The following is a 66,755-nucleotide window of genomic DNA, read 5'->3' as shown; positions in this document are numbered from 1 at the left end:
CATTTGCTAGTATGCGACCCAGTCCCCGAGTGTTATTTGTGGTACTCCTGCAGGTCAAAACAATATCTTTGGGTCCACTTTCATTTTTCCCTCTTGCTGTATATTCGAATGTCAGATGTAAGAATCACCAAAACTGTGGTATTGGTACAAAAATATTGTATGTGTTTCTACTGCTGTGATAATAAAAGTACATATTGTTTTTATCGTAGACTAATGACTTCTCTTGGCTAGCGTGCCAACTGATAGCTGCCACCATCCAATTTAGCGCGTCGATCAGATATGCGTACGCGTAAACGTACGACATACTAGTACTGCACTGTAGGACTATGTAACCGCGGCAGCACGCGCCGCGGCTATATGTAGCCCTGTGCTGCCTGCCTGCGCCTATGCAAACCTACCACCACATATACATAGCGGCAGAGTGCCAATGCAATACCATACATGCAGCGGCAGACTTAGACGGCTGTAGTGTATACACATCACACCCATAACGAACGGCACCCGGTAACGTTAGACATTACTTTTGACAAAGTGGACTGGAAACGTGTCACTGTCAATTCCATTTTCGCCACAGCAGTCATCACAATTTAGGAGAGGAGGTAAGATTTTTAGTTTTAATGTGGTTTTATCTCATTTTTAGATGACATTCGTTCGACGTTGGTACAAAATCAAGTTAGAATGTTACGTGTTAGATTCATCACTCAGTTTGAGGACGAGTCCCGAGCATACTCGGGCAGGTGACTATGGAAAATGCGTGTTGTAGCAAAATCAAACCGTCCTCAACGGGTTAACGGTTAGCTAGATCTTAATGTTAGATCTAATTTGATCGAAGCTGCTATCTTGTGTAATGTTTACCAGCTGGTACAGTAGATCCAGATCTAACCCCGGGACGCTCCGTATACACAGTTACACGCTGTCATGTTTGGGCTGGTCGCAGTTAATCCAGATCTATCAATAACATGTTAGGCTGAGCTGACAGACACTTTACAATTAGAAATTTGGCATAGCAATGGCTCATGGGCTAGCCCGAACAGACGCCGTGCGGGGCCGGAGCATGGCTGTCACGTTTTTACAGCGACTGGGCCGGCTAAGTTACTTAGCTAGGTATGCATGTAATTAACGTTTAGACATTTCTATGCCTATTAAAAATAGAGTCTACTAACTCCGAAACATAGCCCAAACGCCGAACGCAAAGATAACTGTGTACAAGGAGCGCCCCGGGGTAAGGTCTATACCGTCTACATGCAATAAGGAAATTTGTTCTAATGTTAGAAGCTTATAAGTTATGTATAACTGTCAGTGTTAATGTTAGAGCCAATAGAGGTCTGTCTACAGCCCAGTAGGCCTAACTGTTAGGTCAAAATCTCTTCAGTATGTTTTCAGGCTTGTTCTCATCAGTGAGGAGTCACGCCGTGTAATGCCGTGTACTGTTTATCGAATTATAGCAATGACATTGTTTTATTAACGCGGTGTAGGTCTATTGTATCTTTCAATTCATATATCAGGGAAGTGGACACACCAACATGCACAGAAACCAGGGAACAAGTAACTCTGGCCGGGACGATGAAGCAGTACGTACGTGTTTGGGTCGCTGGTGCGGTTAGGGAAAAAGGTAGACTCTACATTGATCAGAGAGACAGCCCGTGACAGACCGTTGACAACATCGGCCAGAACCGGTAGGCTTAACACTAGCCAAGAATGAGCTGGGCGGCCACAAGAATTCATCGATCAGAATAAGAGCCCGGGATAGCCCATTTGCAGCATCAGCCAGAACCCTGGGCTAGTCGAGAATGAGCTGTGTGGCTAAGACGATACATCGACCAGAATGACAACCTGTGATAGCCCGTTGACAGCATCAAACAGAACCGATGGGCTGGTCAAGAATGAGCTGGGTGACCAAAAGAATACATCAATCAGAATGACAGTTTTAGCCCGATAGCCCGTTGACAGCATCGACCAGAAACCTACGCTAGCCAAGAATGAGCTGAGTCAAAGAAAACACACTGATGCTGCCAGAGAAAACCTTTGAGAAATATGTAGATAGGGTAGGTAAGTTCGTTTGCATTGACTTATACAGTAGTGTATTTTATAGCTGCTCTTTCAGAATCTGCCGTCAACCAAATATTCATGTCAGGCGACTTTTTGTTGGTTTGTGTGATGGAGGGTCACATGTTTTGTTATGCTCCCAATACAGTACATTGTATTTGCAACTTACAATGTACCAGTGATAATGTTTCACTATAATTTGCATTTAACAGCTTTGAATCAACTGTAATTGGGGGGGGGGGGGGGTAGACGTAATGAGATCAGACCAGATGCCAATCTGAGAAGTGGAGTCATTCATAGTTCTAAACTTTAAAAGCACAAAAGGAAAATGCTCTTTATAATTCTCCAGTCATTGTGTGGTCGATTTCTGCACACTTTTAAAGTTTGCACCTAGACTGGTAAAACTTATTGCATTTATACCCACGCAGGAATTACGTATTGTGTAGAGAATTGAAGATTATGTAATTTATTTCAAAGCACTGATGCACCTCTTGTCACCAGTTTATATTGCTTTTGCAGAAATACAAAATGTACATGTGTGGTGTTTAAAAGACTGTTGGCAAATTTGGTGAACAAAATGACAAATGCTAACAACATATTATTGTCATAGGCAGGTTATAGGACAGCAAATTCAAACCTCAGCTTTAGGCCTGCATATAGTTTACTCTAATGAATTTATTGCTCTGCTTTTAAAAAAAAAGTGTAAATGAAGAGTTTGTTCGCAAAAACCGATAAGTCCATATTTGCCAAATGGAGATATTTGCGATTAAAGGTCAAGAAAAATAAAGAGAACAATAAGAAAATGTTTGCTTCTTTTGACCATAACTTCAAAAATGTACCTTTATATGTAAGTGTAGTAACCAATATATAATCTAAAAGGTATTATTTTGTACTTTATGACAGAGACCGTACTTCAAAATCTTCAAAAATGGACTTATCGGTTTTTGCTATCAAACTCTTCAAATTTGTATCGATTCCCAATGTTATATATTTTAGATCATGGTTGAGGAATTTTGTTCATTCATGCTTGTGAAACTGTGTGGGTGTGGTATCCTAGCTCTTTTCCCCTTGGGATTCTTATTATCCTTCTCATTATAAAACAATGTGTTCTTTTCTTTTCTTTTCTTTTCTTTTTTGTGTGTGTTTTCGTAGGACATGCTGTAAATTGTCAGAAGTCATGATTAACCTGAATTGATACTCTTCTTGTATTTGCAGTTGTACAGATGTGTCTATGGTGATTTCAAATTGCAGAACAACAACAACAAAAAAAAGGTCACTCGTATACAAAGATAAGTTAATTCAAGTACTCGACGTTATGAATGTGAAGTGAAGTGAAGTGAAGAAGTGTAAAGCTTATTCTATCCGAAGTATCATACAGTACCAGCAATATAATGTATGTTTTCTGTGACAATACCAAAGGTCCTGTTTAATGGAATTGTTTCCCTGCCCTTTGTAGTTGCTTTTAGGACAAATATGCGTTAAAAGGAAAAAAAAAACAAACAACACCGAACAAACTAGCAAATATGTGGAAAAAGTTCCTCATACTACTTAAGCAGGTAATGTACTTGCCTTCTGCCTATCTTATGACTTACACAATTACTGTATCTCATCCATGCAGGAATTATTTCACAGAGAATTAGAAATTTTGTTATGTATTTCAAAAGCCTGATGCACCTCTTGCTATTTCATATCATCTGTACAGAGATGTGTGATGGTGTTTCAAGAACTGCTCGGTACACAAATGACAAATATTGTGGAAAAAAAATTAGTGAACAAATGAAAATATTTTGTTAAGAATATTTGACAGATTATAACATGACAAATACAAACCTCACCTTTAGATTGTAAAAGTGAAGGTGAATAAATACATTTCTGCGAATTTGTGAAAGAGCAAATTTCTATGGTTTTCACTTATTGAGTAATGTTTCATGAAAAAATATTGGTGAATGTCATGTACATGTATTCATGCTTGTGAAACTGTGTGTGCATGGGTGTGTTATCCTTGCTCTTTTTTTTTTCCAGTGTCAATGATAATGTATGATATGCTGATGTATTGCTAATACATATGTATACATGTTTTGAACGTATGTTTGACTGATGAGATGAAATTCAGATGAATTCATTTCATTTCAAATGAGTTTGTGATGCACATTTTCAATGCAGATAGGTAATGTACCTTTAAGAATGGTGCCAGTGAAGCACCTTACCAGCACTGCATGTGAAACACACCAAAAATACACAGACATCAATTCACATACTACATTCTAAGAAAAAAAAAAGGTTCTTTTGAGCACCATTAAATGGTTCTCAGCACTGTCACAATAGCGACACCTTTTTTGGAGCCTGTGAGAACCTTTTTTAAATGGTGCCTGTCAGCACCTTTTAACAATGGTGCCCATTAGAACCTTTTCCAATGAAATGGTTCTCATGAGCACCTTTTGAAAAGAGTCAAAAAGGTGCCCATCTTTAGTCAAAAAAGTGCCCAAGGGCACCTTTTAAATGGTACTCACGAGCACCATTTCATCGGGAAAAAGGTTCTAATGGGCACCTTTTGCAAAAGGTGCCGACAAGCACCATTTAGAAAAGGTTCTCACGAGCACCTAAAAGGGTGTCGCTATTGTGACAGTGCTGAGAACCATTTAATGGTGCTCAAAAGAACCTTTTTTTCTTAGAGTGTAGGGTCCCCGATAGATTTTTAGTTTCCCCAATCTGTGCCGTCTAAAAAAAACACGCGTCCCGGAAATGGGAAATCCTAATAGCTAGCCAGTGATGTGAAACAGAGCTCATCTCGATGCACCGTAATTTCGAACAAAATATGTAGCAAAAGTGTTTATTATTTTGGAATATGAATAGTTGTACTTAGACACAATTTCATAATGATATGCTGAATATACGTTATACCATGGGCGTATTGTAATAAGTTACGTTTGGTGTGTACACATAGGGCCTACTTATGTGTTTATTTGCTGAGGTGAGAAGTCTATTGACTTGTGAATAGCGTGTATAAAATGTTAGCTAGATTTTAAATCGTCTTTTGTGATATAAACTTCACTCGACCTATCATGACTGCGAAAGACTTTTTAGAGTAGTTCTATAAGCAGGCACTGTTATTATCTGTCTGTAAACACAATTATAATTATAATTGCGCGTACACCTATGTTGAATCTTTTTTTTTTTGCAAGCATTTATCTTATAGTCAGAATACATGTATTAAGGATATACAATATCTTACGGGCACTAACACTGATGATTACGCAATAAATTACATATATACATAACTTTTATAAAGTTTGTACATTGTGCCATATATTTCATGTCACGTTCTGCTCTGAAACGTTTCCGATTTTTTTTCATTTCATCGACATGGCAGATAAAAGCGATTCCATTTTATTTTCCATTTTGTGCAGATGTTAACAAGAAAGTTGAGAGTCGGTGATGTCACTTCATTAATACATCAAATTTGCGAGCGATATAACTGTACAATGTAAACATGCGAAACTCCAGAATCCTTTAAACTTTTCTTGTGTCTTGTCCTTGATTCCGTCACAAATCTTGAGCAAGCCACTTAGTCCTGTTAACTTCTTGATGATGTGGAAGGACGGTGTGAATTAATGGAGCTAATGCAGGATCGCGCAGCTGTCTGCACACCCTGCACTTATGTATAGTATAACAGTGCTTATGGTGTAACAGTGCTTATGGTGTAGGCCTACTGATAAAGCCAAAGGGCGGTAATCGGTATAATCATGGTAATTATATACTTTTCGGTCTCCTTAATAATAAAAGATGATGGAAAGACACTGGGATGTGTAAATAGATATTGCGCAAGTGTTGCTGAAAAAAAAAAATCATCCCACTTGGTATGCCTGGGCACGAATCTGAAGCATCAATATTTTTATTAAAAAAAAAAACAAACAAAAAAAAAACAACAACAACAACATCAACTGCACGCTGAGATTATACTGTATCAGTTCGAATAACAGTCGGAATAAGGAATCGGAAAAGTTATAATCAAAGCAACTTTCCAGGAGGGCGTAATTTCAAACACTTTCACAACATAGGCCTATACAGCTGCTCAGATGTATAATTGAATTAATTTTTAGATTAAATTCTATTGTGTGTATGTTTTATCCTTAGCTAGAGGAAATTTCATTTCAACAAGTAAAATTTTACATGTATACATGTACCCGATATTTCAGGCTAGTTTTCAACGTAAATCTTCAGATTGCCCAGAAAATGGCATCGAATTCCGATCATCAAAGACACGAATGCAGCTGTGGATTTCTTTTGAGTATTCTTTTGAGCCGTCATAATCATAGCGAATGGGAGCTAGTCTCTTAAACCTCCTTTATCATTATTGGTAACAACATGCTGAAATGATCAAGGAACACTTCCAACACTACTCCATCCACGTCAAAGAAGAACTAACAACCCAGCAGAACTCTCTATCACTCAAACTCCTTCCTACCAAGAGTCGATCAAAGCCAACATTATACTTTTCATTATTCTTCCCAGTTAATTTGATTTATAATATTCGAATGATGATTTTTTCCCCCTACAACACTTACTACACAATCAGCGAGTTGACTGTTGTCACTATCATAGAAGAAGAGGAGGAGGAGGAGGAGGAGGCGGAGGAGGAGGAGGAGGAGGTGGAGAACGAATAAGCTCAGTGTGATGATTATTATACTAAGTAGCCTGCGCGAGCGAACCCTACTCTCATCGCTCATTCATGACCGTAGATGGCGTACCATAGCAGAAAGTCAGTTGCCGTGGAGAGCTCAAACACCAGCCTGCAGCTGCAGCAGCAGAGCTGGCTGCATGTGCAGGGAGCTAGCTGGCATATCAGCACGCCGCCGGGCCAGGCTGGGCCGCTCTGGAGCGCACGGTACAGACTAAAACACACTGTACTGCACTGCACTGCACTGCACTGCACTGCACTAAGCACTGAACAGCGACAAGCAGTTCGTTCGTGAGACGATCAGTCGCCAGCGTCGGAGTCGTCATGATTATATGCCTTCGTCTCTACCACAGAGCTGATCGTTCGAACTAGCGTTGAGTGCTCACTGAAGATAGTGGAAAGGAATCCCCCTCTTCTGACTGTCCTAACTTTTGGAGTCAACAACAGCGTCAAAATGCCGGTTTACGTCCGCAAAAATTTGATGTCCATTACGCCGGACTCCCTCAGCAATCTTATCAACGATGAAGATGAATACGGTGCCGACCCCGATCAGATGTTCGACAAGCTCCCCCAGCCGTACAGGCTTGTCGATAAAATTGTTAACATGATTTTCGATGTATCATGGGAGCAAGTAAGTGCAAGAGAAGCAGCTGCGGAAGAGCTCCGATCTCGTGAACCAGTTCCAGAATACGAATTTTCTTCGATAGCTCGTGTAAGAGATCCTTCTGCTTGTTTAATGGTTCTGTATGATTTAAATTTTAATATAATTTTCAAAGGGATGTCCCGATGACCCTGTAAACATAATATAGGTTACTAAGTAACGTTACAAATATGTAACTATTAGAGGTCAACACTCATCTTAGTACTCTCTGCAGTATATTAAAAGTCAAGTAGAATCTAGCCTGACCAGATGCTGTTACTTTATATGTTTATTACTTTATGTTTTGGCACTGTAGACTCTACTGCCTGGCAATCACATTTTTGTATGACCTCGGTGGCGGATCCAGAGGGGGACACACCTTGCACCCCCTCCTTATTTTTTGTTAAAACAAACGAAACAAAAAGAAACTAGATAGAGAAGCACTCTGAGATTGCAGACCTCCGCCAAGCAGCTAATTTCCACCAATGATCGTCTTATAATAAGTATTCTTAGACTAGAGATCAGTGATTTTCGCTCATACATTGGACGTATGCTTAGAAATCTGAAAATCGTCTGATTTTCCTGTACCCGGGTAATTCGCCTTTTGCTATGTCATCAACCCTCAGCTGCGCGATATGCCTCGCCCTAGCAGAAACTTGAGCACGCACTTTAGTGCGCGTATGAAAACCTAAAAAATGCGCAGCTTGAAAGTTCTCCTAAAGTTCATCGACCCTACCTACCAAAATATTGAAAATCTTCATAAAATCTATGAAAATTCTCGGACAATTACCAAAATTCGATAATCTGTTCCTTGTGTCATTCCCAACCTTTCCTGGAAGTTTCATTCAAATCCAAATCCAACTTTTTTAGCTATTTTGCACACAGACAAACAAACAAATGGTAATAAAAACATAATCTCCTCCCTTGGCGGTGGTAAAAATGGATGCGCCCCCCTTTAATTTTGTTAAGGTGCCCCCTCTTTATGGAATTCCTGGATCCACCCCCCCCCCCCCCCATGCCCTGTGACCAGGTGTACATTTGAATCAGTGGAAAATGGCAGGTCTTTAAAGTTGAATTCTACTTCATCTAGTGTAGTAGCCTAGGGGGTAAGTACTACCACCCGGTATGCTCCCTGAACTTGTTCCAGTGATGGGTGAAACTGAGTGAAACCTTGAAGTAGAATCAGAGTCTGAAAGTAGATTGATTCTAGTTCTGGGGTGGTCTAGTTTCTACTTAGATATTTCTAATATTATACTAATATTGATTATGCTAATCAGAATTATCCTTTATCAGTCTGTACCCATTATTAAGAAATCCTGAATTTTTACTGTAATGAAGATAATAGCTCTTTATTAGCAACACCCTGTTACTAGTTCAGAAAGAACTGCTCATACTTGCAGGCATTATCTCGTTAACCCGTTGAGGTCGGTTTGATTTTGCTACAGCATGCATTTCCCATAGACGCTTGCCCGAGTATACTTGGGACTCGTCCTCAACGGGTTAAGGGTCAAGTCTAGAGAAGTGCAAAGAGCACATCTCTAGTTTCCACAAAGAAAGTGAAAATTCGAACAAAAAGCTTTCCCTCACTTCATATTGATATGTTGGTAAGAAGAAGAAAGGTAATTAGTAAACAAGAGCTTGAATACATATATTTCATCTTCCATCATGTGAAAGTCTGACTTGGGCAGAAATACCAGGTAGACCCTATCAAATCTTAGTTGCTCACATAAAAACTAACGTATTATCCTTCTATTCACTGCAGGAAAAAGAGGATATACTGTGCTTGGCAGGGAGCCCAGATGGGTCTGCTGTGTTTCTTGGGCAGACCAATGGCATATCAGTGCTACATGCCACACTTCACAATCCTGTTGCATCGTGGGAAGAAGATGGTGCTGCTATTTCTTCCCTGGACAGTACTCAGATTGGCGTCCAAATGTGTCTACTAGCATCACTTGACACAAAAGGTAAGAATGGATGCATACATGGCGTACCACTACTACTTGTATTTTATGCCTCACTTGCTGCAGAGATGTGATTAAAATAAACCAAAACAAGCATTTTTTTCCTCACAGAGATTTGTTTTACTGCTGATGGCGTATGTCATAATTTTGTTGAAACATTGACAGATTTTTATCTTTGTCACAGGTGTGTGCAGACTGTTTTGTTTCTCATCGTCTGCACTGCTGATCCTGAAGACATTTGACACAGAGATGCCATCTGGAGCCGAGGTTGTCAGTATGCATCTAGCCAAAGATGGTGACTACATTGCCCTGACCATGGAAAGTGAGTTGTTAATCAGAACACTGGTAGAGGAGAAAGGCATTCAAAGGAGAGTTTAAATGACAACCAATTCAGATTGAAGCTGTTGGGAAGTGAACTCTCCTCTTCCTGACAATAAATGCAAGGTACCTTTATGGCTGACTGAAATAAACAAATCAAAGGCAAATAGATATGGTATGCCAGGTACTGATGATGGTACTCATATAACCTTTACAGTTTTCTAATTCTTAATTCTGTTAAATGATATTTTCTGTGTAATTAAGTAGGGCAAATTCTATGTCAAATTTAAGTTTTTCATCAAGCGAATTCAGATCTGCCAAAAACAAAACAAAACAAACAAAAATTCCTGACATAACATGGCTTTTGTGATGATGCATCACATACAAAGAAACAAGATACTAGTACAAAACTGGGCTGTAATTAGTGGCGAGAATAGTGACAAGGTGGTCTTTAGCCATAAGTGTGTGGCCTACCATTTTCTTAATCTCTTTCATAAACATGTTCATTACTAGCAAGAGTAGGTTGTGCAGAGCACATTATCATATCAAAGTCGTCCATGATTGTTCTCTTTGAAACAGAGTCTGACAAGGACGGAGACCATGAGACATGGATCGATGTTTTCAAGCTCCCCAGAGACAACTGGATCAGGGATGTGGAGGCTGCCCTCGCTAAGCAGCAGCAGCAGCAGCAACAGCAACAACAGCAGCAGGATGGGACTCAACAGAAGAGCAGTGAGGATCTCTCAAACCTTCAGGTAATGGAGGGATAGCAGCCTGGGAGGTGTGGGGAAGTGAAGAGTGAAACAGGCCTGTTCAGTAGTATTTCCTAGAGGGTCTTGATTAATGACCTGACTTGTTATGCCTGTCCATGGCGTCATTTTCCAGTGAAACGGCCAGATGCTGTCTTAATTACACCGTAGTGATGCACTGTAGTCTGGTTTTATTGTGTGGTGCTTTTATTTCTGCAAGTAGACTGATATTTGCAAAATTAACAACTTCTGAATGTATTACCTCTGACAATGCAAATATGCTGTACATCGTCATCGTGGTGAAGGAACTCATTAGCTTCTTTCCTTAAATGCAATAAGTATGCTTCTCAGTTGGTGACTGGTTCTCAGCAATTTTGTATGCATCTACTTGCATGATTGTCTTACTTTTCCATGTAAGTGAAATATTATGCTCATGAATATACTAGTATGACATACAGAAGCTTTGACAGGTAGAAACATCAGAAAGATATGTAACACTTGCTCTGCTCTTGCTGTAGCCCTTGCTCAACTGCATAAATGAAGATAGATGGGAGATATGAAATCAATGATGTCAGTAGTGCACATACCACTACATCACTGCACTGTGCATGATCTGGTGATTACCGTATGTGAATTCTTTGCTTTACATCTGAGCACTTTTTATATTCATCTCCCTTCGTAGTACAATGCACTGTGAGTTGTAGTGCATATAGCTTTAGAACACTCCATGCTCAACATTGCGAGTGTAGGGTAAATTTATAGCACCATTCTAGCACAATTTGGGATTCGGCTGCATCTGGGAATCTTAAATTGCAGAGTCGGCCTTCTAGTCTTTTATCTTTTATCTGAGATTTGGGTAAAATGTATACCTAGAGACTCCAACTCTCCTGCATTCGACAGGAGATCTCCCGCCGAAAGCCCATTTTTGCAAAATCTCCTATTCTCCCGCTTGAGATTTAATCTCTTCCACCCTGGCTCTGTGTCTCCCGTTGGAAAGGATTTCTTACTTATTGCCATTGTATGTTGAAAAATAAGCCTTAGATAGCACGAGAGAGCATCTAGAATCCTAGAACTTCTAGGGTCCTTAAGCGGGCTCTGGACCCCCAGCCACAAGGAACTTTGCGTTTCGCGCTCGTGATGTGCGCTTTGCGCACATCAACTTGGAGTCTCCTGTTTGCTAGGGGTTTCAGGCGGGAGAATCTCCAGATCAGAAGATGCTTGGGGTTGGAGTCTTTGTATTCCTATTACACTGTTTTCTGCTGCATGCTCTGTGCACCTGCTATGCTATTTTGCACCTCTTTGTGTTGCTATGGATACCAGGAGGGAGGTGGAGAAAAGCCCATGGAGGAGCCCATTGAATATAGCCACCCCATGGAAGGCCTGTCCATGATAGGTGGTCCCAAAACCAAGGTAAGGCATGCCCCTCTTCTCACTTCATTCCGCATGGGTGATGCTTTCACATGTTTCTGCATGTTGCAAATGATGCTGAATGTAACCATGCTTGCTTTAATATCTGGTTGCATTTATTGGTGTGAATTGGGTATTTTTCAAGTGATAATTGTGCAACGACTCTTCATTCATGCATACACATGACATTTCTCTATGACATGCAATCTGTGAGTCTGATCAGAGAAAACTTTTGTTGGTTAGAGGAAAGAGCACACACGCACACACACATACATATAGAGCTTCAACCAGCCTTTAATACATATGACTGCTTGGTTTTCACCCATTGTGAATTCTCTGAAGCTGAGTGATTCTTGCCTCATTAGCTAGCCAGTCAGAAATAAAGGTTGCTTGATACCATGATTTTTTTGGTTTTTTGTTTTTGTAATAAAATTCTTGTTGTGATCTTTGAACCTGTTTGAATAGAAAGAGTAACAATTTTACCCGTGATTCTGATAGACCAGTGTAAATTCAGAATTGTTAATTTAACTCATTGTACTTGAATCTTCTGTGACGGTGAAATTCTGAGAAAGTTGAATTCTGTCGCATTCTATTCAGTAGAAACCAGGTGCTTGTATAAGCGTTCAACAGACGTCATTCATTGCATGTTTAGCACTAGTTTATGTAATTAGCAGATTGAATCTCCACACAAGCTAATATGAATAGTAGCCTAGGATTGAGTATGATTCTTATGACCGTTTCAATAGTCCCGATCATTAGGAGTGTTTTCTATGTGTGACTGCTTCATGTAGTCGGTGAGTTCCCAGGACACCCCTCGGACAATGACTCCTAATGCCGCAGTGAACGTTGGCCCCCACGGTGGGTCAGCTGCGGTTCCTGAATGGAATCCCGCCAGTCTCTCCAAGCCCACTCCTGTCCTCAGGACCAGACCACTACCAGACCAGCTTGTTGGTGAGAAATGATTATGATGTTGGACATGCTTTGTGAGAGGACTTGCACCTTTTAAAGATAAAAGAAAGAATGAAGAAGAAGAAAAAAACCCAGCAGCAATTAGAAAACTTCTAAGATAGTTGTGTGAAGGAGAAACAAGAAGAAGAAGAAGGAGAAGAAGAAGAAAAGCAGGCATCTCATGAAATTGCTGTTAATGTTACTCTTGAAATTCTAACTTATTGGTAGATTATTCTGAGGAGTAAAGTTTTGGCCATGAAAATTGATCTAGAAGATTTAATTCTTTTATCACAAGTCAAGTTTGGATTGCTCTATGCATTTAGACAAGGTGAATTAATGCCAGTAGGGAACATATTCCAATATACATGTACATGGCATGAAATAACATTCAAAATATAATGTACTGATACAAATAGCCATTTTGGATGATGTTTGTCAAATGTGGGAAATCTTGAAGAAAGGAGTTTTTGTACCGGAATTGTGTATGGAACATGTGTTTATATGTGAAGAGTGTTCTTGTAATGAATTCTTTTGCCAAATTTTACACATATATCTTTCAAAAGTAAATTAAAACAACTGTACAAATCCCCATAAAGCTTAAATTTCAAAATCAAAAACATGTTAACCTATTAGAAATGACTGATAAATTACAATGAATAGCTGCATAGACAACTTGATGATAATTCCTTTTTTTATTAACATATAATACAACTTTGATCCTGAAGCAGCTTCCAGTAAAGTGCCCCACCCTGGACCCTCTACTCCGGACACAGAAGACTGGTGTTCTACCATTGGACAGGGCAACAGACACCTCATTCAGAATGAACACCTTAACACAAGGAGACTGGTAGCAGATCAAATTCTTGGTCCGTATTCTGATCCTAAATACAACAAAACAGAAAAGAAGTGAGTTTGCTCGGTTTTTTTATGCCCTGTATCTGTCGAATAGTAGTGACTTTCGTAGCATGCTTTTTTTCTCCCATCTGCACAACATTTTTTTTATCTTGTAAAATTACAGCTGTGTGTAATTAGATATTTCAAGATCTATGAGACCCACTTTTTGACATGGTGCAATGAGAAGCACACACACACACTCTCACTGTAGAATTGGACATGAACTGGAAATGCCATGGGTGACAGAATTGTAATTTGTACACATGAAAAATCCTGCTGTACTTGATGCGGAAAGGAGGATGTCGGCCTGATAAAACTGTCTTTCCTACCCACTAATTATGAAAAACTGAACAAAAGATATTGACCCATTGTGGTTCACCCTGGGTAGTTCCAGTCAATGGTCAGCAAGGGATATCACCCATTCACATCGTGCCCCATCACAGAAGAAGAAGATGATGAAGAAGACGAAGAAGGTCATTTGTGACGTACTTAGGCTGCACGAGAAATTGATATCTATTACCTTAATACTAATTTCATTTTGCCCATGACATTAGTCAGTGTAAGATGTGACACTGGTTGAGTTCATGATGTTGTTTTACGTGCAACTCTCTCTTGACAGACCCTGCCGTGCCGTGTGCCTCTTTGTGAAACCAGGGATGATGCTTGCCTCATCCAGCACGGCTCCCATCCAGGAGGACCAGGCCCACATCTTTGTCTCCAGCTGGTCAAACTCCACCAACATCTCCCTCTTCAACCTCCTCAAGAATGCCAAAGGTGCATACATGTGCATGTGTGTGAGTGTGTGTGTTTGCATGCATGTGTGTGTGTATGTGTGTGTGTGTTATATTTGAGTGTGTGTTTCTTCATCGATGGATGAATTTAAAGTGAAAGTCCTCTCCGTGAACAAATTGACTTCGATAGAAAGTGTTACCAAATAGAAAAAGTGTAAGCTTTGTTGAAATTAGACATCAGAATAGAAGTTTGGGGATTTGAAACTTTTACATTTTTATCAAGAGCAGTCTCATATGTAAATTTAGATGAAATGACTATGTCATGGGCTTACACAAATCTCATTTGCATGCACTTTCATCTTTACCAAATTTCCTCTTTTAGCATACATTCAAAGAGAAGAAAAGAAGTTAACGCCAAAGTAACGATTGCATGAATCTTTCCCTTGCTTTGATAGCGAAAATATCTGTATGGAGCTTTTACATCTCTACAGCTCTAAAATAGCAAAAGATGAAGTTTATGGATTGCAAGAATCATGCATTTGTAATGAATGACAGTGACAGGCAGTCACAAATTTCAATACTTCCTTAATTCCCGTACTTGCAGAATAAGGGACATCTTCAAACACTTCAAGTATGTTGCAATGCTGAAGAGACTGCTTGCACTGTGAACAACATTTTTTGCCGGTGGATGATTTTAGATAACATCATCTTACAATGCCAGTATGAGGAAGTATAGGTAAGACTGGTAGGCCTGTATGTGTGCTTGATAAAAATGATAAAAATGATCATTCAAATGACTAAATCTGTTCCATGTTTCATCCAGATCTGGAGCACAAACCAGACCAGGTGTGGCCCAATGCAGACAGAGTGGGCGCCATGGCAACAAGCCCCTGCACATCCCTTGTTGCTGTAGGGCTGGAAGATGGATGCGTTCACTTGTGGGACAAACACCTTAGTGAGTTGCAAAAGAGTGTTTTTATCAAAGAACAAATTTGTATGATCCGTGTGTCATAGTTCCATATTCTGAAAGGTAAACAACTTCCTATTAATCATCGATTTGTTCTTAATTCTCAAAACTATGGCTGCAAATGAGTATCATGAAATTAAAATAGTCCATAAAAGCACAACATTCTTTTCTGAAGAAGCTGTAGATGCACTACTCAATCAGCATTCACTCATAATTCAGTGGGTCTTTTCTCTTATTCAACATGACCTCAGAATCTGAGCCTCCATATGGTTTAATGAATTACTGGAATTATGTTATTTTACTACACATAAAAAAAGGCAATCACACAACAAAACAAAACAAGGAAATGGAATTTGCATGTGAACATATTCTCCACAGTTACCACACTTTCATAGAGTTTGAGTATGAAATTGTTTAAGTAGACAAGTAAATATATGAATGAATAAATACATAGAAGTGGAAAGAAATGACTGAATAAATAGATTGATTCATGAAATGAAATAGATGAAATCACTGTACATTGTATTTGCCTAAATTCAGCTGTCATGAAATACAATAATACTTCCTTCGGGTTCTACATTGTATTTATGTACCATATCAGCTGGCATATGATGAAGCAAACTGCATGCAACATAAAAATGATAAACTGACAACAGATAAGATAGAAGAAGAGAAGAGAAACATAAAGTAGAATATTGAAGTAAAAAACACAAACACCCAGTAAAGTTATTTACGTAACACTGATGAACTTAGATGAGTGGATACCGTTTTCGTGTGAATGCAGGTATCCCTGTCATGGCCCAGAAAGTCTCCTCTCGTCCCATCACTCACCTGCACGTTCTCCCTCCACCTCCTGCTAAACCCCTCTCTACTCCGGCGGACAAGTTGTCTGCTCTTGGGGCCAAACCCGAGATTGCCATCCTCACTGGCGATGCCAGTGGTGACCTTGCAACGGTGTGCTGTTGCTATGGCGACAAGCCAGTCGTGAAGCAGGTGTACCGGGGAATGTGGCGGGACAGGAGAGATGGCGTTTGTCACATGGATGTAGTCAACACCATCAAAGACACAGTGAGTATTGCTAGAAAAAATCCTGGGACAATTAATGTATACCTCACCTCACCCATTTTTTGTCGAGCCCACCGGAGATGAGGGGAGACTAAGGGATCGCCTGCGGCGTCTGTCTGTCCATCCGTCTGTCGGTCGTCTGTCCGTCCGTCGTCTGTCCGTCGTCCGTCCGTCCGTCATCTGTCCGTAACGCTATAAAAACTTGAATAACTCTGTACTCTGGGCTTCAATTTGAATTAAACTTGGAGGGAAGAGTGGTCATACAAAGTTTTACCTTTTACCAAGTATGAAGGTCACCTCAAGGTTATAGGTCACAGGCAGGGGTCAATGAACTTGTAGGGCCCAATGTTAAGTTTTTAGGGCGCGTTTCGATTATGGGTCATAACTTTTGATCCATAAGTCCGTTTGTGACTAAACTTGGGTGGGAGATGTCCCTTGGGGAGTTGATGGTCACCACAAGGTCAAAGGTCACAGGCAGGGGTCAATGAACTTTTAGGGCCCAATGTTAAGTATTTAGGGCGCGTTTTGATTATGGACCATAACTTTTGATCTGTAAGTCTATGTATGACCAAACTTGGATGGTAGATGAACCTTGGAGAGTTAATGGTCACCACAAGATCAAAGGTCACAGACCAGGGTTAATGAACTTTTAGGGCCCAATGTTAATTTTTTAGGGCACGTTTCGATTATGGGTCATAATTTTGATCCATTAGTCCGTTTATGAGTAAACTTGGATGGTAGATGTCCCTTGGGGAGTTGATGGTCACCACAAGGTCAAAGGTCACAGGCAGGGGTCAATGAACTTTTAGGGCCCAATGTTAAGTATTTAGGGCGCGTTTCGATTATGGACCATAACTTTTGATCCGTAAGTCTATTTGTGACCAAACTTGGATGGTAGATGTACCTTGGGGAGTTGATGGTCACCACAAGGTCAAAGGTCACAGGCAGGGGTCAATGAACTTTTAGGGCCCAATGTACTGTGCATTTAATCATGACTCCTAACTTTTGATCCATAGGTCCATTTGTGAACAAAAAAAAAAAAAGGTGTTGTACGTTTGTGGGCGAGACACATTACAACACTTGCCTTGTCATCTATTTTCTCTTGTTTGGCTATTTAAAAAAAAACACACAAAAAAATAGAACCTGTTGCTGCAGGTAAAATTGATCAGGTGTGCACATTCATAGAACTTGTAATCAAAACATACGATTACAGTGGTAATGTTATGATGTCTCTTTAACTTTCTTTTTTTTTCATTTAGATTTTTGTTAATTTGCAAAGGAACTGGACTTGTATCATTCTTGAACTCTGAACACATACTGTGTATCTCCTGATACTGAATTGTGAAAGGAAAAAAAACATGTTTCCTGAAGACTTCATATCATAATTTCTTATGTTCAAGAAATAGACAATATTTGGAATGCAGTTTGCATGAACCAGTTCTTGCCATGTAGGAACCCTAGCTTACAGCCACCAGTCGGTGAGCACTCTTGTTGTAACGAAAATTTGGAATAACGAAATGCTGCTAGGACGAAATAAAAATTCATGTCCCCAGATTATTATCTAAATATCTTTGTATACTTTATTTGTCCTGCTAAAACAGAATGTCAATTTAACGAAAGAAAACTGCTGGTCTTGAGGACTTTGTTATAACACGAGTTGCCTGTATTGGATTTGCTTCTTTGCTCAAGGCCCTACTGGTTACCAAACTTGGTGAAGTGTCCCTCTGCAATGTCTTCACTGGTAAGACTGTGTGTCGCATCAAGCTCCCCGATCCCTTCTTCCTGAAGTGCGATGACCTCCGCCCAGCCATCACCGTAGCTGCAGCGGGACAGATGCTCTTCCTCAGAGGTAAGCTGTCAGATCGGCAGGGAACGCACGGGAAGAGGGGAGTCTGTGTGCATACCCACTGCTGAATATTGTGTCCAACACTGACTGTTTTTATAGAACCCTTGGTATCAAACGTAATGGCTCAGAATAGACCGTTTTAGCGTAGTAACAAAGCATCTCATTCACCCCCTCCCTCCTATCAGGTTCCATACGCAGGATTTTACTTAGTTGTTGCTAGGTAGGGCAAGCCTCCAGCAAGCTTTATGATTTTTTAGGGCAACTTTTGTGAGCAAGGCATGTATAAAGTCTGAATGTATTACAGAACAGGTCTAATGATCATGAGCAGACTGAACATGTTATACAATTACTTTCGTGTGTGCATACGTATCTTTGTATTCATGTGTTGGTGCAATAGTGAGGCTGATGTATGATACATGTATGCTTCATACTTCAGTGAGAAATGATGATCACAGTGAGAAAAGATAATCAAAGTGTTCTTTCATTTATTCCATATTCTCCCTCTGCAGCTGAGAAGCAACAAGACGAGTCCACAGTCGCCGCTGAAGAGGAGGCAGAGGCTGCTACGACCTTTGACCCTGAACCGACCGTGTACGCCTATGGCATGCACAGCTTCCCCGCTCTGACCAACCTGTGGAGAACTCTGGAGGACGCTGAACCACAAGCTCCCACACTCCTCCACACCACTCTGGCCAAGAGTAGGTTTGATGCTCTCTTCAGCAACAGGTAAGGCCATTATTTTAAACCCCCATCCCCTTCCTAGTTCCAGCCAACGTACGGCATCAGGACAATGACCTATGATGAATATGATGGCACAGCAGCTGGGGATAGAAAGCCATGTTTTCTCCTTGATAATGAGCTAAAAGATATGACACATGCTATTTCATAATGCTTAATAGGGTTGCATCTACAGCTTTTAGTAAATGTGCCTATTATGCAATAATTGAAAATCTAAAAATCGAAAATAAATGAAAATGCCAATCAGTTTGAGTCAGTATATCCAAGTATTTGCTGGTGTGTTCAGTCCTGTATATGTCATTGTAATGTCTGATACATCATGATAACCCTAATTACATACATGTATTAAACAGGACAATTACATGTATTGTAATCATGCGGATGTGGAATATTGTGAAGGAAAAGGAAACTCAAGGACATATCTAAGCTCTTCATGGGTCAATGCTGTCAGGGTTCACAAATCACTACTGTATCAACCAGACAAAAATGAATGGACAACCCAGAGCATGGGGGAAATGTAAAGATTTTGAAATAATGTTTTGGCAGATATTATGTACCTCATGTCTGTTCTTCAATGCCCAGGCTGACGGAGCAGCAGAGTAGACAGACGAGAATGCAGCAGCGTTGGGGTGCTCTGAAGCAGAAAGCAGCAAAAAGGACGAGATAGACGCAAATACCAGCCTTTTCACCTAATGAAGCCATGTATCCTCAGACACTTTAATGTGCATTGACGTTCTTCATGTTTCAGTGTTTTTGAAATTTCTCACATTCATTTCATGTCATGTTTACACTCAGTGGACATTTTCCTGGAACGAGAAATATAGTGCTAGGCACATAAAACTGGAATTTAGTTTTGGTAATGACACTTTTAACAAGGTGTGAATGCTGGACTGCAGGAATTCCCGAGTTTTCTGGTGATGATGATCAACAGAGCATAAGCCAAACTGATATTATGATGATGGTGAGAACTACTACAGCTATGATCACGTTTCTGAATATCATTTTTATCAATTTGTGGATGTAAAATGGACATTTTAAACGATGCTGTTCAAATGAATGAGGGGAGGGAAAGATATGTCGTACAGAGGTTGAATTCCTTGGACATTTCAACCAACCTATGAATTATGTCAGCAAGATGCTGTGTAATGCTGAATCAACTATGAAGTTGAAAATCCTTACTCACAAAAATCAGGATCTGTGCTGAAGTTTGTCAGAAGCCCACTCCCTGGAGTAATTACAGCAGAAGTACAATTTTTTTTTTTTTTTTATAATGCGAGATGGATTCAAACCCCCAAACAGGGGCCTCTGGAGGACTGTCCACATTTCCTAACCCATCTATGCCTTTAAATTACCAACTTTTGCTACCAGTGTTCGGTTGAAAAAAAAATCACAACCAATCATTGGCTCTGTTGAGAGGTTATGCATACTGTAAAAGTGGAAGTATTCTCGTAATTTTTTGTGCTCATTAGGGTAAAATTAATTTTGTGTGGTTTCAATTCCACAGAATCAAAGATATATAGTATCACAATGCAAAAATATCTGCATGCTTCTATTTCATGGTAGTTTCATTGTTGTGGGAAATGTGCAAAAATGTCCACTTTTAGACTCAATGATACTACATATTCATTCATAGCTCTCACAGGGTCCTCACACTGATGCACTCACAAATGATAATGCTGCAACAACATGACTAGTTGGAGGTCAGACATGCCTCCTGAAACTCCGGCATTTGCAAGATTAAACAGAAATGGCATTGTTCAGAGTATGTTGCATTTTTTCATGTACAGCGTTTCATTCTCTTGGTGCTCTTTGTTTTGCAATTCTTGTCCCAGATAAAATATACGTCAGCATTGATATCAAGACTTGTGCGACACATAGCAGATACAGTGGACTCCCATTATAACAAAGTCCTTGAGACTGGAAATTTTCTTTCGTTATATCAAGAATTCATTACAACTGAACCAAAAAACAATAAAAAACAAAAAGCGGATAATTTTGCGGCCTGAAGTTTTACTTCGCTGTGACTGGAATTTCGTTATGACCATGTTCGTAATAACAGGAGTGCACTGTACTTTCAATTAATTCTAAAATATTCCTATTGATGCAGAGAGAAATCACAACAGAATTGTAAGCCACCATATCTACACATTGCTACCCATTGCAGAGGTATATCTCTTAATCCTTTAAGGACTATGTGGCGAAAGATATGTGACTTGTAAATACACAGTACAAATGTGTAGTACATGTACAGTATTTTATTTTGATATGTACTGTACATTTGTAGTTTGTATAACATTTGTATGTAAAGTATGTAATATTTGTGTAATGTACAACATATGTATATATTATGTGAATAAAAGAATAACACAATTCTAAAAAGGCTGTGAACGAGTCTTCTGAAATTTCCTCCAGAAAAATGAGCATGATGTGTCTTGCCGAGTCAACGAAAGGGGAACATTTAATATCAAGTTGTGAACTTGATTCTATCAGAGTACTAGTACACTAGTGTGGGTGTACAGTTTGTATGTCTGTATAATTGTGTTATTGGAAATTGGAGGAAAAATGGAAAGAGTCACACAGTAGGGAAAGTAGGAATAAGACAGCCTATAAAATACATAGAATCTTGATCACAAGACAAGCTGATTTCAGGTTAGTGTTTTGTGAAGAATCTGATTTAAGTCTTGGCAAACTTGCTTTTTGTCAATGTCTAGAATCTGGAGGCAGAGGATAATTTCACACTGATATTGGAGAGCTATTCAAGTGAAGATTACGGTGGTAACCGAGATGATGCAAACCAGAAAAAGAAATTCAAAACATCACTAGCTTCCAATCTGCACATGGACTCATGCATACGTGCACACACACACACACACACACACACACACACACACACACACCCCTCTGTGATGGTAGCCTCAAGTACTGTAAAAGTGGAAATTTTCGCGCATTTCGCGCAACCAGAAACTAGCGCGAAAGTAAAAGCACGCAAATATTTTTGGTTGCCGTATGTTCCTGTATTTGTTGTCTTGATTCTGCGGAATTAAACACACGCGAAACTCTTCTCACCAAGCGCGAAAAATTAGTCGTGCGAAAATATCCACTTTTACAATAGTTCTAGAGGAGTTTGAGAGGAGCTGTCACATCCATTTTAGGTAAAAATGATTAAAGGAGACCGGATGATTTTCAGATTTTTACATTTGAACAACTATAAATTAGTTGTATTGTGGACAGAGTTTCAGAATTTATGATAATTGGGATGAAGAATAAGAATATTTTCGAAATTTATAACAAATTGCAATGAACAAGGATGATGACATGGCAGGGTCACCATAAGAATGCATGAGATGGGGCTCAAGGAAGCAGAAAAAAAAGAAGGCATGCATAGATTATACACAGGTGAACTCGCAAGCAAGCAGTCTTGTAATGGAATTACACTGCTACATTTCTGAAATATGTGAACCTCCTATGTCATCCTTGTTCAGTGTACTTTGTTCAAGGTTTTTCAAAGTATTGTTTCTCTGCTCAAAAACCATAATAAATTCCACAAATTTGTGCATGGGGTTGTTGATTTATGTACTACATGATGTGAAATTATGAAAATCGTCTGGAATTCCCCTTTAATGTAGTACAGCTGATAAAATGTGAACAAGTTTGATTTGGCCAGAATGCATCTAAATGTTTAAATGCTGATGGAGTATGAACAGTATCCTATATTTGCTTATCCCCTCCCTAAACGCTGCTCATAATTCTCATTATTTCATAATGACAAAAACTTCTTGTGTAAAGTGGTGCACTTTAACAGTGAATCAAATTTTGTGACATGTCACTTAACCTGTCGAGGACAGGCAAATTTTGCTACAACACACATATCCAATAGACCCTTGCCCAAGTATACTCGGGACTCGTCCTCAACGGGTTAACTGACACAGTATAAATCCAAAGTGTGGGTGTCCTCTCTCAAGAGAGTGAATATATGCATAGGAATTGGCTGCAATCATGAACGAGGACACTAGTCAAATTTGACATTTTATCCGTGGCTGTTTGCAGTGTTTCAATGCCATGATTCTGCAGGTTCCAAATCTCTGGGCAACTGGCACAGGCATTCACAGTATTTATAAGTTTGTTTCTCATTTCAATACTGAAAAAATGTTGCATAGACAAGGCTGTACCAACTACTATGTACAGATATAATTTCATACAGAAGACAGAAAAGTGGGATGATGAACAGGAGTGCATCTACCATTAACCCACCTGAATCAACTACTCTATAAGAAATCACACGTATTGCATACTGTATAAGCTGTTATTTTCGCGAGGGTTTAATTTTTGCAAATTTTCACGAATCACAGTTGGATCGCGACTTTAACAACACGCATAAATGTTTCTGTGTGCTTGGGTAATAGCACGATTACATTACGTGTCGGCATCAATTCGCGAAAACAACATCTCGCGAAAACATGTATGGCCTCCTCATTCGCAAAAATATCTGTACGCAAAAATAACAGCATATACAGTATTACATGTACTTGTATGGATACAAATTGACACCAAACACAGGCACAATGTCATAAACATGAATATTTTATTTCCGAACTAGAAGACTGTTTTATTTTACACTAATCCACTGCAATGGCTTGTACTTCATCTGAAACCTGTGACACTGTCTCAAAGGCATCCGTGCAATTTTTTTTTTCCCGACTCGCTTTCCAATTACCAATCTGAAGCGGGTTGAAAAGAAATCTTGGATGTTATCCCAAGAACAACAGCAATTGCTTGTGATAACTCCCAAGCATAATGCCTTTTAAGAGCTTAACCATTCAAACATCAGAATGTATTGCTAATAACTGCTGCTCCCCAATCATTTTGGACATTCTGGCCTGACAAGCTTGACAAGAGTGTATACAGTGTATATCCCATTTTAAACTAGCAGTCTGCATCAACAACACATCATGGTTTCACACTGCCCTGCATGGAACAATGGTTCACTGCTGGAGCCATCTGGTGTGTCAAAACCACAATCTTACACATTTCTGATCATTGTTGTAATTTGTTACATTGATGATTTATATCCTTAGCTAGACATCCTTCATCATTTTGTTATAAACAAATGCTTTGACATCTCCGACGAAATGAAAGTCTTTTCTTTTGTATCTCTAAGGAAAAAGTCTGCATTGAAATTTCTGGATTTTCGTTGGGATTGTTTCACTGGGGATCATCAAAATTGGCTCTCCAACTGACCAAATGCTTTCTCCATTTTCCATGCAAACTGCAGTATCTTCACATCAAATACTTCATTTCTTAGAATACTTGTATATAGATATAAGACATGTACTTCTTCTCACAATGAAATAATACAAACACAGTTTTGTGATAGCTAACACCACTCTGTTTACTTTGTCGATACTCTCGTCTTTTTGTCCCATGAAAAGTTGGCTCCATAGCTCTTTGATTTTGGCTTGGGGACTTGCCTTTCCTCCACCTCGTACCACCAACCTGTGTGTGAATGAAACAGACCTGATTAGCAGAATACTACCAGCAATGCATGTGGAAAACCTCTGGATGAATAAAGTATCTGTCAGCACCAAATAGGAGTAAGTTTTATTTTACTTTCCTGTCAAAAAGACACATAAATGCAGCTTATTTTGGCAGTACACTAGTGTACATTGCACGTACATTGTATGTTTATATCCAAACAGTAAAGGGGACCTCCGGAAGATTTTCAGACTTGTACATTTGAACAACTGTAAATTATACTGAGTACAGAGTTTCAGAATTTATAGTGACTGGGATGAGGAATGATAATGTTTTCAAAATTTATAACAAATTGCAATGAACAAGGATGATGACATGGCAGTCTCACCATTAGAATGCATGAGTTGGGGCTCAAGGAAGAAGGGCTCAAGCAGAACAAAAGACAAAGGCAAGCATAGATTCTACACAGGTGAACTTGAAAGCAAGCGGTATTGTAACAGAATTACACTTCTACATTTCTGATATGTGAGGCTCTATGTCATCAACACAGTTCAGTGTAATTTGTTTGAGATTTTCAGATTATTGGTTTCTCTGCTCAAGGGCCACTATAAATTCCACAAGTCTATACATGGAGCTGTTGATTTGTGTACTACATCATGTGAAATTTTGAAAATCACATGAAATGCCAATTTAAACACACCCACTGCACGCAGGCACTTTGATCTAGGCTCTTTGTAGATTTTGCGACATGATTTAGCTACCACTTGTGTAATACACTGTACTACAGATACACTTGTACCCTACAAAGAAACATCATCAACAAGAATAGAATCAATCTAATTCTGTAATTACATGTCAAAACCAAATGACTAGACTTCAACATTGTAGTCTCATAGTAAAACTTCAGATGGACATTTATGTTAAGAGAAAAGCAGAAATAAACATAGAAAAAAAAAATACATGTACAGCTGTACATATGTTTTGTTGGACAGTGTAGTCCTAAACCTGCAACACAACTCACAGGACACAAACAGTATAGTAAAGTACAAATTTGCAATTTTTAGACATTTGGTACAAAGTGATTTCAGTCTTACCATTCTTCTCTGCAAATCGAATTGCTTCCTCTTTAGTCCTGAATGACACATCTACATTTGACAATGGATCACCCCTGCAACAGGAAATAACAGAAACAAAACATGAACACATGTCACATTGCACCAATGGTACTGATCTATCAAGTGCTGAGTGTTTCACAGATGAAATGTAACAGGGGTTGCAACATCACATTTTATGTATTCTATCAATTTTCCTTCACATTAAACTTTATTGTACAGTTAAACCTTCCCTACCAACCAGATAGGGTTTCTGCTGGACAACTATTCAATCCTTTAAAGGAGAGTTATAATCTCAACAATCTATGCTTTCAGGTATCTGTTTCAAGAAGAATTACACGCCCCCCTCTCAAAAATCCTTTTCAAGGCTAGCAAACCCAATATAGCCCCTTTCAAGATTCACATCACAACAAGGGAGAAATGTCCTTGTTGAAGAGTGCATAATGCATTTAAATCAACTTAGTTATACACTGTACATAGAATTCTCACATGGAAAAGTTACGTACACATAAATGAAACAATGAGGTAGCACACACCCAATTAAAGTGTCAAAGAGTAGCAAAAAGTTAATGAGAAGCACACAGTCATCAGTAAGTGAGTGGTAACCGTACGTACAAAGGAAAATGTAGAAATCTGTCAAATACAATGCTTCTCGGGTGGAAAATAACGTATCTATAGATAAGATACATGGTTACAAGACAGTACAAATGAGAACAATGGTCAGTCAATACACCTTGTATCTGCAAGTATTTTTGTTCATGTAATTATAATTTACACATATTTGCAAATTAGTGTGTTTGCATGAATGTAATCATATTGGCCAATGAAAATACTTATTGCAATGCCACTACAACCTGTCTACATGACCATCTGTCTACAACACGGGATATGGTATAGTCTTGCTTTGTATGCAGGTTTGACTCTACATATTAAAAAAAAACAAATCTTGTGATGTGTACATGTATGAACACTTGATGAAGTTGAATCTTCTTCAGTATTAATTGGTGCCTCGACTATTAAATACCAAGCAAGAGTAATCCATGATGGTAATCTCAGCACTTCCCTATCAATACAAAATTGTACTGGACTTAGAACACAATTGAATAAAATAGAATTTCTATGGCAGAAAGTCCATTACATGAATGAATCTGAAGTTTAGTGTTTAGACGGGAATTTTTCAAAGACACCATAATTTTTTTTTAAAATTTATTTTGTAAATCTAAAAAATAATCAACTCACGTTGACGTCCAACCCATGAGAGGATTTTCCCATCTCTCCCGGGTCTCGAATTCCATCTTCCATCGATGGATGTTGTTTGTTCCTGACTGCATGGCATTCTGAGCTGGTACAAAGATACGGACCCGCCTTGTCTTGATGTGCTCCTCTGGTATGCCGGACACGGTTGTGATGTCCATCTGGGGAAAAAGAAGATTACATGCGATGTACAGTACCATGGCATGACATGTTGACAGCATCGATTATGTTATCTCTAGACTGTCTAGCTCCTGTCTTGAACCTGGATTAGGCATTAGGCCTAGATCTAAATTTATCTGCGCTACGGTACTGATCTGCAGCTGCACATCCACTGTACGTGGATGTTGCTGTTGGACTGTTGGTAGGGGTACCACCTATCGGCAGTGTACCTTCCCATCGGCACCCTGCGTATCATCATGGCTGTTTGCGTATGGAACGAAAAGGTACGCGCGGGATTACAGGTGTAAGTGTCATTAGCTATAAAAACAATAAAAACGAAACGAAAATCAAACTAAAAAACTAACAAACCAAACTAAACACGTTTCAATTACACATCCGCTCAGTAACGACGCATGGCTGTGAAATCCATGTGTATTACCTATGGAGGGGAGGGGGTGCCGATCGCTACACTGTAGGTACCCTTTTAAGCTGCGCGAAGAAAACGGAACGCACGCACTAAAATTGCGCTATTTTAAAACGGAGATTCATAATCAACGAGATGGTCAAGACATTCAAAACTGCAGTATTTATGGCATATTTGAGGTAAGAATTAGGCGAATTTGTGTTACATTTTTAGAATAAACAAGTTACAGATCCTGGCTTAGGGTGACGATAGGTGGTACCCCCAATGCTACAGTAATCCAGCACCTGGCCCTGGAGCTGTGCCTGTGGGTGTGACTGTGTTTGTTTTGTTTTGTACTAACCTCATCTAACAGTAACACACATGTTGTGAGTTAGGCCAAGTTTCGTGAAGTCAGATGACTTAACTTAGGCCGTTATGATGGTGTTCCAAACATGCGAATGGATGTAGTCTGTAGACTCTATCTAACTGTTAGCGTAAATTAATTTTACTGTTTAACGTTAGATCTGTGGAAAAAAAAAAAGCTTTAGTTAGGAGATTGTAAAAAAGTGGTATGAACCCTACTAAAAGTACTATGAATGAGTAGACTACTGTAGTAGTTGGGATTACTTCTTCAAGGTTCAAACTAAACCCGCATCAGGTCGTCGTGGTCGTAGAGATCTAAGCCTTCAAATCAATCACAAGTCCCCAAATCAATCGCAACTTGCATTGCAGCTCTCACAAAACTTGTGATTGATTTCTATCACAAGTCTTTATAAGACAGGCCCCTAGACTGCCTGTCTAGCTAACGTTAGATCTGTACAGTGTTATGTGACATTGAACTAAGATTTAAAAACAAGCTTACATGTGCCGAAACAAGTGGGACTATTGGTGACAGTGTGTAGAGCTAAATTCTAAGTGTTCTTGCTAGATACCGGACACATGACAAGACGTATATGCTCCTTACCCCCTTGTCTTTCACTTCTTCTATTTGTGTCTCTGATGGGTTTGACACCCTGGTAACAGATGATAACACAAACGTTCGGCATGATTGCGTGTTTTGGAGATTTATTTGCCGCCTAACAGCGGCGCTTGTCAGCTTCCATACACTCGCCATCTTCACGGAATTTTTCGCCGGCCTAAATGCGTACAGTTTACGTACAGTATTCACATTGTACATAAATCCATGATCCAGTGTACATAACATACATGGCATACTGTCGTAGATGGCGCTATTAAAAACAGCGCAACAGCGCAAAAGAGACCAAGGAGATTTTTCTCCCTGACCTCAATGTCCAGTCAATCTAGCGGTTTTTAGGGGTGACGGTAACTCACCACTGATAGTAGGAATACTGCAGTGCAAGTCATTTGAGGTCTCCTGAACATTATACTAAAAGTCCCCAAAATCCAGTGTGGCAAAATTGCAAAATTTACATAATATACAAATTAGCACCTCTAATGAGAACATTCATAAATCTCGGCTTCCAATATCCGATTTGAAAGATTTAAATGTATAAAATTATATTTTCCAGGTCAACGAACACGATGGATGCCTTTTCCAATTATTGGTCATACAAATTGGGATACAATTTGCATAAAATGCAAATTAGTGGTAACTGTAGGAGTACGCTTAGGACAACAATACTCATGTTGGCATAATGCGTGTTTTGCATATGGGGACGGCGGGGTTTATTGGGTAACTTGGGCACCTCACAAGGAGCTTTATTGTAGAGCAATGTCTCTTCTATCAATCATAATTACATTGCATTTTCTTGAAGACAAAAGTGCCCTTGCTAAAAAGAATTATCGAATTTGGAAAACATGTACTTTGGAACATATATTTGCGTTATATGATATTGCATGTTTTCTATATTGCCATGAGGGTAGGATATGAAGAGTTTGTTTGCAAAAAACGATAAGTCCATTTTCAAAGATTTTGAATTACAGTCTCTGTCATAAAGCACAAAATAATACCTTTGAAATGATATTATATTGGTCATTACATATAGAGGTATATTTTTGACGTTATGTTAAAAAGAAGCAAAAATTTCTTATTATTCTCTTCATTTTTCTTGACCTTTAATCGCAAATATCTCCATTTGACAAATATGGACTTATAGGTTTTTGCAAACTCTTCATATTTTTCGGCACATCGCACAGGGTTGCCATTAATGTGTACTCTCTTGTTTGTGTAGATCTTGTAAAGCAATACCTCCTGTATCATTTTTCTTGACTTTTCATTATCTGAGTATTTGCTGTATATTGACAGAACTATTCTTAAAATCATGTACGCTAGAAGAGCTGTGTTTACGTTAAAATATCCCTGTTTTGTAATAAGGGGGCGTGAGCATAGGTGTAACTTTGGACACTTCTCAAGAGATTGACTTTGAATAATCACCCTTTTTACAATACAGATATTGTAAAGCAATATCTACTCTATCAATTGCATTGCATTTCTTGAAAACAAACGTACCTTTGCTATACGGAACGATTAAATATTTGAAAGCATGACGTTTGGAACATATTCGTGTTATATGATATAAGGCCTATTGCATGTTTTCTATATTGCCATGAGGTTTAGGCTATATTTCCGGCACATCGCACAGGGTAACCATTCAATGTGCACCCTCTTGTTTGTGTAGATCTTGTAAAGCAATACTTCTTGTATCATTTCTATGACTTTTGATTTATATGAAAGTGTATTTGCTGTATTGCCAGAACCATTCTTTTAAAACCATGCACTCTACAATGCTCTAGAAGAACTGCAACGTTGAAAATATCCATTTTTTTTCTAATAAGGGGGCGTGAGCGTATATAAGTGTAATTCTGGATACTTCTCAAGGGATTTACATTGAAAAATCACCTGTTTTACAATTCAGATATTGTAAAGCAATGTCTACTCTATTAATTACAATTTTTGTTTCTAGGGTTAATTTGACTACAGTGTCACAGGTGAAACTAAGTTTGTAGTGTTTTATAGATTTGTTCTTTTCTTTTCCTTCTCTTAAGATGAAGATAATCTTAACTTCAAAACAGATGAAAACGAAAAGTACAAACTGAAACTTGGCGAAACGAAATGATGCAGTAAATGTATGTTACTCTCTGGGCCCCGTTCCTTCTTCCTCGAGTCCCCTTACCCCGTCAAAAAGCACGCAGAAGTTTATCACTGCAAGATGGCTTAGGGATTTTACTGCGTCAAAACACCCAGTCATGGTTTACCTCCCTCACTTGAAACCCCCCTCCCATCCCCTCTTGTCATGCATGTGTGATGTATGTGCGTTTGTCTGTCTGTCTATCTCTCCCCCCCTCTCTCCATAATCTCTCTCTATCTGTCTCCATAGTCTCTCTCTCTCTCTTCTATTCTCTCCCCCCCCCCCCCCGTTCTCTGTCAGAGAGACCGCAATTTTAGTGCCACCCTGGTAAGTTTGCCATTAAATTCACGGTCGTCTTCACGTTGAAATGCAGGGTGATGCTCTAGATAAGCCTATAACAGGTCAAGAGAAGAGTTCGGAGAAATCTCAACATCTGTGAAAGAAAATTTAAGAGGAATATCATGCACTCTGAAATAAAGGAAAAACTCTCTGACTTTTTTTCAATAAGTTAAGAGAGGAAACTAACTGTATTCCATTATTCCACTAAGCAGTTGTCGCTGATGTACACATATCCCTGGCCATTCCATTGACTACATTCATTTGTCTAAACTATCATGTAACCAAATTCAGAACAACATGGCAAAGAAAACTTGTGAATAAATAGTTACTGCTAGACTTCAGTGATGGCAAAGGTACAATTTGCATAAGTATCATCGTAAGAAAGCAACATATAATTTTAGACAGAAATAATTTTGATAAGTACAGGGATACATTATTAAAAGACATTATACTTATCTCCTCAGAGGAATGGATGAAAGGAGGTGACGTACTGACGAACGGGTAGGGGAGTGGGTGGAGAGCCCGCCCTCTGCCGACGAGGAGACCTATTATGGTGCTTGCCGTCAAATGACCGTATTATCAATGCTCTTCATAATCTCTTTATAGCTGCCATAGACGACCTCCTCAGTAATGACTGTCTTGGGTACAAAGTTATCAAAGCCTGGAAAGCTCTTGGATACAGGATACATCACCAACATTTTCTTCAAAAGTCTGCCCAGCTGAAATATATCACTCTGAATCGATGATTCGTCATCGAGCACTGTGCACTCTGGCGCTATGTGAGGAAAACTATTACCCTTCATGTAGTCCTGTTTCTGGGCATCTGTAAATTGGTAGTAGATAGGTGATGTCTGATGACGTAGGTAACCCAAGTCAGTCAGTCTCCCTCGCAATTTACTATTCTGATCTTAATGGAGGAGAAGGTTTTCCGATTTCATGCTGGCAGCAGGTTATTGTGTGGGAGAGATTGAGTATGAATGTAGTCCAGTCCCATAGATATGTCCCTCGCTATTTCCAGCCATTCACCAATGTCACTTGATGAAAGAGACTGCTGCCCACCGTGAAGGGTCTCGTGTATAGTTCGGTCGTTTTTCCGGTCAGGTGATTTCCGACGAACTCCACTGCTATTCCTTAGTGCTCGTTGTCGATCTTGAATACTCCTTAAACATCTTTGGAAATGCAGGGTGTGATGAAAAGGTTAATAGCATGTTAGCCTTCTTGTCGATGACATCCTTCACCCTTTGAAGCTGATCGGGGTCAGAGGAAAGAGTCAAGGGCAGCAGGTGGCTAAAAGCCTGCAAGTGTTTTACCAGATAAACTACTCCCCAAATAATGTGCTTCGTCCAAGCTCTCAAAGATAACATGTGTGTTGTCCACATAGACATAAGGCCCTGAAATTGAAAGACTAGCTTCCCCAAGGAATATTACTCGTGCTGATGGTGATGAGGAACACTTTGCTAAGTAGTACGTACACCCCAAAAGGGGGAATGGGTGGCAGATGCTGAATGTTCAGAAAGAGCTACACTCCAGATTGGTGACGGGATGGTATGTGCCACCACAAGTCCTGAACATGGAGAATGGCTTCAATGTTGTGGCAAAGGACCGGTGTGCCCTACCTGATGTTACACACTCCTGCGAGCACATGAGCAGAGAAGTGATGATGCTGATGATGACGAGGTCCAGGAATCAGAAGGCGACGGGGATGAAGGAGTGGAGCGGGGGATATGACTGAGGTTAGATATCTTGAGGTTAGTGGTCTTCGAGGACGTCTGGCAGTCTGGTGATGAATTTGATAGCAGGTTCACTGCGTACCGTAAAACAAACGAACGCAGAGGTCCTGTTGTTATTCTGCTCGGAATGCGGATGTGTAAATCTGTATCCATGACAAAGATTTTTGCTAGGAAGTAATGTCGACTTACATTGTAGGTGTCTTCCGAGAATTTTCAATGTTCAATGTTCAGTGGTACTCTACTATAGTTTTCGACGAACTGTCGAATGGCGTTAATACAGAACAAACCTCCGATCGGGCGACTTCAACAACGACAAAGATAAAGATTTCAGAATTTCCATGTGGAGGAAACGGCATTTTATATTTCCTTATTATGTTTAATACCTTGTCTCTTCTTATCAATATTGCAATATGACATCAAAACGTCTGGCAAAACGACAGTATATCTGCCAACTTTCAGAAGAAACTGAACTGAACTGAACTAAGAAGAGAACTTCAAACTGTAAAACTATAAATGCAATCCTACTGCATGGGCATAGTTGGTACGAGGTTGGTGGTCTTACACGTTGTACAACTTCTCAGGGTAATGGATAAAGTCCTCGAAGTAGGCGCCATGAGGGCTGAGGAACCGGGCTGTGGAAAAGAATAAACACAACGACGATAAACAAGGGAAAGAGGTCGAAACTTTAAGACAATACACTGGGCAAGTAATATGTGCAAGATATTTGTATTTTACATTACATACAATCATGTAGTTTTTGCTACCTTCATGCTTTCTTTCACTTTGAGGCCCCAGAATGAAACATCCTCATCAAATGATTAAGGCGGCTCAAAAATACGTAATCAAATCCGTGATAGGAAGTATGGCAGACCATTAGCCATTGAGATTTATTGTTCTTTTAAATGCTCTTAATTCATACAAATTGCACGAATAAATGGCACGCTAGAGTGTTATGATATTTGATGATTGTATTATTTTTATTAAGTCACTTCTTTAAAAGCCAGAGGGACAGATATAAGAGTAAGATTAGACATCATAATGCAATTACAGCACTATGACTTGCCGCTTGATATATCAATTGAAAAACTTAATGACACTGCTGTTTTGCATCTAGTCATGTCGCTGTTTCGCTTCCTTGAAAGTTATAGTAAGATATCGATATGGCAATATAATGAAATGAGCATCTTATACTTTCAGTTTGTTACACGTAGGCCTTTCCATACGCATGCAGGGAGTGGCTCGGCGGTAACCTGTTGCGCAGGCTTATCACGTGCACTTGGGCACCTTCCTGTCACGCTATCACCAGGCGCAGGATTTCCAACTGTGACAATACATTATCGCTCCACAGCGGGTAAAATAATTTCTTTGAGAGTCGATCTCATCGTATTACAGACTTCGGAGAACATCTTTGCCGGATGCAAACTTTTTATGTCTAGTTTTGGGCACGGCTATTTTGTCAGAGTTGTGCGGTTTATGAGCAGTTGTTGGTTATTGACATTTTGGAAAAATGGCACATCTGGCATGGTTGTTTGCTGTTTTCATCTTTTCTCATTCGATGTTCACCTCCTCAACGCTGAAAACTAATGCACCTTATTTGACTAATACGACGTGTAAGTATTTGCTATCTTCTATCACTATAAATCCCGCTTCATCATTTAGTTTTTGTTTTGTTCTTAGGGAGAGAAGAGAAACATTATCAATTTCAATAGATTTGGCACTGCCATTTAAACCTAGGTAACTGTTCAATCAAGGAATGTTTCTCATCATCCTAGGAATTGCACAGTTCAATTTTCCCTATAAGAAGGCCTAAAAATAGCTGAATTTGGGGGTCAACTCGGCTGATTTTAAGTTTTGGGTGTCTATCTAAACGCAGGTTCCTAATACTTGAATGTCCAAATCGGAAGTTTGAATGCATACTATCGACCATGAATTTTAAATAGCATTTTGATATTTGTTCCCTCTGTCTCATCTTAGTTTTTTCCATTTCCCATTCACAAGGTGTCGGAACGTGTGCGGGGCACTACTCATCAGGAAGTTAAAACAGTCATCAGCGATTTGATAGAAATCATGGCTGACTTTCACTTAATTCTAATTTAGAATACAAGCAGTCCAAGGTTTTGTAGTAATTCATACACAGTGGCTGCCAAGGAATTTAGATTCCATTTTTGTTTCATAGAAAATATAAGGTGAATTAGTGTCCATGAATAGTTCCTAACATTGACATGTTGCGGACTTTGTGACGAAGGACCACTATACTTAGTCACAATTTCAATATTCTCCCTTCAATATCAGGCATTTGCCACTTGATTACATTGTGCCCCTTTTTACACTTCATGTCCGGCAGATTTAACTCTAAATTGCCAGGGAGAACCACTGGTTCGAGAAGTGTGGTGCGATCAAAGATGTGTCGTCAGCAGTGACCGTTGGATTGTACAGGCTCCTCGCGGACGTCGAATTTTTACTGAAATTAAGTCTGTCAACAACAGAATAATGGGATTCTTTATAAGCGATGTAATAGCCAACAAAACGTCCCTGATGCTGATTCAGGATCACAACCAGACATCCCTTCATTTGTCATTAGCTCACCAGACGAAGATGTCGATATGGTATATATAACTACCCAGTGAAGTTCAAAATGAGCGTCAAGTGTTACGAAGGTAAGTGCCAATGCCGTTGGTCTAATAATGAACGTTAATGCATTCATGAATATGAATTGATATTTGTTATTTTATGTTATCATACATCTATTTCAGTTTCTTTATCTTTTTTTTTGAGGGGGGGGTGGAGAACAATGTCAGTCTTTATATAGTGTTATAAAGAGAAAGATTAGGCCTATGTGTCTTACATCAGTGGCACGGAGAGCAAGTTACAGTATAAGTGAACGTCATTATCACTCATGAATTCTAAAGTATAGTCTGAAATAAGGCAGTACTGTATCATTTCGGCATGATTATGACGTGATCGTCTCCGTAGTTCAACGTATGTTTTTAAACATTTGATGAAAAAAAAAGTCATGAGAAAGAAGATCATAAAACGTTGCCTAAATACGATATTGTAACTTCACATTTTCACTCTCTGATACGTCATAATGTTAAAGGCTCTTGGCCAAAATGATTCAAATAGAAAAGAAATATACGAATTGGTTGCTTGAGATGAGGAAGCTATAGATTTCGCTGAAGGGTCAATAAAATTAATTTATCCATGATGTTTGCAAATATTGTAATGATATACGAGATATTTACTTAAATTTTATTTAAGTTTGGTGAAAATAATGCGAAGTTGTTAAGGTTAATATTAAATCTAATTGAGTTTTGTTCCGTGTCAATTTATTATTTTGATTGACAAACATATTCCCCGTTTAATTAAGTGACTGTCTGCTGTACGGTTTAGCTGAAAGCAGCAAAATCTCTAACTCTAAATAAAATTGAAATTGAAATTGAAATTAACTGTTGCATATAAGAGATAATCCCGAGTTTATTCAGTATTTTCTCTAAAAGAGAGTGTTTTTCGTATGTGCTGATTATTTCGTCACTTCGTAACATTAAGAGATATGTTTGGTGACTTAGTATAATTATTTGATAGCAATGGCTGCACGTTCCTTCCTTGCCCTCCCCGCCCCTTACTCCGCGGCCGACGTTGCCTTTGGATAAAAAAGGAGCAGCGAGACATGCCTCTGCAGCACTGAATACTCCTTGTGAGCCGGTTCCCCCCCCCTCCCCCTTAAAACGGATAATGTTCGTCATTTCGTAAGTTCTTTGAATGACATAAGGTTCGTTATTCCGAAACACACATAAATTCCATATACCTAGATGTTCGTCAAACCGAAAAGGCAAAAAGGGTTTGTTAGTACATTAAGTGGCGTTATTCGGAAAGGTTTGTTATTCCGAAGGATCTTTAATCCTAAAATGGAAAAAGAAGAAGAAAAAGAAGCAAAACCCTGTTACTTGGAAGATTCCGTGATCCGAAAATGAAGAGAAGGTGACAATATACTATCAATTCACTTTCTGAATAACAAGCCCTTTTCTACTTTGTGATTAAAGGACCTTCGGAATAACGAACCTTATTTCTTTTTCGGATTAACGAACCTTCGGAATAACGAAATCTAAACGTTTAAAACAGATGAAAAAAAAAAGGTTCAATGACATTCATTTTCAGTCATGTGTGTGTGTGTGTGTGTGTCGATGTCGATGAATCCTTCTGGACTGATTTCACAGGTCAACATGCTGCCTGCTTCGAGAAATGTGAGGAATTCATTTTTTGGGTACTCTTTTTACCTTTCCCTGCCTTATAAACACGATTAGTTTCAAATGAGGTTAAAATATTTGAATACATGGAGATCATGAAAGACAGAGAGGAACTGAGACGCGCGTGCTTCACAATGATGGATACATTATTTTACGAGCTCTGGGTTGTAAATTTTGCAATATTTCATTACAAGTTTTCTCTTGAAGTCAATTATTAAAGAAAGGAAAACAAAATGAATGTAAAAATATTATATTCAGTATTTACTAGTCAGCAATAACCAAAGGTTTTGCACGCTGTATCAGCTGGAATCAAATTCATATCATTTACACTTTTTGTACTTGCCATTCATCTTGTGTATTCTAAATCATGCATTATTCAGAATGAATTTCAATTGTACGTGGTTTTTTTTCTTTGAGAATTGTTTTATTTTTTTTCTGAATAAGTCATTTTGCAAATTTAATTTTAGAGCCAAGACAACTCCTTTCTTTTGCACCTTAAGACTACAACGGTAAACATTTCAGAATGTTTTATTTCTGTCTAAACTGCCACCATACGCCAGAAAAACTATCAGTACAAAGGTTCCAATTATGTATTTAAATGCATTATTTACCATTTGCAGATGAAACAAAAACCCAGCTTTAGTGCTTCAAAATAGTTCGAAAATGTGAGTCAAGGATAAAAACGACCAATGTAAAAAAAAAATTGAATCAGTATAACCAATGTTAAGTAGTACACAAAATATGAGCAATCGTTATAATATTTTTTTTTTCTAGACTAAACCGCCTACAGTTATGGTTTATTGAGAAAAATCGTGATATCTCCTTACATTTCAGGCTTCATTGCAAAATTGTTATGTGGTAGGATGTTTTGTGATATAACCGACATAAACATATGCATCCGTATGTGATATCTCGAACCTTTTTTTTTTAATCACTACTGCCAATGGTAGACAGTATCTTTAAGATACATTGCCGGGGAAAAAAAAAGAGTTTCAGAACTGCAGTTCGTTTACTTTTCATTTGGACACTGCACTCAGCGTATGGTAACTTTGTTTTAGAAAAAGAGACATCGATTTGCGCCGATATACGTCGACATGGACTTTTATAGGCTGTAAAGCATTAATTACCTTACATCATACAATGTTCATACGATGATTACATCGAACGCTGTGTAGTAGGAACATTTTCAAAAGACATGCACATGCAACCTGAATAACTTTGTTCATTCTTTTTCAAGGGGTACCATCGGTGAAGCTCATTGGCGGACCCTCTCCCCTGGAAGGCTTAGTGGTGCTCGACTCAGATCGATATGTATGCTACAGTGGTTTTAACGACCAAGCTGCTGAATTGGTCTGTGGAGAACTCGGCTTCCCAGCGGCGGAGCATTATGCGTCGCAGACTTCTCTCAGCACAGCAACACCGATCAGGTTTCAACGGCTATCATGTCTTGACGGTGACTATTGCATTACTACAGACATTTCCATTTCAACAAAGACACTAGCGATAATCATATCGCAGATAATCGTATATTTCCAAGCAAGAAGCAGAAATTTTGTATTTCGGTGTCGGGAAGCCCATCATTGCCGTCCTAAATACTAATTTTCTCTCCCAAGTTCCTGGTGCAGCATGCAGTTAAAATAAGACGAGTTTGATATTTGAGATTCTTCTCCTTAAAATAAGAGAACACCATTGTCATTCACAATAACTTGTCGAATGAATGCCCAAACGGTAAAGTACATGTACAATTCTTAACTGAATTCTACATTATCATTATACAGGTTATGATAGGTATACACATGTAAAGGAGTGTACATCGACCAGAACCGATTGCCCTCAGAACAAAGCCGTCAGACTCAAATGCCAGGGTGAGATAAAACGTGTACAGTGCAATTATTTGAACATTTTCTCTTTTATGTTTGTAGTATAAATACAATGTGTGAATGTAAGCATATGTCAACTCTAGTCATCATGTGAACATGCTTCAAAAAATCGTAATATTTCAAAACATTCTTGCAGTTTGAATTCACGACACTTTCTAGGTAAGTTATGCAAACTCTTTTTAAGATTCCTATATTTTAAATTATGCACGTTATTGGACTTATAAGCTTATTAGACATACTTTTTTAGTTTCATTTTTACTCGAATTTCCTTCTATTTCATAACACAATTCACGTTCACAAAAACAAAAGCAAAACATTATACAGAGACAACTGCATTATACACAACATACACTGTATTTCTCTACTTCAGGATTTCAAAATTTGTTGTATCACACAGTAATACAAGAGTAATACAAGTAACTTAGAAACAATTACAAGTCCATGAAACTGTTAAGATATTGATTGTTCTGATTGGATTTTTGCTATATCGGACTAAATGTAACGGCTTTCAATTTCAAAATCTGTTGCATTTGTTATTATCTTGCAGTCATGCATGCAAATATACCATTGGCGCCCCCTCCCCCCCCCCCCCCCAAAAAAAAATGTTTAGCTATATTCCTTGAATATTCACGCCTTCACTTTTTGTTCAATCAAGCAAAATCATTGACTGATTTTTGATTAGTTGAATTTTCACATCGGCAAGATAAACAGATGTGGATTATATGACCTGAAAATAACTTGGTGTATTTTGTAGCGTTTAATTTCTGGTTTTCGCTTTCATTGGTAGCTTCAGCCGGGTTTTGTGATCATCCCGGCAATTTGTCTAATGGTTATTGGGACTCAAACATAACGAGCTTTGGGTCCGAGATATTTTTTACCTGTGACAAAGGTTTCATCATCCAAGGGAGCCCGACATTGCAGTGTGCGGGAATACCCGGACGTTCGACTTACTTCCCCGTTTGGAATTCGTCTGTCCCGGCATGCCGTGCAGTCAGAAATGAAACAGATGGTATTGTGATTTAATTTATGTATTCAATTTCTGTAGAATATCTTTATGTTTTTTGTTGGAAACGGGAAAAATGAATTAATGAATGTAAAGTATTGTCTATTCTACGCATATAGTTTTACGAAACTTAAGTTATATTTTCTATAGGTCTGAAAAGTAATCCTTTTATGTAGATGAGGGTTAATATTGGGCATCAGTATTGTTTTTTAAAGAGCAAGGCTCTATTTAATCTTTATTTTGGTAAATTTACTTGAATCGCTTCTGAGCTTTATTGATAATGTGAGTAAAATAAAGTGTGTATTCTTTCACCCATTGCGGTAATTTGGAATGATAAATGATATGTTCCTGCCAAAGTTTGAGATCACGAACTTTAATCGCTTTCAGCTGCACACTCAGGGTGACAAAAACAAATTCATTACAGCTACCACAAGTATGATAAATGAGAGTTCTATTAAACATTGTTAAATCAAAAGAGGTTTTTATATCACTTCACAGCTTCTGTAAAATGCCAGTCACAATTTGCACTTCTGAACATAGAAAGAGGAAAATGTGATGGGCTGATTGTCAGCGTTACCATGTCAAAAACTAATGGCATTTCACAATCATGTGCGAATGAAGAGCTGGGGATTCGTAATTTTGTTGTTATCATATAATTCATAACTATAGACTCATCGATCTCTTCGTGATTAATGTTTGCAGTTTGATGAGTACTTGCTCTCTGTCTTCACTTTCGTAGACCTGGAAGTGAATAAGCATTGTGTATTTTTACCAACCATTCAGAATACCTGACGAACACATCCCTTTCTTTCACAGAAATGAAAAGGTGCAATTGTATGTTGCGGGTAACAAAAGTGTTTCATATTTCCATATAATAGTTCTATAAAAGAATGGGATTGGGGCTATTATGTTGCACAGGTCGATTGCTAAAGGTTTATATCTATAAGTTTAATTGATTACAGATAATGTATGGATAGATGATCCAAACAACACATCAACGACTACGCAAAATGCATACAGTACTTTAAGTAAGTATTGTGTTTATTTTTACAGTTTCCTCTGACAACATCTTGTCAACCCCTTCGCCAGTTGCAACTGATTTGTTAACGTTATGCATCTCATACGAATGAGTATAATGAGTACAAGAAAAGAATAAGCAGATTACTGCTTGATAACTGTGGCTTTCCCATTTTTTGCAAGTGATTTTCTTCATTTTTTTTTAAATTAGCTGTTACAAATAATAATTTGACACAATGTCAAAATGCATTATCCTAAGAGACTTATATTCTTTAATACTTCTGTTTGACTAGCCACTAAAACCGACGTTCACCTAGAAAAAACAAAATAAACAAAGTCAATCAGAAACATGCAAGGTGACGCGTTTTTGGCCGAACACGATAACCACTACTGTGCAGGTCATTCTGTCAAGGCATTACTGAAGAAATACACACCGAGTGAAAAATTGTTCCGACTGGTAAATCACACTGGTTTCACGGAAACCTGGTATCTTGTTCTCTTCTTCTCCCTAAACAATGCTTTCAATCAAAGCAAATTTCTAAGCTCCAGATAGTTATCCATGAGGCCTCCACGGTATATCCTCATGCTTCTCTTAAATGCCCAAACCGTAGTTCCGACCTAATGCAAACTGACAGGCGCGACCACAATGATATGCAGGCACACTATATCCATCTCACATGCACTCTTACTAAACGACATTTAGATAAAAAATTTCAACATAATTCAATTTGTTTGGAGTTCACCATTTTAGTCAAGCGTTGCTTATGATATGAGGCTCTTACATTTGGCTTTTCTCCGTTAACGATTTGGTTTGATGTAAACTCGTGACGATCAATAAAGCATTTATTAAGAAGTCTGGTAATGTTACGAAAAAAGAGTACGAATAATTGCTGCCTTTTAGCTGTATCTTATTAAGAGCATCGATTAGGATGTCGGTTCATATTCATATTTGTGTTAAAGGGATTATGAATGGACTGTGGATTTGCCGCAATAACCATCCTTAAACACTATGTCACTCGATCAACATGAACTGACTGTTGTTTGACGTTACTGATCAAATGATGGGTACATATTAGCGTACTTTTGTTTTCGATGCATGATGACATGGAGAAATAGTAGTCTACCAAAGAAATGTAAGTATAGGGGACATCTCGTATAGAATATAGTATGCACTGCAAATTCTCCATCTTCTTTTGATAAATAGATGAGATTCAGCCCACCCAGGATATGACGACATTGCTATTTGATATCACATCTTCAGGTGAGCTTTGTGTTCTGATGAAATCATAATTTTCAATTCATTTTTTTAACATGTGAAAGCATCAAAGTGGTATAGTTTTAATCTCTTTAGTATGATCAAAGTTAATGTGTGTCTTGTGTTTTTTTTCCAAAGCGTTCGCTTTTTTCTTCATGTTTTGGTATGCCACAAACGAAGTTGAAAATATACTAGATTCAATCACGGACGCGAAAACATGCCTGTGTAGACACATGCCTGTATAAAAGCTACAGTCAATGTATACATAGAGACCTATATTATGAGGAGAGACTGACGGCAATCTACTATACTGTTTTAAAAATTGTTACATATTTCATTAGTTAATTTAATATTCTGAAATATTTTGTTGCATATGTAGTCACTTAGCCTTTGAACAACTGAAGATTCTGTACATGATGGTCTATCGTTCTCTGGACGGTACAGCAATATTACTCCCATTTCGACATCTGTCTAAATTATAAAATAGCTCACTGCATCCTTATTTTTGTCTAAGTTATGCTTAATTCAAAGTCTATCAAGACTTTACGATGAGACTACTGGTGTGGCACAGAAGTAGTTTTGACATACTTCTGTTCATCTTTGACCTCTTTCAAATTGTTTGATTATATATTCTCTATGAAAACAATTATGGTAAGACATAAAACTATCAAAAAGCGAATGGGTGGTTTCGGGCGTTTAAGAGAGTAACAAGACGGGTGGTTTATTTACTAATGGGTTAATATCGGTATAAGCCAATGAATACACGCCTACATTCGTGCCTACTTGACTTTGCATCACAAAAGTGACAACATGTCTCCAGAGGAAAGGAACATCTTTATCATAATGATGTACAATTAATCTTAACCTGCGACAAGAAATGATAGGAAATGCAACTTTGAGAAAGTTTATAGTTAGTATACTTTTTGCAAGAATGAGATTTGAGAATAAGGCCCCGCTGAAGTGCAATGATTCACGTTCCATTGTTTATGTTTTTTTTTTTTTCAAATTTTCTGTTCACTTATTTATCTTCTTTTTTTTTTTTAGTTTGGGAGTGCTGCGGGTCGGCAATGGTCGGGGAGGGCACGGGCGGATCCATCGGATGGTCATGGGTTTTGTTTCGATTTTTTCTTTGATTTGTCTTGTTTTATGTGGTTTATGTGTGTATGTTTTTTAAAGAGCCAAAGATGAAGCCACAGCCCCTCTCCCATTTTTCCTCCCCCCCCCCCCCGCTTCCGCGACCCCTAATGGTGACAACTAATTGATTTAACTTTTTTTTTTAGTTTCTGGACCTCTGGAGATAAAGATCAAGATCACTAGCTATACCCTTGGAACATTTCTGGGTGTTGTTTTCATTCTGCTTGCCATTCCATTCGTGGCTTGGTGCTACCATCACAGAAAGAGGTTAGTGTTTACGTGTTGCTTGTCAATTTCTTGTACAGTCTATGAATGTGTGTGTGTGTGTGTGTGTGTGTGTGCTTGCGTGTGTCTGGGGGGGGGGGGGGGCGGGATGCGCTGGCCGGGGCGCTGATTTCTATTGACACAAACATTGAATTTTGTTTGTGGTGTGTGTTTATGGGTGTGTGTGTGCGCGAGCACATGTGTCTGTGTTTTGTGTGTGTTCGCAGTCATTGTCCATTGTTATTTTATGGAGATTAGGCACATACGCAAACATACAAACTCACGCACACATACACACTCACCCTTTCATATTTCATAAGAGGTTTCTCATTATCTCACCAAAAAATGTAAGAAACCTGAAGATAGGTCTCAACCAAAGCTATGAACGATCCCTTTCACTTTTGTTCTCGTATCCTTTTCACTCCGAAGAAAACGGAGGCGCCCAGAGGATTCAACTATAAATGCCCAATCAATGCAGTCTGTCAGTCCAATTGCCAGCATAATGCATCGACCTCTACCGGAGCAGCCATTGGAGTCTATCAGTCCTGTCGCTAGCATAGTGCATCGACCTTTGCCGGAGCATCCGGGTTACAGATCTGATGACGCCACACCTGATCAGGAGGGCGTGTATTACAGCTACCTGCACTCTGCAAAGGTACTCAACGTGATTCGAGATAGCAGGTTGATACTTTCGAACCGAACTCCTTGCAGTATTTCTCCCTGCTGCCGCATGGCATAGAATGTAGTTGGCCATCAGGATCCGAATATCTCCTGTGGGAAGTTTGGGATAAAGTATTTTTCCCTAATAAACTTTGAATTGAGTTATATATCATTTTAAAGCTTATATAGAGTCTGTTCTATCAGAATCTGTCCTTAAATAAAAATCCATGTCTGGCGACTTTTTGCTGGCTTTGGGATGCAGGGGTCACATTTATCAGCTTTTGAAGTTATTAAAACTTCAGCCTCATGACGCCATATTTCAAGCGAGGCGAGAATACTAGTACACATATCCTTGAAGTAGACGTTAGTACACTTATTTTGTGAAACGCATTAGTTATCCATAGAACCATAGTTAAGAATCAATGACAGCAATTAGCATGATACATTGAATGCCACCCTCTACTAATCATTATCCTTAACAGGATCACACTCTTAACGGAAAGATGGCCAGGGATCTAGCGGACACGGTTCCCCGGCCTCCCCATGGCGTCGTAAACCAGGATGGCGACGACAAAGCGCAGTGGCAAAACACGGCTGCGAATACCGAAAATGAGGAGCAGTACTTGAATATGTCAGGAACAATGGAGAGGAAAATGAAGAGAGACGTCAGGTTTATTCGCTCTAAGAATACCTCTCCAACAACTGAAAAATGCGTGCGTGAAAACGGGTTCCTGGTTTCCAGTGTAAGTTAACAATTACAATTTTCGAGCATGTTCAAATATCACAGTGACTTATTATGTGTTTGTATGAATATGTACGCATAACCATTCAAAAGAACGATAAAACATGAATTTCAAATCTGTTTTAACGATAGACAGCCATTATGATGGGCGCGTGCAGGTCACTGATATCAAGACTTCTTTGAGCTAGAAAGAAACACTGCACTATATAGAAACACTGTAAAATAAAACTAGTCCAGCTGACAAAGAAAAATTAGTCCAGCTGGTGTCTGTATCGACCAATATTTATTAGTCATAGTCTGGTCCTTGACTAAGAAAATCTAGTCCTGCTGTAGTGTCTGAATCGACTACTTTTTTTTCGTCAAGCATCTTGACTAATTTTCTTTAGTCAAACGGACTAAGAAAATCTAGTCCTGCTGTGGTGTCTGAATCGACTAATTTTTTTTCGTCAAGCACCTTGACTAATTTTCTTTAGTCAAACGGACTAAGAAAATCTAGTCTTGCTGTCGTGTCTGAATTGACTATTTTTTTTTCTTTTCGCCAAACATATTGACTGATAAAAATTAGTCAAGCTGTGCCAGGCTTGACTGTTTTTTATTAGTCAACCTAGGAAAAAATAATTAGTCCTGCTGGCCTTTGTAAAGACCTTTTGACTCACTGCACAATGAGCCTGATGTCTCATGAAAAACTGCCACATATAATAATCTGCAGGATTGGCTTATCCTAAAGTCATAACACAGAGCTCCAGGTGGTCCGGGGTACCCCCTTTGATGTGATGGGAGTATTAAACAACCATAACAACAATTCAATTTGATTAATTTTAATTCAATTCAATTCGTTTTATTCGTCTATATTGAATATGAAAATGCATGGCAACACATTACGCGATGCTGGTGAAAAAGGTGTCTTGAACATCTAAAACATGAATTGAATTGAATTGAATAGAACTGAATCGAATTGAATTGTTGTTATGATTGTTCAACACTCCCATCACATCAAAGGGAGTGCCCCCGGCCCACCCGGAGCTGTGTGTTATGACATTAGGATATGGCAATCCTGCAGACCATACGTGGCAGGTTCGCATGGGACATCGGGCCCATTGTGAAGTGGGTCAAAAGATCTTTATAAAGGCCAGCAGGACTAATTGTTGTTAGTAAGATGTTTGCTAGATTGAATAAAAAGAAAGTAGTCCAGTCTGGCACAGCTTGACCATTTCTTATCAGTCAAGATGCTTGACAAAAAAAGTCAATTCAGACACCACAGTAGGACTAGATTTTCTTAGTCCGTCTAACTAAAGAAAATTAGTCAAGATGCTTGACGAAAAAAATTACTCGATTCAGACACCACATACAGAAGGACTAGATTTTCTTAGTCCGTCTGACTAAAGAAAATTAGTCAAGATGCTTGACGAAAAAAAAATTAGTCGATTCAGACATCACAGCAGGACTAGATTTTCTTATCAAGGACTAGACTATGACTAATAAATATTGGTCGATACAGACACCAGCTGGACTATTTTTTTTTTTGTCAACTGGACTATTTTTTTTTTACAGTGTATACAAATTACAAGATGCACCGTGTCCGGGGCTCACTACGTCACTGTAACTGACATAGCCCAAGGATGACCATTTCAATGCTTATATAGCCGTAATAAGAACAAACATTACTTCCTGAACTGCGTAGTCCTTCTGGCATAGGGTGCCTTCCAAAGTAGGTTTCTAGTTGATAATGAGCGTCGTTTTAGTAGAGGTTACAGGTTGTCAGCGTAATCACGATCTCGTGCACAAACATACGTACAATCCTGTCGCTACTTTACTATCGCACAGCGACGGGGCTGTGTAAACGTACAATTCATATCCGATATCAGAGGGCGGTTGATTAATTTCAGATTTCGCAAATACGCGTGCCTGATATTTGCATATCATATCGACCGCGCACGCTCAGAGCGAGCGGGAGGGTGACGTTCGACGAGTTCTATTCGTCCAGCTATGATGTTTCGTGGTGTCGACTGCAGAACAAATTGTTTGTACTCGCTTGACCAATATTTTTTCGTCGAACATGGTTACGCCTTTGGTTCATATTCGTCCAGCCTGTCAAAAATAGCAGGACGAAGTAAATTAGTCGGCAGGACGAGTTATTTATCATAGTATGACGAGATTTTGTTTACAGTGAAGACGTTTCCCTTAATTAGAAATAAAGTTGCAACCAAGTGTCGTAACGCCATTTCTTTCTTCTTTTTTACTTGAGGGCGATATTAACACTCTTACAATGTCAGCAATCAAAACCCTACAGCATCATACTATCTTAACTCGCTGTTCTTCTTAACAGGACAACCCCCTTAAGGCAGGAATGATCAACAATCGAGATTCTCCTAGTCCAGCGAACATTATTTCCCCGTTTCCCAAAGACGTCCAACACCAAAATGGTGAAGATTTTTCGCAGTGTCAAATCACAAAAGCCAATGCCATGAAAGAGCAATACACGGATATGTCAGGAATTTTAAAGAAGAGGCAAAGAGACGCCAAATTTGTTAAATCGAGAGCCTTCGCGACTGAAAAAGACATTGAGGAAAACCTCTACCTGAATTTAAATGTAAGTCAAGTCAGAGTCACAAATGACGAACTTCCAGAAAGCTTTAAAAGGTCGGAGAGTTGTGACTTCAACCATGTCGCAACAATTGGACAGGCACTCAGAGACATATCCACTCATTCCAGACCTTTTGACAACGCAGCCAGATGTGGGGACATTCAAAGGTCACTTCACGAAGACACCCTTTCTACTAGCAGTCAGTCCACACCCATCAGAGAACCACCAGATGGCCAAGACTACCCGTCTATTGATAGAAATGATACAAGTGACCCTCCTGCGATGGACCACAACGATTCTCAATATTCTGTTTCAATACACTCAAGCAAGAAAAGAGAAGAAAGCGAGTTGGATGAAAATGGGTATCTCATTCTTGAAACACGTACTGACGAAAACGTCGAAGATCAGTATGCTAACATAGACAAAATACAACCCGCCACGTCTTTTTTTGAAGGTGAACATTCTCCTGGAACAAATCTTCATATCTTTAAGAACCCTGAGGATCAAATAGATACCGCTATTTACGATAACATTCCTAATATCCATGGACTAGAGATGCTGTGATTCCTTTACACATTTCAGTATTGTTAATGACGTCATTAAAAAGCTGGGAAGATTTGTACATTCCATAGAAACACGTAAATTTCTTACTGTTTGTGTATTAAATTCCTCTATGTTCAGTGTAGTTTTCATAGCATTCATGATATATCATGATATATAACTTTACGAATCGTAAATAATGAATATATTGACACTTAAAGCCCTTATCTCCCAGGGAAAGCATCGGATAATCATAGTAAAATATATGTCATTAATGATGTGCATATATAATACGGTCATTAAATTCAACAGGATGAAAATCATGATTTAATAACAGAGTTTTAGTCTGGTAGAAAATTTAATACAGGAGGCATAGGTACGTGTACGGTGTCACCCCATGAGCTCAACACCCACAAGTAATGTAGCCAAAGAGCTTGATGTTGGGGGAAAGGGGTCTATGGCACAGGGTGGATCCACGAGTTCCGTAAAGAGGGGGCACCTTTACACCCCTCCCCATTTTTTCTTTTCATTTCTTTTAGTATAACAAAAATAAAAAGAAAAAAATGGGGCGCGCACCAGGTGCGCTCCCCCTGGATCCGCCACTGATGGCAAATGCATGAGACATAATATTTTCTTTCTTATGTCGTTACTCAGTATCGGGATACCCCGCACAAATACCCAAGTATCCTTGGTTTGTAGTTGGTACTATTCATCCTGCCGAGCTTGTTGACCTTTCGGTATGTCGAGATTGCGGGCCTTATTTGCCTACTGACGAACTTGCCGTGCCGAGCTTATGGACCTCTTGTGCCTTGTGTCGAGTTCATAATAATTCGTAATTTACTATTGTATAGTGTTGTTGCTCATGGGACTTTATTATGCAAAGTGTTTGCTCATGGGGCTGTGACTCGTGAGGTCTAACAACTCGTGGGCTGCATAACTCATGGGTTGTATGAATATCGTGGGCTGTGTGACTCGTGCCAACAGTGTCGTCTCGTGCACCCGCATGTTCGGGGGGGGGGGGGGGGGGAGGGTGTATATAAAAGGTCGTTATGTTAAACTTAGGGGTGAAATATATAACGAATTGGATTACTTAATTCACACAAGGAAATAAGAATACATGTTTGTATATATGTAATAACAGGTGTATACCCATCGATCCTGCTTTAGGGGAACTTTGTGCTCATAAGGAGACACACGACCTTAGGGAGACAATCTGTGCTTCCTTAAAGGACAAGTTCACCTTTATAGACATGTGGGTTGAGTGAATGCAGCAATATTAGTAGAACACATCAGTGAGAGTTTGAGCAAAATCGGACAATCCGTCAAAAAGTTATGAATTTTTGAAGTTTCTGCTCAGTCACGGCTGGATGAAAAGACTACTATAGCTTGTGATGTCACATGAGTACAACGATATAAAGAAAGAATAAAGAAAATTCAACATATTTCCATTTTTCTCTCATAACAAAAGAACACTCGACTTCTCTCTTTCAGAAGGCAAAAAGAATAATATTACCCTTAACATACGTCAGTAGCAAGTCGAATAACTGTGCACTTTATTCAAAAAGTAAAGTTTTGTGAAATTCTCTTTTTATTTTCCTTATATAGTTGTACGCATGTGACATCATACACTGTGGTAGTCTTCTCTTCCAGCAGTGACTGCGCAGATACTTAAAATATTCGTAACTTTTGAACGGATTGTCCAATTTTCCTCAAACTTTCACTGATGTGTTCTACTAATATTGCTGCATTCTCTCAATCCTTATGTATATGAAGGTGGAATTGTCCTTTAACGTGTTCAACTATATCATATCCCATTCAATCACATGCTTTAGAAGTCCTAGTGACATTGCTTATCCACACAATGTCTCCCTATAAAGCTGGATCAAGGCATACACGATATACGTATATAAACTTATTACATTACATACTGACTTCATCACATTTCTTTTAATTTTCTTTTCAAGAAAGTTAGAAGGTTTGTCTGTTTGGCATAGTTTGGCAATGAATTCCATTATATATCAAGTCCATGGTGTCTAGAGGGCTTTGTGTGCTATTATCTTAGCATTATTCGAGTGGATAATTGTTGCAAAAAGTGTTGGGTATGAACACAACTTACCTTGTGAAAAAAAAACCCAATGTAAAAATGACTCAAGGGAGGTCTTTGCAATGATATTTTTATACATGAATATCATTCAAGTTTTTTTTTCTTAAATTATGTATCTTGAAAATGTTTCAACTATTGAGAGGATCCGTTTGTGAGATATCATCATGACGATTTTTGTTGTTGCAAATCTTATAACTGCTGTCTGTTGAAATAGAAATGTGTGACTTATTAGATCTTATTAGATTATTTTCCAAATGATATTGCAATAACTGTCATACAGTAAAGTCGATGTATTGTATATCTGCTCTGACAGAAACCAGTGTTTCGAACCACAAACCTTACCAAGTAAGATCCATGAATAGAGCAATCATTATATATACAATTACTCGTAACTCGGATAGTTTTCTTTCCTCTGCTGACTTGTAATCTCCCCCGAGCTCCTCAACCAATCTAAGTCGGAGGAAAACAAGGCACGCCTATATATATATATATATATATATATATATATATATATATATATATATATCTCCTGGGGAGGGGGAGTGAACTTGTGATTTGATAAATCAGGACAGCATCCAGTGGGAAGCGATAAACAAATCAGAGATATCTTGTAATGACAAATGTATATTTAGAGTTATTTTATTAAAAAGAGCATTGGCAGTGCGTGTCTATTGATTATTCTAGTAGGCCTGGTATAATTATGTATGTTTCTTTGTGCTGCATGCTGTCATGATGTTACGTAAGGAGCATCATAACCATCAGCCTGTGTTGATGGCCGCTTCAAAGCTTATTTTATCACCGTTTCATTCTGTAGTATTAAATGTTCTTGCCATTTCTGTGGTATTAGGTTCTCAGTAAGGTGGGACAATGACATGATCCCTCCACAAATCATCCATCACAGTGGCGGATCCACAGGGGGCGCAACCGGCGCACGCCCCCTTTATTTTTCGTTAAAAACAAAAGAAATAAAAACAAAAGGAAATGAAATGAAACCCGGAAGTGGCAACAGAAATATTGGTTGCGCCGCCCCCCCCCCCCCCCCCCCCCATTTACAGATTCCTGGATCCGCCACTGCATTATGGTGTTATTTCCTTTCTTTGTAATTCACTTTGTGTTTGTTGAAACACCTTTTTGGTGAATATGGTATCTTATGTGTATTGTTCTTTTAGTTTGTATATTCCAATTGATGTTCCTTATATCACATTTTATGTATCCTTTGTATCCTTTTAATGATTATGTGGAAATGAAGTTGAATTGAATTGAATTGACATATCATTCCCCAGCGTATAAAGTAAGGAATTTTGGGGAATACATCGAAATCAAACGATCATAATAATCAAATGCAAAATTATGCTGAAAAATTACATGAGTGTACTTTCCAAAAGACACGTACGGTTAGTTTGATAATTGTTCACAGAGCATCATGTCAATTTTTATCTGTCCGTTGCATGCTTTCAAGAGTGGGCTGGAGAGGGTACTTTGAAAGTGCATAATATATATTCCATCATTGATATCCAATATTGTGTTATGTGTTGTGTGTATCGTGTTGGAGAGATCTCAATTTTGATGAAAAATGGACTCAGCGCCTTTTGGAATTGAGCTCTTCAAATAAAATGGTAAAAATATAACAGGTAAAGAATTGCCATAAGAAAATATGGCAGAGGTAAAAATGTCAGCGGTAAACAAGTCAGAGGTTAAAATATCATAAGTAAAGATTTAAGGGGTAGAAATATTTGAGGTAAAAGAAAATCAGAGTTAAATGTCAGCTGTAAACATATCAGAAGTGATGATATCAGAGGTAGTAATGTTAGAGATAAAAATGTCAGAGACAAATATGTCAGATGTAGAAAAAACAGACAAACAAACTAGTCACCCAGGGCCAATAATTATTGTACATAAACTCTTGCAAACCACTAATAAACTGCAAAGTTGAAGAATATCAAAGGAATTATATTCAAAATTTGGAGTTCTTCTCAATATGCTGAGTTTTCTTTATGTCAGTAGCGCAAATCTCCCCAGAACACACACACACACACACACACACACACACACACACACACACCACGCAAAAACCCATATGACGTTATGTACATTTTATATAACAGCTATAGGCGTGTAGTTGAGGACAGTTTTTCTATATCTTTTTTACGGTAAAGAAATGAATGAAGCATAGTCTAAAAAGGACATTTGCTAAACCTCCACCTGTTAAACCTCATTTCCTTAAAGGACAAGTTCACCTTCATAAACATAAGGATTGAGAAAATGCAACAATATTAGTAGAACACATCAGTGAAAGTTTGAGGAAAATTGGACAATCGATGCAAAAGTTATGAATCTTTTAAATTTTTGTGTTGGAACCGCTGGATGAGGAGACTACTGCAGCTTGTGAGTCATATGCGTACAACAGTATAAAGAAAATGTAAAAGAAAATTCAACATATTTTCACTTTTTTCGCATAATAAAAGAGCACTTGACTTGCCTCTTTCTAAAGGCAGGGGGAATAATATTACCCATAACATTTGTCGGTAACGAGTCAGGGGAATGTGTACTTTTTTCAAAAGATGGAATTTTGTGAAATTCTCTTTATATTTTCCTTATATTGTTGTACGCATGTGATATCTAAGTTATTCATACACTGCAGTAGTCTTCTCATCCAGCGGGTACTGCTCAAAAACTTCAAAAATTCATAACTTTTGAACGGATTGTCTGATTTTCCTCAAACTTTCAATGATGTGTTCTACCAATATTGCTACATTCTCTCAATCCTCATGTTTATGAAGGTGAACTTGTCCTTTAAATTTAGGTTTCGATTTCATCTTTGAAGGCCAGTTACGACATTAATATTAAAGTGAATGCATCACCTGCAGACTGTATGGCGCGCTGTCTTCTCTCTTACTCTTAACAAAAACGATCAACCTGGATGATTTCGTATTGTATAATTGACCTGTGACTTTTCCCCCTCATATATCTTTACCTCTGACATTTTAACCTCTCATATCTTTTTTTAAACCCCTGACATAAAGAGTGGTGATTTGGATCAGTTCGTAGCTCGTCTCGTCTCGTCTCGTCTCGTAGCTCGGGACCCGGGTTCGATTTCCGCGTCTAACTGAGCGATGTTATGCGTAACCATACCGTCCCTCTATAGTAAGAGGCGAAAACACTCTGTCCCTCAGATAAGACATAAAATGGAGGTCTCGTGTGTGTGAGAGTCTCAACTAATGCGCGTAAAAGATCCCGCTTCAGTTATTAATCGCAAAGAGCAGGGTAACCCGGTGAGATGGTCCCAGTGCTCACATCCGGCTGTACCCCAAGGAAGACCAGCTATAGTACAGCTGAATATGGGCTATCCAGCTATCTTCTCAGATCGCAAATAAAGCGAACAAAAAAACAAAACAAAACAATTATTAAGGCTTACCTTTGATATTCTACCCTCCTGACATTATTACCTAGCACCGATCGATTATCTCAATTCGTTGAACTGTCCTTACGTTTGCCATGTTGCCTTTTTTAACGTTTACCACAATAATTGTAACATCATCAAAAATTCACCCTTCCACGATTATGGTGAAAAAGTCTTCGGCGAGATTCTAAATTCTTCATAGACATTGAGTAAGCCAGTTAACTTTATGTATAAAGAAGAATATGATGTGGTTTGCAGTCCGTGTTGGAAACCGAAAGCTTTGTGAATAGGTGATGTTGTTAACCCACGCTGCTGATGTGGTCGATAATCGAAACAATGCTCAGATAAAAATCTATAATTCATTGACCACATCATAGCGACACATGATACTCTATTCTTCTAAATTGTTTAACAGATACAAAAACACTGGTGAAATTAATATACTTACAATGATCGTACATTTACTCTATTCAAGCAGTCAAGTGTAATTTATGATTGACATTTTCAAGTTGCTATCAAATATCCTGTCTATTCGTTTGTTTTAAAGCTGTAGAAGTTCAAGAGACCTTATAATCAAGCACTCTATTCTGTTACACTTATAATGCACTGACAAGGAGTGGGCATTACAGTTGTGTCTTGCCATCACGTGCACCCAGTTGCTTAGTCTCACGACATGAACATGGGCAGAGTCCTCAAGAATCCATTTTGAAGCTCAATAGCATATTAGGATGGTAATACCAGTATGATACAGATTGAATCTAAATATTGATCTTATTTTCTTGCTTTTTTTGTCGTCTACAAGATTAGTTGCGGGCGCCTATACTTACGTGGTGTTGTAACTTGACTGACTTCACATCTGTCATGTCTGTCATATTTCTGAGATCACATAGGACAAAGTAATTGAAATCTGAAGTTTGTATTTTCTTCAGTGATACTAATAATTTCTTATGCTGTTTTTTTTTTTCGTCTCCAAGATCAGTCGCGAGTGCCTACCTACATGGTGTGTTAACTTAATTGACTTTTAATTTGCATCTGTTATATTTCTGAGATCACAAAGGACAAAACTATTGAAATCACGCGCTTGCATTTTCTTCAGTGATAGTGATATTTTCTTTGTTTCCTGCTGTTTTTGCCGTCTCCAATATTAGTTGCGAGTGCCTGCTTACATGGTGTGTTAACTTAACTGACTTTTAATCGACACAAATGTGGGAACATACAACCCATGTAATTCAAATGTCAAATTTTGTGCATTGGTTAATGATAATCCTCAAATCGTCCTTACGCAATCGCTGTTCTAAGCCATTTCTTCGGTCGATTTTACGATTGATTACATAATAAGAAAATTCAGATGCGTGTTCATCTTAATGTCTCCTTTTACGGAATTGCTTGTGAAAATGTTTGTTAAATGGGAATAATGGAATCATGTGACGTTTTGTTTTCTTGGGGGGGGGGGGGGGGGTGGATGTCAAAGTAATACATGTATATTTTAATTCGGAAGGCTCCCATGGCTGATGGTGTAAAGCACAAAGGAATGAAAGCAGCTCCAGTAGCTCTGCTCTCCCATTTTCACTTTACCTATTTCCAGTTTCCCCCGTTTCTTTCACAGCCTGCATGGCCTGAGATTCACCGCGGTGTTGTTAATCTTTTCCATGCCAACGAGTCAAACTTGCACAGATTTCAAGCATAAACCTGTGTACAGGAGATTAATGTGCAGCTATGGCACACAGAGCATTAATGATGTCAAAAGGAGATCTGTGATGTTTTTCTTTGATAGTGACGAGTGCCTAAACTATAACTGCAAACATGTATATTATGCTGTGTGTTTATTCTCCCACTATCTGCAACAAATGACAACACGTGTATCATATATATATATATATATATATATATATATATATATAAGGTGAAGCGGGCTTGGCATCGTACGTTGTGGGTGCTGCATTATCTTTATGTATAGGTGTGACAGAGGAATGACTGCTCGCAGACGTTTCAGTATATATATGTATATTTATATATATGAAGAGTTTGTTTGCAAAACCGATAAGCCCATATTTGCCAAATGGAGATATTTGCAATTAAAGGTCAAGAAAAATAAAGAGAATAATAAGAAAATGTTTGCTTCTTTTGACCATAACTTCAAAAATATACCTTTATATGTAGTGACCAATATATCATTTAAAAGGTATTATTTTGTACTTTATGACAGAGATCGTACTTCAAAATCTTCAAAAATGGACTTATCGGTTTTTGCAAACAAACCCTTTGATTATGCATATATATATATATATATATATACATTATAATAATAATAATGATAATAATAATAATAATAATAATACAAGGTATTTACTTATAATGCGCCAGTTCCACATAGTTAACGTGCTCAAGGCGCAGTAGAAGTAAGTTATGAAATATAAAAATCCTTACAGAAACATGCACATGAAAATGAATGACACTATAATGATAATGAAAAAAATATACATCATACAATTCTACTGGAAAATGGTCATGAACAAATGAGTCTTGAGGGTAACTTTCAAGGAGCCAACATTCGATATGTGACGGATAGCTTGAGGCAACTGATTCCACAGGTAAGGTCCAGCATGTGCAAATGACCGATCCCCCCATGATTTCTTCGTTTTTGGAACAACAAGCAATCTACAATCGGATGACCTTAAACATCTAGAAGGATTATAAAATGCCAGTAAATCAACATTGCACTCTGGGGCAGATCCGTGTATGCAATGAAAAACAAATAGTAATAGTTTAAATACAATGCGAGATTCAACAGGTAACCAATGCAATGAGGACAAAACAGGGGTAATGTGAGTATTTCTCCTGGTAAGGGTAACAATGCTGGCTGCTGAATTTTGCAATTTTTGTAACCGTGAAAGTTGAGATTGTGGTAGCTGAAATAGAAGTGCATTGCCAAAGTCAAGTCGGGATGAAGAGCATGAACTATTTTTTCTGTGGCTGAACGAGTTAAATACTTGCGAATGATGCCCGAATTGCGTAACTGATCTCACAGATTTACAGACAGCAGAGATCTGAACAGACATGGACATTGTAGAAAGAAATAATACTCCAAGATTTCTACATGATTTAGATGGAGTAATAACCACATCATTGTCAACCGTTAAAGAAGGAAGACTAACCTTGTCAAGTAGAACCTTTGAACCAATAAATAACAACTCTGACTTTTCCTGATTTAACTTCAATGAATGCGAGCTCATCCACTTTTTGATATCATGGATGCAAGCCTCAAGTTTCTGAATGATGTCAACGACATTGGTTTGGGGTAGGTAGAAATGATGTATATATCTGGATATCATCAGCATAACAGTGACAATGTAAAATCTCTTTCAAACCAGTCAGATAAATCGAGAAAAGCGTTGGGCCCCCGACAGCTCCTTGTGGGACACCACAGTCTAATGGAGCAGGATCAGATTTTGCATTATTAACACAAACAACCTGGAACCTTTCAGATAAGTATGACTTGAACCACTCAAGAGCTTTACCATCAACACCTAATGACTTCAAAGTATTCACCAGAATCGTATGATTAACAGTATTAAATGCTGATGATAAATCAAGCAGTAAGAGAACAGTAATCTTTCCATCATCCATATCTCTTAAAATATCATTGGATAAGTTAACTAGTAAGGTCTCAACACTATGATGCGGCCGATATGCTGACTGACGGCTATCTAAGAGATTATTCTCCAGCAGATAGTCTGATAATCGTGAAAAGACAACACGCTCAAGGATCTTGGACAAGAATGGAAGGTTTGATACAGGCCGGTAATGCTGCAGAGCCTCAGGATCAAGAGATGGCTTCTTTAACAAAGGGTAAATGTAAGTCAACTTCAATGAGACTGGGACTGATGCCTGATGAAGACTCAAATTAACAATGCTGGCTATTACAGGTGCAAAAACTGTAGCACACTCTTTCACTAAGATGGTAGGAATCGGATCTAACTCGCAGGACTTCGGTGATATGTTGCGCAGAAGTTTCTCAATCTCAGCTGGAGTGGTAGATTCAAAAGATGCACTTGTTTGCAAGGGTGGTTGAGGGGTGACATCTGCATGAAATTTGCTACATATGTTACTAATCTTTGACTTGAAGAACTGGATGAAGAGCTGCGCCAAGGATTGAGCATTCACATGAGCTGGAAGGGGTGATGACTTCTTACGATTCTGGAGACGATTAGCCACACTAAATAGACGCTTCGAATCCGATCCGTAGTCTTCAATGAGACTAACATAGTAGTTACGCTTGGCCTTGCGAACAAGAGAATGAACAATCTGTCTCTGATGGGAGTACAGCTGCCGATCTATCTCCAGTTTGTCTTTGGTACGCCATTTCCGTTCAGCTTTTCAACAGCTACGCTTAGCAAGGATGATCTCATGAGTATGCCATGGACTTGTGGACTGATCCCTCCTGATGCACATCTTAGCAGGTGCGACAGTGTCGAGAATGGTGCCTAGATGCGAGTTATAATTGTCAACAGCACTGCACACATCCAAGTCAGATGAAGACAACTTAAAGGCATACTCAGCAGCAAATGCAATCCTGTCTATCGATCTGATATTTCGAACAACCTTGTATCTCCTTGTCTGGCGAGGTTTATCTAGATGGAGGTTGCAAGTAATGGCAGAATGATCAGATATGCCAGGTATGACTTGAACATTGGAATGAAAATCACACTCGGACGAGCGAAACAGTAATTCATCGAGAATATGTCCCTTCTCATGGGTAGGGACTTCAATAACATGGATGAGGCCATGGCTAGAGAGCAATTCATTGAATTTCTTAGTGTTGGAAGAATCCAAATCGTCCAGATGAACATTCAAGTCACCACATATCAAGAGAGGTGTCGGACGAAAAATGTTATCATCGAGCATGGATGAGAACTCATCTAAGAACTTAGTGAAAGAAGATCGAGTCCCAGGTGGCCTGTAGATAACGACAATATCGGTGCTGATGCTGTTTGATGTAACAGTACCTGACATCATTTCAAAGCTGTCATAGACAGAAGATGGTTTAACACTCACGTTCAGTTCATTGCGGTAAAGGAATCCAATGCCTCCACCTCGTCTACCAGGTCTGGGTCGGTGCTTGAAGATAAAGCCATCTGGACAGAAGTCAGCCACCACTGCATCATCACATGGAGTAAGCCATGTCTCACAGACGCATACAATGTCAAGGTGCTTATCTATGACAAAATCTTGAAATTCTGAAGATTTATTCCTGAGTGAGCGAGCATTAAGTACACAAAAATTCAACTTATCGTGCCTTGCTTCCACAGATGAGGTTTTGTGGGAGAGATTAGTAGATCTGTCCTGGATAGTTGATGTTCATGCTGTTGCTGTCTTCTTCTCCTTCTGAAGCCCTTGCTTCCACGATGAGTCTTCCTTCTGCGATGAATACCCAAGGCTTTGATTCTGCTGAACAGTTCATCAGGTAGTCTGGTGTAGAGCACACGTCGAAAAGGCTGTAAATCACGTAGAGTGGTACCAGTATACGCTGGTTATGCTTTGGAGCAAGGGGATAAACACTATCATGAGATCCATCATGAGGGTCTGATGGACCAGGGTTGGTGCTGACATCTCCAGATTTCAGAAGTAAGAGCTCAAAGGTGGCTGGAGAGTTTGCATAATATACAACACGTGTTCCATAGCATTTCTTCACATAGGTTGCCTTGGTATAGCCAGTGCACTGGCTGTGGTGCTCTTTCAGGCAAGTCCCCTTGCTCTGCAGCACAAAGAAGACGAAGAGAGTGAACTTGACCAGATCCATTTTTGACAGGAATGTTATTGTCCAAGGCCTTTTGTATCCCAGGGAAGGTTGAGTGAGCAGGCTCTAATGCTGAGAAAACATGGAGTACAGTGGCAATGCCTGGCAATGTAGCAAGGGCAAAACATCTTTCCACAAAATCTGAAGGTTGGAAGTGAATTCTTAATCCAAAAATTGTCCAGCAGGATCTATGACATATATACTGACATGTGGCAGAGTCAAATGAAGACAGGCACGATGAAATACAGCAAGAAGCAACAACAAAATGAAGAGCAGAAAGAGAGGGCAACCAGGGGGTGGTGCACACTTCTCAAAAAAAACAAACACATAATGATATGAAAGGGACATACCAGATACACGGTGAAACCCAAAGAAGTCTCTACAGCAAAATACTTAGGCATCTCTCGTCAACAAAATATAAAATGGAACCATCACATTAGCCAGCTTACCAAGAAGGCAAATCAACAAGGGCATTTTTACGACATAGAAATATCGATTCTTGCCAGATGCATGTCAAGATCATGTGCTACAAGTCATTGAGGGCACTACGGCCCATTCTCGAGTATGGTTGTGAAGTTTGGGATTCATCTACCAAAGTGCTTTACTCAGAGTCTGGAAAAGGTACAATGCCGGTACACCAGGTTCATCTTCACTGACTTCAAAAGCTCTAGCAGCGTCTCTGAGATGCTCTGCAAACTACACTTGCCAACCTTGGAAGAGAGAAGGGCTCAATACAAGATCAATGATCGACCATATCATCCGCTGCATGGTACACATACCCATGAGCATCTACCTTATACCAATCACCAGAGGCTCACTGAGAGGACATGGGCACGAATTTCATGTTCCTTTTGCCCGAATTGCAGGTTTTTCAGACATCGTACTTCCCCGATTCCAAATGACTTTGAAACTCGCTGCCCAGTTCGACCATTTACACCTCCGCAAACCAATACATAAAGAGGAGGTACAACAAATTCAGCTCTTTTGAAAGGATGCATATATTTATTTTTTTTTACTATACCATGCCACAAAACTATAGAGTATTTTCTTTATAGAAATGATTGATAAAATAAGAAATAAAACTTCACAAACTGTCGAATGCTGATAATCTGCCGTCATCGAGTTCAGCAAAGATTGGTGTGTGTTAAGTTGTCGACGTCAGCGTGCAACTCGACAACGTCACGGATATTTGGTAACACATGATTACATTCCAAACCACACATCAAAATGACATCAATATAGTGTCGAATCATTAGGAATTACACGTTTCACACAGGTCCTTTACCACCTGTAAAAATAATTGGATGTTTGTGAAGTAATGTATTTTTTAATTCCTCACCAATAACATGTCGGACTTTATTTTATTCTGAACATCTTCCATACACTAAATATCTTAATAGCTTTATGATTAGCGGGCGGAGGCGGCCCGTCAAACCTCAGTGATATATGATATGATAATACTACTTAAGCTGGAGCTTATGCTGCCTGAAGTACAACGTCCTTATCCAGCAATGGTCGTAGACTCGAAATCAATATTATGTTCGTGAGATAATTTGAAAACATAAGTATAAAGTCCTCATCCGACAATGATCGTACACTCGAAAGCAGTATTTAGAGGACACTGATCGAAACAGTGACAGCGAAATGGCCTTTTAATATTATTTCAAACAGATGAATGATACTCTTTAATGGTGCTTGCACATCATGTTACGCTTCCCTGAGAGCCTGGTAAATTTTGATTTTGATACGTCACAATAACAGTTAATTCCAAAGCATGATATACAAAAGAGGAAACACATGATTGGCATCGTTGAGTGGTATGTTTACATCGTTTCGCTTCCTTGGGAGTCGTAAATTACTTGTGAGACATTGCGATACAATAAAGAATAAATTCTCCTCCTTTTATGATCATGTAGGGAGTGGCTGTGTAGTTGCGCAGTGTCAACATGCGCATTCGGGCCAGCTCATTTCACTCATGACAAAATCGCATTGCACACAATGTCATAGCGTATGACTTCTATGGAGGCAAATTTTAGTGTCTGTACCTTTCTTCCTCAGCCGTGCAGGGATCTGTCAACAATATCCTCTGCTTACGAATAGTAATTTGTATTATTTTTTTATCACGGAAAAATGGCATACCTGGCATGGTTGTTTGCTGTTCTCATCTTTTCTAATCCGATTCTGACTTGCTCAGCTCTGGAACCTGATATGCCGTGTAGGTATCTTTTCATATTTCTTCTTACCACTAAAATCTCATCGAACCATTGCACTTGAATATGTACTCATACCTGTAGTTTAACAATAATTCCCTACCATATTCTTGGCTAAAATATAGCTGTTTTGATCTAATGCTGTCCTAAATATTATTCTTATTCTCGGTAAGAGTTGACAGACTCATTTTTCTTCTGAACCCATGCATGTCTCTGGACTAGAAGTCTTGAGTAAAATTTAGACATAATACTCCCATTAATGTCTTTCAAAAACTATTTCATTCGAGATCTGAGACATCCTGGTCTTCCTGTCAATACAATTCCATGTATTTACCGGCAGAATGATGTGAGCCCCCCTTTTCTGCGTTTTATGTCCTGCAGATATGACACTGAATTGTTCGGGAAATTCACTGGAGCGCGAGATATCATGTGATGAAAATTGCGTCGCCAGTAATACCTGGGTTATAGAGGCACCTCGTGGACGACGAATTCTTTGTGAAATTGAGTCTGTGAACAACGAGTTAATGGGAGTTTACATTCAAGACGAAAAAGCAAACGAAACATCTCTGATTTTGATTCAGAATCACAACCAGACTTCCCCCTTTTTATCACTGACCCATCGGACCAAGCTTTGGATATGGTATATATATCTACCCAGTTAACTTTACTCTGAGCGTGAAATGCTTCGATGGTAAGTAACTACAATAGTGACGTTCATGTATTGTATCAAGCAAACACGGAGTAGAAATTCCATCATCTTTAATCGTTCACTTATTATACCAAGCAAGACAGAAGACCATGACGATGTATTTCACCCACTGAGCGTTATGTTTTGCAAACGACATTAGCAATGATAATAGACACCGGAAGCAGATGGAAGGGAAATAAAATCAGACTTGTGTGTACTTGGAAAAATATGCTGTATTCGGCAAATCAATACTTAGTCCATTTACTACAACCCTTTAGTAGTACAGACCTCGAAATGAGATCTATACAAGCCGCAAAATTGTTCAATATTTTCGTGTTTTTTTTTTGTAAAAGTAATCTGAGCTAAGGAATAGCGTGCTTGAGTATCATTACGAGTCCATCAAGTTACACCATTTTTCTTTATGTTTTGACTGTAGTTTGTCCCTAATAACAAGATTAAATGTCAACGTTTTGGATTAAGGTCAAGTATTCCAATGATAATTGTTGCGAACTTTGATTTTTCTTTTGCTTTTAGGTAACTTAGTGTGCAACTCTATTCTAAATCAGTTTATTAAAGGTATCGTATAGTTCGTATGGTTGAGACCTAACTTTAGATTTTCTAACATTTCTTTGGTGAGATAATGAGAATCCGCTTATGAAATATGACAGAGCATGTAATTCCAAGAGATATTAAACGTTTATTTTAGGAAAATTGGTTTTGAATTGCGAAATCCAGAACAGAGTAATCCTAACAAAAGGTGGGACCTACCTTTTATTAGGATAGCTTTGTTTTACTTTGTTTTTGGATGTCTCAGTCATTCCAAAACCAATTTTCATCTAATAAGCTTTGAATTTCTCCTAGAATGGTATGCTCTGTACTATTTCATAAGTGGTTTCTTCGTATCTCCCAAAAAGTTTAAAGCCCAAACCTCATCTCCAGCAATGCTGTATCATCCCTTTAACACTTTCATCCAATTGTCATTGTATTTCACAAATTTCCTCTTTTCTTTTACAAAAAAAAAGCACACATACACGGACACAATGTAGTTATCACATATTTCTATGATAGTTGCTTTTTGATTGAGAGGCATTTGACTAATTTTAGATAAACATTCAAATAGAGAAAACAAGACAGATATGCCCAAAATGATGGCGGCAGAGACAACTCTTCTTTGCTGTGTTTGTATTTCGTTTCTTTTGTATTTCTCTTCACATGTCTTCATTTATTCATACTAGGCCAGAACAAGAAAAACAACAACAATAAACTGAATCCCAACTATGAACGTCATCTACATAATCTTTAGCGTAAAAAGTACATACTGCAATGATTCCGACTGTGGAAATTGTTATATCACCTGATCTCAAAAACTATGCAAACTTTTCAAGTAGATTTCTTATTTCAATACTCCTCTATGAGGTAAGGCTGCAGAATATTCATTATCTCAGTATAACTGCAGGGGCGGATCCAGGAATTCCCATAAAGAGGGGGCGTCTTTAAAGGGAAGGGGGTACCCGCCATTTCCTTTTATTTCTTTTGTTTTAATAAAGAATAAAGGGGCGCGCGCCCTGTGCGCTCCCCCTGGATCTGCCACTGTAACTAGTAATCAACATTTCATTATCGCCCAGGTATCCTCCTTTAAACAATTCAGTAAAAGCTTTCATGTCAATATGTCCATTTATCTTTAAGAAGAACCATCGGTAAAATTGATAGAGGGACCCTCTCCCCACGAAGGCTTGGTGGTCCTGGAACCAGACAGATATGTGTGCTATGATGGATTTAACGCAAAAGCTGCTAAAGTGGTCTGTAAAGAGCTTGGCCTCCCAGCAGCAGAAGGCTACTCGCCTCAGACATTACCCATTACAGCAGCATGGAACAGGACTCTAAGGCTGCAGTGTCCTGAAGGTGACTCCCGCAACGAACGTGATGATTTCAGCAAAATTTATGCGTACTGCTTATTTCAAGAAGCTTAGAAGTTTTAATGGTAAATATTGCTTATACGAAAATATACATCTGCGCTGGAAGTAAAGCTGAACATTTTTGAGTAACAGTTCATGTGATATGTCTACCATTGTCTTATGTAGTGAGGAATCCTTTCCTACACAAAATCTCTAGCTATGGAATAAAGACATAGTTTAGTATGTTTGAGATTTTGCTCCTCTTTATCAAAACAAGATAACTGCTGTCCATTAATATTTTTCATGCAGAATGAAATGATTAAACCTTTACACAATTCATACTAGTTTACTTTCAAAATGAAATTACTGCATAGGTCCTTCATACACACGTGTAACGGAGTGTTCCACAACGAGAACAGATTGCACTGAAAACAAGGCTGTCAAGCTGAAATGCAAAGGTGAGAGTGAAAATCTAACGTCGGAAATGACGTAAGTTTGTCGTATGAAATGTTTGTATGTATGTTTATCAATACAGTATATATTGTATGTCATAATGTCCCGCCATCAAGTTACCCAAAAATCACAGGTAGTATATTTTAAATCCAAAAGCAAAAGCAAACAGCTTGAAAGTCTGTTTAGCTGCAAATAATGATAATGATTATAGTCAAATCCAGAGTTTCATTCAAAATCACAAGTTTCATGTCTTCCAAAATTTCACTTTCAAAATTTTAGATTGTGGATTTTAAATGTTGGGTTTTCAAAGGGTTTTGGGGTTTTGGGGTTTGGGATTTTTTTAAAGTTGGAGAAGTGCTTTACTGAACGGATTTTTTTTTTCATGCAACCATGCTTTAAAAAAAATCTCAACTTCAATGAACAACACGAAATCTTTTCGGTTTTTCAGTAAGTTATGGTGATTTTCATTAGGGTTCGGAAGAAAATATTAATATAATTTTTCTTCTTTTGTACAAGAGGAATTTTTGTTCTGTCTCCAAATAAGAGGCACTACTTAGAGATCATGATAGCCCCGCATAACCGTGTATAAAGTGAATACTCCCGGGTCTATCAATCCCGCGTGTTTTAAGAATCTGCACTACTTCTATTGATATGCTATTTTGCACATTACCATAATGCTACTCTATTTCTAATAACATATTTATGTCATCAAACCATGTAGACTCATCAATATTCGTTATTTCAGATATCATAAGAATCATGACACTATTTTGTTTTTAGTCACTATCAACTCTGACGGTGGTAAGTGACGTCTAACATTTGTTAAAAAACTCACTTCGATATCGCACATTTACGTTTGCTGTGTAATTCTGAAAAGATTGGATGCAATCGCCCAAATATTTCAATCAAGAAAGTAGATATCATGATGGCCCTATGAACAAAGGTGGAGAAAATGCTTCAATACATCCTTTTTAATTGGTATACTTAGTTGTTTCTTTTTGTTTTCATTATTAATAGTTTCCTTGGAGTTTTGTGATCATCCTGGTAATGTGTCTAATGGTTACTGGAACTCTGATATGAGAGGCTTTGGGTCCACAATAACTCTCACCTGTGGCCAAGGTTTCGTAATCGAGGGAAGCGGGACACTGCAGTGTACGAGACTACCCGGAGGGTCGACCTATTCCCCGGTCTGGAACTCTTCCGTCCCATCTTGCCGGCCGCTGAGTACAACAGACGGTAAATCGGGGTCATCCCATTAGACCGACACCCACGAGTCATTCAGCCCATGAGTTCGACATTAAAAACAGGTCCATTGAGTTATACAACTGACGAGTCACACAGCCCGTGAGTTCGACACTAGGCAAATAAAGCCCATGAGCTCGACACTAGGTAAAAAACAGCCCACGAGGTCGACAGATACAACACAGGGCTTAATGTGTCGGTGTAGTGCATGGGCCTTGTTAGCTTAGTATCGAACTAATGGGCTGTATGACTAGTGAGCTGTATTATTTAACTCATGGGCTGTATGACTTGTGAGCTGTATGACTTGTTGGCTGTATATGACTGGTTGGTGTCGGTCTCGTAACGTGCACCCGGTAAATCTGTCCTGCAACGATATTGATTATAATTACCGTGTATATACAATAGCAAATTCCTTCAGAAATTGCTCCAGTCGATTTTCTACTCGAAGTAGAAATGTCTATATTAGGTCGGTAATTTTCATTCCTTGAGAAAATTTTGATATTAGAGGAAACGAAAGATTCTACTTTCTTCATTGAAAACGATGAACGAAAAAATAGCAGGTTTGGGAACTTAATTCAATTCATCTATTTTCATACTTCTCATTTATGAACATTACAACAGAAATAATGATAATACAAGTTCTTTTACCTTGTAAATAATGTGAAGAAAATAAACAATATACATGGTGATAACACACCATGCATCCGAGATTCGAAGCATCCGAGATTGGAGGTTTTCATGTGAAGCAGAGTAAAGACAGGGTGACAAAAGGTAAAATGTAAGAATCTAAAGTAACAGTCAGCAGCAGCTTTTACTCTTTTAAGTTATCATAAATAAGTGTTATTGATGACCATCCTAAATAATATTATGGCGCCAATTTTATGATCATTTCATAATAGTGACTAAGGAAGTTGAAATTCCCACAATAGCGCTTTATAATAATTTTCATACACAACAGAGAACTTTCAGAGCTATTTTTCCTTATTGCATTCGGTTCCTGGATCTGTTTATTTTTTTTTTTTCTGTAGATAACCAGGGGCACAGAACGACTGCGAAATATAGAGAAAATACTACAAGTAGGTATTTCCTAAATTGTT

The 66,755-nt window shown here is 38.6% G+C and overlaps 3 protein-coding genes across 3 annotated transcripts; 2 read left to right on the top strand and 1 right to left on the bottom strand.

The window, feature by feature from the left end:
• Positions 1 to 7,024: 7,024 nt before the first annotated feature.
• On the top strand, positions 7,025 to 20,043 carry LOC139714631 (WD repeat-containing protein 93-like). The gene is made up of 13 exons (XM_071626310.1): positions 7,025 to 7,436; positions 9,127 to 9,328; positions 9,510 to 9,647; positions 10,223 to 10,398; positions 11,713 to 11,802; positions 12,591 to 12,750; positions 13,476 to 13,653; positions 14,261 to 14,415; positions 15,196 to 15,327; positions 16,124 to 16,407; positions 18,094 to 18,253; positions 18,760 to 18,976; positions 19,571 to 20,043. The coding sequence occupies exons 1-13, from the start codon at positions 7,179 to 7,181 to the stop codon at positions 19,653 to 19,655; spliced, it is 2,235 nt and encodes a 744-aa protein (XP_071482411.1). The 5' UTR covers positions 7,025 to 7,178; the 3' UTR covers positions 19,656 to 20,043.
• A 4,196-nt stretch (positions 20,044 to 24,239) lies between these two features.
• Positions 24,240 to 28,513, bottom strand: LOC139714630 (NADH dehydrogenase [ubiquinone] iron-sulfur protein 4, mitochondrial-like). Its single transcript, XM_071626309.1, has 4 exons — positions 28,353 to 28,513; positions 26,812 to 26,987; positions 25,555 to 25,628; positions 24,240 to 24,481 (listed from the first exon to the last, which is right to left on the bottom strand). The coding sequence occupies exons 1-4, from the start codon at positions 28,500 to 28,502 to the stop codon at positions 24,378 to 24,380; spliced, it is 504 nt and encodes a 167-aa protein (XP_071482410.1). The 5' UTR covers positions 28,503 to 28,513; the 3' UTR covers positions 24,240 to 24,377.
• Positions 28,514 to 33,803: 5,290 nt separating this feature from the next.
• On the top strand, positions 33,804 to 48,722 carry LOC139714632 (uncharacterized). Its single transcript, XM_071626311.1, has 11 exons — positions 33,804 to 34,156; positions 34,891 to 35,203; positions 38,028 to 38,243; positions 38,569 to 38,655; positions 39,458 to 39,679; positions 40,636 to 40,701; positions 41,895 to 41,951; positions 43,226 to 43,346; positions 43,773 to 43,998; positions 44,486 to 44,746; positions 47,072 to 48,722. The coding sequence occupies exons 2-11, from the start codon at positions 35,182 to 35,184 to the stop codon at positions 47,891 to 47,893; spliced, it is 2,100 nt and encodes a 699-aa protein (XP_071482412.1). The 5' UTR covers positions 33,804 to 34,156; positions 34,891 to 35,181; the 3' UTR covers positions 47,894 to 48,722.
• The last annotated feature ends 18,033 nt before the right edge of the window (positions 48,723 to 66,755 follow it).

This window comes from Diadema antillarum, unplaced genomic scaffold (genome assembly GCF_040938485.1).
Source record: "Diadema antillarum isolate AM-2024a unplaced genomic scaffold, OU_Dant_1.0 seq00002353_RagTag, whole genome shotgun sequence".
NCBI classification, from domain to species: Eukaryota; Metazoa; Echinodermata; class Echinoidea; order Diadematoida; family Diadematidae; genus Diadema; species Diadema antillarum.
This window is presented reverse-complemented; position numbering and strand designations above follow the sequence as displayed.

What these genes read in the sequence shown, in the direction of transcription:
- LOC139714632 (XM_071626311.1), top strand. Translation starts at nt 35,182, where the DNA reads ATGAGCGTCAAGTGTTACGAAG. An exon ending in AGTCAGAAATGAAACAGATG is followed by an intron (nt 39,680 to 40,635) that starts GTATTGTGATTT and finishes AATTGATTACAG; the next exon opens with ATAATGTATGGATAGATGAT. An exon ending in ACGGGTTCCTGGTTTCCAGT is followed by an intron (nt 44,747 to 47,071) that starts GTAAGTTAACAA and finishes TCTTCTTAACAG; the next exon opens with GACAACCCCCTTAAGGCAGG.
- LOC139714631 (XM_071626310.1), top strand. Translation starts at nt 7,179, where the DNA reads ATGCCGGTTTACGTCCGCAAAAATTTGATGTCCATTACGCCGGACTCC. An exon ending in TACAACAAAACAGAAAAGAA is followed by an intron (nt 13,654 to 14,260) that starts GTGAGTTTGCTC and finishes CTCTCTTGACAG; the next exon opens with ACCCTGCCGTGCCGTGTGCC. An exon ending in TCAACACCATCAAAGACACA is followed by an intron (nt 16,408 to 18,093) that starts GTGAGTATTGCT and finishes TCTTTGCTCAAG; the next exon opens with GCCCTACTGGTTACCAAACT.
- LOC139714630 (XM_071626309.1), bottom strand. Translation starts at nt 28,502, where the DNA reads ATGGCGAGTGTATGGAAGCTGACAAGCGCCGCTGTTAGGCGGCAAATA. An exon ending in AAGAAGTGAAAGACAAGGGG is followed by an intron (nt 26,988 to 28,352) that starts GTAAGGAGCATA and finishes CTTTTTCCCCAG; the next exon opens with ATGGACATCACAACCGTGTC. An exon ending in CTCATGGGTTGGACGTCAAC is followed by an intron (nt 25,629 to 26,811) that starts GTGAGTTGATTA and finishes TTCCTGTTGCAG; the next exon opens with GGGTGATCCATTGTCAAATG.